The following is a 72,089-nucleotide window of genomic DNA, read 5'->3' on the forward strand; positions in this document are numbered from 1 at the left end:
ACTTTATATTTATTTCTAACAAGTGCAGCGGAGCGCACGGGTACAGCTAGTATTAAATAAATTGAACTTAAGTTGGATTAAACCAACGAAGCTTTCCGCCAGCTAAGAGAAGGAAATAAGCTAGATTCCCTGCTAAGCGGGGTGGATTTATTTTGCCGCTAAGCTAAACATAAAAAAAGCTAGATTTAGCTTGAAGAAAGCTAAATTGGCAACACTGGGCCCTCCTACTGCAAGCTATAAAAATATGTTGTTTACAATCTTTGGCATTACGCAACTCCGTGTATGAGATAATATATAAACTTAATGTGCGATTTCATAGTGTTCAGTCCACGCGTTGACTTCAGAACTGTCTGCACGATGCCCATCGATCTGTATTACGTCCTGGGGAGCCCCCCTTGCAGGACAGTCATGATGTTGGCCAAGGATCTGAAGGTGGACCTCAACCTCAAGGTCACCAACCTGATGGCCGGAGATAACAAGACACCCGCATATCTCAAGGTACGGTTTAGTAATTGAATCGGTTATTTTTTAAACCTCGTAAGTCAAGAATTGTAAACTTGTGGGAAAACGAAAGGGGGGAAAAAAAACAGAATAATTTATAAACTAGGACGTACTTATAAAAATTTTTGCTTCTGAAACAGGCGGAGTTATGGGGGGGCATGGGGGGCACTGTCCCCCCACAAACTTGTCTGAATTCTTTTTTTTTTTTTTATTAAACGATAGAAAACATTGAATTCAAAAGATCTTTTTTTGCTTTCGTTTATGATTGTTTCTGTGCTTAAATTGACGAATTAAGTCTTAAGACCATGTGTCTGGACTATTATACTCACTTACTTACTGGCTTTTAAGGAACCCGTAGGTTCATTGCCGCCCTCACATAAGCCCGCCATTGGTCCCTATCCTGAACAAGATTAATCCAGTCTCTGCCATCATATCCTACCTCCCTCAAATCCATTTTAATATTATCTTCCCATCTACGTCTCGGCCTCCCCAAAGGTCTTTTTCCATCCGGCCTCCCAACTAACACTATTTATTTTAAATTTTTGAATGTATAAGAATTTCTATACCTCATTTGAGGATTGGAAGCACTGTAATGCTTCTTTTGTATTATCGCCGCGCTCTCATGGTTAACATGTCGGCATCATACAATAACGTGCGGTGTGCTTTTAAAACATAATTTTGCCGACCGATTGTTGCTCTGTAGGTTTCACTCTAAGCGTCACGTTGTCACGTCTACTTCCTCGATAAGAATAAGCACTAGTTTGTTATATCGTCGCTTAAGAACCAATACCGCGTAACTGACAAAATGTAAATTTTACAGGAGAAGGAAAAAACCGAATAAAAACCATAAAAAAATCGCAATAGTCTTGAAAAGTGGTGTATGGCTATGAAATAGCATAACTAATTTGTAACTAAGTGAAAATGGATGATCATGGCCGTAGACATTTGGCCATGTCACTTACGCGGTATTGGAACTCTGCCGTTGACTACATTTTGTTAGTTACGCGGTATTGTGAGGCAACTTTAGCAGCTTCAGGACACATGCTGACAAGCGTTTTCTTTGCGTGAAAACTGCCTTCTGGAAATATTATTCGTGCTCTTGTATATGTCAATGTGTTATCTGAATTGTTGTCCTACCCTCTGACTTGAGGTCAAGGTCGGTAGGCTGTAGCTTGAATCAGCACTAGATTACGTTCCAGACAATGATTGCTGCATTCTTAGTCAATCAAATGCTGAAACTATGGGAAAGGAAAAAGAAAACACAGTTCAATGTTTATTGTAATAATAATAATAATAATAATAATAATAATAATAATAATAATAATAGGGACCGATGGCGGGCTTATGTGAGGGCGGCAATGAACCTTCGGGTTCCTTAAAAGCCATTTGTAAGTAAGTAAATAATAATAATAATAATAATAATAATAATAATAATAATAATAATAATAATAATAATAATAATGACAATCTGATACCAGGTACTTTATTTTCACACTACGTATATGAATAGATAAGTAGAATTGTTGTTAAAACTTTGCTGACAAATATAATTTTATAATAAAATAATTAATAATAATAATATTATTATTATTATTATTATTATTATTATTATTATTATTATTATTATTATTATTATTATTGACAATGGACTTGACTGACTTGCGAATAATGAAAAGAAAATCATATAAAAATATAATAATGATAATTTTTCAGGCACAATATTCGTTAAACACAATAAAGAAATAATTATAGGCCTATGCTGATATCACAAAAACTAATCCTTGAGCAACCCTAGTGTGGAATACAATCATAATAACTATGGCACAATCGGTTCTATGTACAGTAATGTGACGGAAATTTAGGCAGGCTACTAATGCTTTTTTTTTCTGTGCTTTTGCACGAGAACATGACTTTTTTTTACTGAAGGGACGTCATCAGTACTATTAGCTAACCAATATTGCACAGTTCATTCTTTAATTCCCAATGTACACAGAAACATCTTTTTGCAAACCTGAATTTTTTTCTCATCAACTTTTAGGTTGTAGACAAATTTTCTCTTTCTTCTCGATTCAGAATTTGTACTGTCAGGTCCTTTCGTAGATTTGATATGTAAACGGTCCTCTGTTTCCAAGTCATAGATTTACGGAATGCCTGAAAGATGTCTTCTCTCATTAGAAATTAAATTACAGCCCATTACTTTCGAATTTTGGCACATTTTATAACTACACTCTGGCCCCAAATTCCTTGCATCTCTTTCCGTATCATGTGTTACTTTGCCATCTTTCGATCTCTTGTAGCTAAGATAAGCTTCCTCTTCCATTCTAAGTTTTCTATTTTTCATTTTCTTCCACTTACCCTTTTGTGGCTTTGAACTTCTTTTCTTTTCTGTCAAATTTCCATGAAACGCTTGTAGATTCTTCTCTTTACCTTTTTCTGACGAATGTAAAGATGTAGAATAAGTAGCACTCACAAATTCTTCGGGGTCGTCTACATATGAAGACGCTTCCGAAATTTGGTGTAGATCCTTCATTGACATGGTATTGTCTTCAGTTTCTGTCCTATCCTATTTCTAGCTGTATTATTTTAATAGCGTTGCTTTAAATCATACCAGACTGCATAATACGACCATAACATTACCGGTAACACTGGACGTATAATCCCTGATCTGCAGCAGCCCATTTCCAGAAGGACGGTTTTCTTTTGCATTTGAATTATCAGGCAGTACACCTACGAACAAGATGAGATTACTAGTGTTTATAAATGTGATATAAATGGCTTAAAAAGCATGTGCAGTAAATATTATCATCAATTTAGATCTTCCTCCTACCGGAGGAAATGGAAGGAACCAAGCTCAGCACCACTAAATGTAGCGCAAATTATTTCAGCGGCCATTCATGATTATTTATATTAAGTACCGTACTTAAATTAAGTTTGCTGTTATGATTCTGTAACTCAAGAAAAATAAACGTTTAATAACTGTGATACTTCTTATGCCATACCTTTGTTAATGTTCAAAGAAGTTTGTCCCGTCTTGAATGCAGAACATAGCACAGATAGGATTTCGTTCTCGCTAAACTGAATGTCGTCTGATTCATTGTCCATTTCTTTTCTTGTATCTGTAGGCCTATATAATAATAAAATATTAAATGTACTATATTTCAGTGAATGAACTTGCAGTAAGATTCTGCAGCAAATCAGCTCAACTAACATTCAATTGACATTAGTGAAATAATTCTATTATATTTACCTTTTAAATAATTGAAACTGAACACTTCTTTAATCTTCTCAGAATATCACACACTGTTGATACAATTTTACAAGGCAGTAACGAGAACCAGCTTCCGTACTGAGGGCGCGCAGGGAGTAGACATAATATCTGTTGTCAGATACGCGGTATTTCCTACAGACTTCTCCTGACTTCAGATACGCGGTATTGTACCCCCCTCCTTCGCACGCAGACCATTCATGCAATCAAATTCCCGCGCTTGTCAATGCATGCAGATGACAGTGGAGGTACCATCTGTGCAAAAAAACAGTTTTGACCAAAAATGTCAGTTACGCGGTATTGGTTCTTAAACGACGATATGGTTAAATGGCTATATACGAGTACGTTGACATTCTTAACTCTTAATAATAACTCTTTAATAATAATTTTTAATTACATACCTTAATGTTCGACCTCAGCACAAGACATTGGAACCTCGGTTTTAGTCTACGTGGATTAGACAAGTAGGTGTCATTTAATAATGGAACCAGCTTATTGGGTGCAATATTGAAATTGAGGCGAGTGATTGGAGCGGCGACATAAGGAGTTGAAAATAATAATGCAATTAAGTTTCAAAGACCTGCCGAATGTTACGCACGAGGCCGCTCAAAGACCTGCCGAATGTTATGCACGAGGCCGCTCAAAGACCTGCCTAATGTTATGCATGAGATCGCGGCGATAATAATAGCCTGTACTCATGTGTTAGAAGTCTGCAGGTGTTCAGACCACCACTTGGAGAAATATGAATAACGTACTGCACAACAATGCAGAAAAAAAGTGATCCCGGTATTATGCGTAAACTTAAAGAGGAGATTAAAGAAAATAATTAGAGCTTACATTTCATATAAAGTAGCCACGTTACTTAGTAGGCTAGCGGTGTCAAAGAGGACGGAAGCTATGTAGTTTCAATAATTTTAATTATGTCGGGCTGTCCATTGTCGACAAGTCTTTTGAAGGCCGCTCCAATACTCCACGCGGAGTGTATGGACGGAAGCTTTGTAGTTTCAATAATTTTAATTATGTCCCGCTGTCCATTGTCGTCAAGTCTTTTGAAGGCCGCTCCAATACGCCACGCGGAGTGTATGGACGGAAGCTTTGTAGTTTCAATAATTTTAATTATGTCGCGCTGTCCATTGTCGTCAAGTCTTTTGAAGGCCGCTCCAATACTCCACGCGGAGTGTATGGACGGAAGCTTTGTAGTTTCAATAATTTTAATTATGTCCCGCTGTCCATTGTCGTCAAGTCTTTTGAAGGCCGCTCCAATACTCCACGCGGAGTGTATGGACGGAAGCTTTGTAGTTTCAATAAATTTAATTATGTCGCGCTGTCCATTGTCGTCAAGTCTTTTGAAGGCCGCTCCAATACTCCACGCGGAGTGTATGGACGGAAGCTTTGTAGTTTCAATAATTTTAATTATGTCCCGCTGTCCATTGTCGTCAAGTCTTTTGTAGGCCGCTCCAATACTTCACGCGGAGTGTATGGACGGAAGCTTTGTAGTTTCAATAATTTTAATTATGTCGCGCTGTCCATTGTCGTCAAGTCTGTTGAAGGCCGCTCCAATACTCCACGCGGAGTGTATATATAAACCAGAGTTGCAAATTTTAGCAGTGTGTCTTGTTCCATGTTATATTAATATATAGCAGCAACAAACAAAACGTGACAACGTCGTATTTTCATTTTATTATCGGTGCATGCAATAAAGACCTACAAATCTTAAAAGGAATGCCGCTGCCTAATAATTAAACGAGGCTACTATATCTTCAGGAAAGCTTAATATAAAAAAGTTTATGTATAGGCTATGTATTTCTTTACGAGAGAGAAAAAGACAGAGATTGTTATAAGTTATGCCCTATTATAATTTGTAGTACACCTATACAATTCGGTCCGAAACATCGCGGATATGGATGTAACACTGCAAGAAACATGGCCCCCGAAAATACCTTTATTAAATGATCGCATTCCTATACACTGAATAAGCCCGTTATATGGGGTTCTATGGTTTTTCTTTGCCCCCCCCCCAAGGACATTGTTCTCTCTCCGCCTTTGTTCTGAAAGTTAAATCTTGAGTAAAAAAGAGACGGAAGAATGTTATTAACTTGTATATAATATTAAACTGTTCACGACTTAAGGGATTTCAAAAAGTAATGCACATTATTTTTGTTACTATATTAAGAAAATCAATAAATTCAGACTCCACCATTTATAAAGTAACATTTGTTGTAATAATTTGTTTATTACAATGTTCAAGTACACAAACTATTATAAATATTAAAATTATAAATAAGTTGAGCTGAGCCACACGAGAAACTACACAAAAAATGTTTGAGAAATGGAGATTCTCAATTCATCTCTTCAGGTACGTCCCAATCACACACACTCTTCGAGATACTTCGAATACCCTCTTCATTACGTAAATATCCCTGAATTTTTTTTCAAATCCCCCATTTTCTTTACATTTATTGAGAAACTGTACAAGTACGCTCTTTTTTTCTGGCATCACAATGGCTGTATTAATATTTCCACACTTATACAAATATTATTTTTATTATATTTTTCTTTTTAACGGATATATTTATCTCACTGTCGCCCGCTGAAAACATGTTTGTTTAGTATAAACAATCGGAGCAAATACTACATCAAATGAAATACAATTCGCTTTACAGTATGAGGGACTTGCGTGTTACTGTTATCAACAACTGTGCTACAGGGAATACACTCTACAGCAGTGACAATGGTTACGTCGAGAAACCCCTTACGTCCGTTACTTAAAGGATTTTCAAAACCAAAGCGGTGCTATTCATAGACATTTCGCAGCACGCGCTACGAGCGTACTAAGCTAGCCCCGGCTATCCACTGGTTACTAGGACAGAATTCAAATCATATCCTATAGCTAACACTGGTTTATGAATACGAAAAACGCTGATCATCCACCGGAAGCCCGCGCTAAAAATGTCTATGAATACGGCCCTATATGTTTTGTTCTCACAAGCATTCTATATACCAGACTTGCGATGTTTCAACATATTAATGATGCGTCTAGGCTGCGACTTTCATTTTTTTTTTCTTTTTTACAAAACGAAAATGAAAAAATAAGTGACTTATGGGGTTTTAATAATATCCGATTTGAAGATAAAAAGTAAAAATATAATTTTTCCATCTATATCAGTGATGCCAAAGCAAGCGCATTTTTTCTGACCTTGACGTCGTGCGCGGGCATCAAGCGCTAAGTACGGAAAGAGGAAGGTTTATGTATATGAATAAGCAGCCTGTTGGCTTAAGAAAACAGTAGTGTACAAACTTCAAACGGAACGTGAAATTTTATGTCGTTATTTTTATATGGCTTCTTTCTGTTTGATATTATCTATATTGTCTGTAAAATAAAAGTACTAATACCAATTTCTTAATATTGCAGTTGTGTTTTAAATGTTAATAACATAATAAAGAGTTAAGAAGGAATATTCACTTAAATTCCGTAGTAGTACAACTATACTGTACTAAATGGATGAAATACATCATTCATAAAGAAAGTGATATCCCAAAAAAAAAAAGAGATTGAGTATGACAAAATAAGTTGGAATTGATATTGATGGTACCTTTAGCCCTATAAAAGTAATCAATAAACTAATCAAAACAATATTACAGTACAAAGCAAAGTTACCTAGGTGCTGTATACGTTTTAAATGTAACTAATATTCCATAATAAAACCCTTATCGCATTATGCTTTTAAGGTGATATTGGTGAGCAACTTCCTATCATCAGAATATTAAATTATTTTCTCGAAATGTGCTGAAGCTATAGAGCTGACATTTTTACAACATATGGGCATGTATCTTTTGCTTATGATGTAACAGTAGGTGCTTTGTTAATTCATTTCCCAACAAACAATTTCCATACGAATATTTTCAAAATTTTCACTACACTATCTTCAGTAATACGTATGTACGGTATATTAGATTTACGAAAGCATTCTGTAAGGCTACTAAATAAATAGGCCTATATCTGAAAATTTCACTTTTCTATAAAAAAAAAGTTGAGAAAATATTTCTTTCGAACAAAAAAAAATCAAACTTGTGAAAAATGGACATTAAAATTAAAACTTACATTCTTATAATACACTTACTCTTCTCAGACAAATCTAAAAATTACCATGGATACAGTTTGAATAAGTTCTCTTCCCTTCATCTATTGAATCAGTGCTGGCCATCCCTGAATATAGCTCGACCAAGCGGCATATACTACCTCTTTCGTCTGTCTCTTTCCTTTCCGCTGTAAAGCGCTCAGGCTCTCCTGAGCTCTAAAGCGCGCGCTTGCTTCTATGGGCATCAATTAACATGACTGATTTATATATAAATATTATGTAGTCTACGTCAGGTGCTACAATTTTTCCCTTGAGACTATTCAAGTCTGCTTCACTGGGAGCTTTATCTGAAAGCTAGATTTGCATAATATATACGTCTCTGCAGGTACGTTAAGAGAAAACGACAATTCAAGTCACACCGAGTTTCTGTGCACTCAAAGTTGGGTTTCTGGCGCCCTGTCAGCCCACTTGAGGTGTGTGGATATGAATTGAAAAATTGAGACGTTGTCGGGTGTAGTTCCTGGGTAGCTCAGACGGTAGAGCGTTGGTGCTTTAAGCCAAAGGTCCCGGCATCGATAACCAGCCCCGGAACAATTTTCCCTTCAAATTATTCTAACCTACCTAATCCTACCCTAACCTAGCTAACCTACCTGTTTCTACCCTGGCCTACCTAACATACCTATTCCTACCCTACGCCAGCTAATCTACCTGTTCCTACCCTAGCCTACCTCTCATACCTATTCCTACCCTATCCTAGCTAACCTACCTGTTCCTATCCTACTCAACCTAACATACTGTACTCCAACCACGAGAAAGTCTTTGCGGAATGGGACGGAGTGGGGTAATGCTGTGAATGATTGTTGATGTCATAAGGTCACACACGTGGGTACTCGTATCTCTATTGGCTAGCTCTCACAGCACAAACCATAACATTGATATACACATATTTATACTACCCTAGTTACAAAATTAGATCACTGTTAATCTCCTGGTCTTTTAATCCCTCCATACAGGAAATAACATATGCAGGAGAGCGCATGATTTTTAAACTGACGTTATAACGGTAATATTATCTATCTACTTCGCTCCAATATATGACGCAATAGTAAGCACATTCTTTTCACGGTTAATCTCCTGGTTGGAGAACAGTACATACTCCCACCCTACTCTACCTAACCTACCTATTTCTACCATACCCTAGCTAACTACCTATTCCTACTCTACTCTACCTAACTTACCCATTTCTACCCTACCTACTTAACCTAACTATTGCTGCCATACCCTACCCACTTAACTTATTTATTCCTACTCTACCTACCTATCCTATCTATTCTTACCCTACGTACCTAACCTGTCTCTCTGCCATACCTAACCTGCCTAACCATTAGGTTATTTGGCGTCATGGAATTGGTGATGGTGAAATACTATTTAGCAAGATGGGGTCGAAGATAAGCCATAGATTGCCTGACATGGGGATGGGGAATTTCATTCATTTCATAGATGTCTATCCAAGGGGTCAGGGTCGTCACTGCAAACCTAGCATTATCCAATCTTCCCTATTTTCCTCCTTCCTCTTGGTCTCTGCATATGATACATATATCTTAATGTTTTCTATCATCTGATATCTTCTTTTGCAACGAATTTTTTTCCCGTTCCCCGTTTCTTCCCGTGCATCCTTCAGTAGGGAACGACTTCTTAGCCAGTGACCCAGTCAATGATTACGGGAAAACCTCGGAAAACCCAATAAGGTTATCATTCCACACCAGTGCAGCTCCGGATCAGCGATCAAATGCGCCTGCCGGCTGAGCTAACCTTGTGGCCTACATCCACTGTTATTTATATATAAAAAAAACTATCTGTATATTCAGTTGGCGATTTCTTAAAGGAATGAGAGTTCTGTTCTGAATACATTCTCTGAAATTCGTGATAAACAAAACGAAGTCAAGTTCTGTTGTTCCATTGCAACATATGTTCACTCAAAGCTTTAAATAATCCTACACTTAATAGAATATCTTGCAAAGATACTCATTAATTGAGCTACTACAGGGAAAAGTTAAATTACGTACATGAGAGAACATATTATGTAATATTGCGTGTATGGAAACAATCAGGGCGGTGAAAAAAGCTACAGTTGTGTGCTAGTAACGGGCAGTACGTGTAAAGCTTTCGTCCAGGACAGTACGTATAAAATGCCTATCGACCTCTACTACGAACTGGCCAGTCCTCCATGCAGGACCATCATATTCCTGGCCAGGACTTTGGGCGTGGAACTAAACCTGAAATTCACGGATCTCGGTAAGGGAGTCCACCAGACATCTGCATTCCTCAAGGTACAGTCAACACAAGTAATAGTTTGTCTATGAAACTATTTTATTTGACTTTAATAATGTAAAACCTATATAACCATCCATCCACCTATATACACGGTTGGTCATAACTCATAACCTTTTCTTACGAGTTGAAGGTAATTATTTAATTATCCATTTTACACGTATTCCATATCAATAGATCTGTGTGCCCACCATTTGCCTTCCGGACAGCACACAATATTTCAGAATAGGAGCACAATAGTGTGACAAAAAGATTTGTATCCCATTCCATATCGTCTAGTACCGCTGTGAGGTGTGCCATCAGTGTGTTACAAGAATACCTACAATGGATGTCCTCGGTCGTGCATCATCAGTCTCTACCAGTGTTGCCAACACGGTGGTTTACCCACTAAATCGAGTTTTTTTAGTCCTCTGTGAGCGGCTAAAATTCATTAAACGGTGGGCAGTGGGAAATCTAGTTTATTTTAATGCCAGCAGAAATTTTCAGTGATTTTGCAATATTTCTCAAGCACATCTGTAAGGCAGATTGCATATAAAACACGACTCTTTCGACGATGGTCATTATCTTTTCAAAATACTTGTCTTGCAATATTAGATGTCTATCAATGTACAACAGCGGTGGCGAAAATGTAATCGTGCGCCGAGCCACTGTGTAACCTGCAACGTGGAGGGATGCGGACACCCGAAGGGGAAGTGAAGCAACTGTCTGACTTATTAACGAATTTTCATTTTACTTACGTCAAGCACTTAAATATAATTTTATACAGTACAAGGCTACAAACTAATGTTTAGTACGTGTAACGAAGAAAGAAATGAACAATAAATGAACAATATCACAACCTAAAATTAACTGTCTTCAGAATGTCTCTGCGACAAAGTTTCAAAATCAGGAATTATGTGACTTACTGCCAGTCGTAGTTGATGACGTAGGTATTTGTCTGTCAGTCGTGATCTAAATTTGGTTTTTACTATTTTAATTGTTGAAAATAATTTTTCACTAACGTAAGTTGTAGCGAACATGGCTTCAACAGAGCAAGCGAAAGAACGAAGCTTCGGATATTTATTTCTTGGCAAAGATTTGAAAGTTCAACATTTGTCAAGTCCTTACATCTAGCTTTCATTTAACATCACACAGTAAATCAGTGAGTTCATATTGAAGAGCTAACCGCATTATTCGTACATCTGCTGAAAAAGGGTCGACGTACAGAGATGATGATAATGATGATGATGATGATGATGATGATGATGATGATGATGATGATAACACTTAGCCTTTTAATGTTTCATCAGTAACATGTACAGTAGTATAATGCCTTTTTATGTCATACAGCCGTTTTCTTCGTAATACTTGTGAAAAATCATACATTTAATATTCTCATCATATTGACAGCAAAAAAATGCGTCCTCCCATCCTACTTGAAACTTTCGCATATGCCACTCGCAGGTCAGAGACAAATACAAATGGAACGGAGTTTGACTCCAGTGAGTGAGAGAGTGGGGGTTGGCGGAGATTAGAAGCAAGCGAAATGCACAGCTATCACTGCGAGCCACAATGTCTCGCGAGTCACTTTCTCGCCACGGCTGATGTACACTGCAGTTAACCGTATAACTGAATGGCTGGAAGTGAAGACAGAACAGTCTTAACACACAAAGTGAGAAATTAATTCGATGACGGTGCGTTTCTTTCGTTGTTCCTCCAATCAAACAACTGCTGAAAAGACTTTATGAATGTATGGAAATACTGAAAACGTTAAAGTATAGTGGTACGTGATGAACTTAATGAAACGAAACAATTTCAGCATACTATTACTTGTTAAGTTTTCCAGTAAAAAGAGGTATCAAATAAAAACGCATTAAAAGAATTACAGAGCTCGCGCCATCAATGTTAGGGTCTATGTCATGCTCGGTGAAATTCAGAAGTGGATTCAAAGTATTATCATTAAACCAAAATTACAAATAGGATAGGAATTTCAATAAATTTTGAAATTAGAGCTGCACTAAGACGGAGTGGTGTATGTTATAATTTTTTAATAATTATTCATGCAATTATATCTTCTCTGGGCATTGTTTAACAATTAAGTGCAAAAAAATCTATAGGAACGAAAATCTGGTGGGTTTTAGGACATATTTGGTGAGTTTTTGTAAGCGTGCAGTGGTTTTTCGCAAATTGGAGTTGAAAACACTGGTCTCTATTGCGTCCTTGGATAGTGTCCGAAATGCTTGGCCACATTCAGATCTAATACTGCACTAGGCCATTCTGTGTTCCCGAAAAAGTCAATACGGTACCGCTGTTGTACTGCGTTTATGTAAAGCAGGATGCTTTGTCGGGCACGTAATAAACCTCTTAAGGTCAAGGTGTAAGAGTTATACGAGACAAGGAATCGTCCAGATGACTTAGCTATAGAAGACGAAGAAAAAGGATTTTCTATTTTAAGGAAATGAAGAATCGGAAAGCAACAGGAGTTGATGGAATCCCCATTGAATTAGTGAAATGCTAGCTTGCCTAGAGTTAAAAGATTTACTTTAAAGAATCTGGTTGTATAAAAATGTACCTATGTTTTAGTTAAACATCAATCAAAAGGGTCCACACCTGGCCGCGAAACCAGGTGGCCCGTGTTCGATTTCCGGTCGGGGCAAGTTACCTGGTTGAGGTTTTTTCCGGGGTTTTCCCTCAACCCAATGAGTAACTTTCGGTGTTGGACCCCCGGACTCATTTTACCGGCATTATCACCTTCATGTCATTCAGACGCTAAATAACCTAAGATGTTGATAAAACGTCGTAAAATAACCTACTAAAATAAAATAAAATTAACCAAAAGGGAATATCATTCGTAACGTAATAATGGACTTTTCTTGCAAAACGCGTAGAACATAGGTCCTACGACAGTCATGTCAACTGATGCCCATAGACGCAAGCGCCTATTTTAGAGCCCAGGAAAGCCTGAGCGCTTTACAGCGGAAAGGAAAGAGACAGACGAAAGAGGTGGTATATGCCGCTTGCTCGAGCTATATACAGGGATGGCCAGAATTGATACAATGGATAATGAGAAGAGAATTTATTAAAACTGTATCCATGTTAATTTTTATATTTGTCTGAGAAGTATAAGTGCATTATCAGAATGTAAGTTTTAATTTTAATGCTCATTTTTCACAAGTTTGCTTTTTTATTCAAAATGAATATTTTCTCACCTTTTTTTTTTTTTTACAGAAAAGTGAAATTTTCAGATGTTTATTTTGTAGTCTTACTGAAACAATGTTTTCTTAAATCTAATATATCATAAACACGTAATATTGAAGATAGTGTATTGAAAATTTTTTAGATATTCCCATGGAAAATGTTTGTAAGGAAAGGAATTAACAAAGCAACTACTGTTACATCATAAGCAAAATATATGTGCCCGTGTGTTGTAAAAACGTCAGCTCTATAGCTTCAACAGATTTCGAGAAAATAACTTAATATTCTGATGATAGGAAGTTGCGCACCAATATCACCTTAATAACATAATGCGATAAGAGTTTAGTTATGTAATATTAATTACAGTAAAAACATACACCTAGGTAACTTTGCTTTGTATTATAATATTGTTTTGATTACTTTATTGATTACTTTTATAAGGCTAAAGATACCATCAATATCAATTCCAATTTACTATGTTATACTCAATCTCTTTCTTTGGGATATCATTTTCTTTATGAATGATGTGTTTTATTCACTTCGTACAGTATAGTTGTACTACTATGGAATTTATGTGAATATTCCTTCTTAACTCTTTATTATGTTATGAACGTTTAAAACACAACTGTAATATTAAGAAATTGGTGTTAGTATTTTTGTTTTACAGACAATATAGAAAATATCAAACAGAAAGAAACCATATAAAAATAACGACATAAATTTTACGTTCCGTTTGAAGTTTGTACACCACTGTTTTTTTAATCTAACAGGCTGCTTATTCACGTATATAATTCTTCCTCCTTCCATACCTAGCGCTTCATGCCCGCGCACAACATCAAGGTCAGAAAATGTGCTTGCTTTGACATCACTGGCCTACGGTGTAATGAGAAGATTTGTTAAATTTGTATACTAAATTTCGTTTCCTAACGTCTCTCAATCTTCCCAAAACAATTTATTTTCTGATCGTAATTTTCTCTGCATAATTTCTGTCCTTCCCATGTTTTGTAATAAAGTAGCCTACTTATATTATGGAACCTAGACCAAAATTCCCGCACGCATACGTACGTACTTCAAGATACGCTAAAAGGCATTTATAATAAGCTGAGTTATTGTCTGTCTCATTACAGATGAATCCTCAACACGCAATTCCAACATTGGACGACAATGGATTTGGACTTGGAGAGAGGTAAGATGTCACTGCTATTATATTATTATTTCGAAATTAGTTATAAGATATCCACAGAGTAAATGTATTTTTTTCTCAATATAATTATAACTGAGAGATCATCATGTAGCCAAGAATTTTACTGGTAATATAATGGTAACTTAGTGACTTAAAGTACTCGAGGATTGGAGCTAGGTCAATGGATGAACAGAAAGGAGTGGCGTTTGGTTTCCGGAAGACGGCGACAATTGTTATGACACCGGAATGACTGAAAAGTAATAGTACATTATGCAACGAGCCTATAATGGTAGTAATTAAGACGCGAGTATGTTTATGAAACGAGCGCAAGCGAGTTTCATAATTTTCATACGAGCGTCTTAATTACCATTATTATAGGCAAGTTTCATACGATTTTTTATGCTCGACCATATTTCTAAATTGAAATTATTCATAAGTATTCATATTATTCTTATCTTACTGGGGAGCGGAAGTGACCTTGTGCAATCTCGTAAATTGTGAGATGTGCGCAGACGCGAAAGTATTGATTTTTTCCGAGGAACAAATATCATTGACCTTGATATAATCTAGAGAATAAAATGAACATTAATCTTGATATAACCTGGAAATTGATTTAGACATTCAAAAACGAGATGACAAATTGAATTTATTTGAATATTATTTACAATTGACGCTAATTATTATAGTAACAGAACATAACCTTCTGCGACAGTATTGGATTTCCAGCCTCCGTGACGTTTCGCTAGTTGTCTTTCGATTGCATATCCGAGAATAATCGATACTTGCGCTTTCATATTGCTTTTTGATTGATGGAAAACCTGAACTTTGATGAATAGGTGTACTTTAATGAGGTCCATTAAAGGGCTGCTACCAGGTGTATAATTACTACTTTTCGGCATGGTCGAGCATAAAAACATTTAGGAAGCGGCTTTTTTTTCGAAATTCATATAATACATACATATTTAAGATTTTATACATCTTATTTGTATGCATATTTCAAGCTAAATGCATTATAATCCGGGCTCTCCAGATTACACATTTTATTAACAGTAATAATTTCACTAACACAGTAACACTATGTAAACTGTAGTAATTATGTATTGTCGCGATATTACTCTTCATTGACATATTGGTCCGATAAGCATGAGTATATATAATTTGCCTTTAGCGATATGACTTGTTAAGTTAAAGCGACATAAAATAAATATATTACAAAACAAAATTCACTTTATGACTCATTCCAAGTGGTTATCATGTTGCTAAGTGAACTACAATCACGGCCTCTTGGATAGAGTCTGTTACCGCATCATCTTGTATTTGTAGAAACAGCAAGTCATCGTGATACACGAGTCAGACCAGCCTCCGAGACGAATAACAGCACGTTATGTAACCAGCCTTCTTATCTTGCGACGTCCGTTAGCAGAGCGACCTTGGAGTGAGTTGTACAGCAGTGGCAAAAAAAAAAAAACCGAACCGACCCTTGTAGCTGATTTCAGAGTCACAGATTCAAATGTTGCTAGTCACAAAACATATCCATCTTGTATAATTAATTGTAACACTGAAATTTATTGTATTTGTTCGATTCTTACCGTCTTTTGTTTCCTTCAGCGCCTCAAAGTTACAGACGAAAAAACTTTAAGAGTTTTATTTTCACCTGGCATCAATATTACATTTCTACCTCTATTCGGCAAAGATAACTGCTTATTTTTACATTAAATAGCAATACATACCTCTCACTATCCATATTAAAATTACCACAGTTTAACGCAATGAAGATTGCTACGATACCAAACCAGCAACAAGCTGTATGATAAATATTTCAAAATCTGAAAATGAGACCACTTTTGATGTCTGCCGTTGTCAAATCATAGAGAAGATCAAATAACACATGCATTATAATAACCTATCGGAGACAAACTAGACAATACAGCATTTGTTTAAATTCTTCAGCCGCGCCATTCTTCGCTACCTCGTGGACAAATACGCCAAGAACGACTCGTTGTACCCCAAGGACGTCAAAAAGCGGGCCATCGTCGACCAAAGACTTGACTTCGACGCCGGGCATCTGTACAATGGCTTCGTCACCTATTACGTGAGTGCCGCACTTTGTTTTATTTGAAAGCTATTTTGTTGTCAATGTATATTTCAGTTATTCTTATTGATTTAGTGATAGAGCCTTAATGGCAGGTTAAACGATAAATTCCCCCACATCCATCCAAGGCTAATGCAAATGTCACAGGAACACGCAGAGGTCACATCGCGGACAATTTTGGAATTAAGTATTTTATTGAGGAAGAACAGTTGTAAATGCATGCAATGAATTGTTATATTCTTTTACTATTTACCTAAATATGTAGGCTAATCGTATCATCACTACAATTCAGTGTATTTTAATTTAATTCATTTCGAATCTTGCGTACACTACTTTTAGCACTTGAATATAATTAATTAATTAGCTAGCTTTTATGCAACCCATCGCAACATTAACATTGCCTCAAATCACCTTCAGGAAGCCTTAAACATCATATGCCCTTGGCTTGAAAATTGGTGCATCACACTGAACTACAATAAATGCGAAGCAATGATATTTACTTTGTGTCGTCCTGCTAATCCTCCATACATAAATCTTTCAACCAACGTGATACTGTGGAAACCAAAGGATGAAGCTGTAAAATATCTTGGAGTGCACTTAGATCGCCGTCTATCATGGAAACATCACATCAACAACAAACTTAAATTGGCCTACTCAAGACTCGCTAAATTATATCCGCTCCTCAACAAGAAATCATCTCTAAAGCTACAAAATTGCATCCTATTTTACACATCTCTATTACGACCTCTGCTTTATGCCTGTCCTGTCTGGGGAGGAGCTGCAATAAGTGAAATTAAACACATCCAGTCATTTCAAAATAAAGTCCTACGAATTTCACTCAATTCTCCTTGGTTTGTCCGTAACAGCCAACTACACAGAGAAACTGGTATTGACACAATCAAACAGTTTATTCATTCACAAGCTAAGAAGTTCTATGACAACCTACAAAATGTTCCAGGCGCCGTCCATTACTCTCTCGGAAAGAAGTCCACATTTTCCACCAGAATCAAGAGCGACTTCCAATGGACCTCATATTATAATAAAAATTTATCATCACACCAACCTATGTAAACAATTATTTTTGTTCATTGAGGAGCCCAATCTAGGCTGCCCTCAATTCAGTGTCATGTATTGTATTTATAATTTTTAGAAATGATCTGTATAGCGCTAAATGCGCTGATCGATCAATAAATTGTTAAAAAAAATAATTAGCTAGCGGACTTACGCGTGTTAATTATGTAAGATTTATGCGGCTTACAGCTGTTTCAGTGCTTCACGCACCATCCTCAGAGCCTACTAGATCTCGACGTCATCTCGAACTTCTCTGCCTGTTATGTGTGTGTGTTTGATTGTTGAAAGGCGTTGAAGAGTGGAGTCAAATAGTGTGTGTATGTACTGAAATTGATCTGTGTGTTGAGAATTTGATCGAGGTGTGTTTTAGTGTGTTTGTATATTTCGTATTGTTCTAGTGTGTTGAGTTTTTGGATCTTGTATATGTAGGATTTCCATGTCCGCAATGCTAACCATACATACAATAACATAAATGCGGACATGGAAATCCTACACATACAATCCAAGAACCAAAAACTCAACACACTAGAACAGTACGAAATATACAAACACACTAAAACATACCCCTATCAAATTCTCAACACACAGATCAATTTCAGTACACACACACTATTTGACTTCGCTCTTCAACACCTTTCAACAATCAAACACACCCACGTAACAGGCAGAGAAGTTCGAGATGACGCCGAGATCTAGTAGGCTCTGAGGATGGTGCGTGAAGCACTGAAACAGCTGTAAGCCGCACAGATCTTACATAATTAACACGAGTAAGTCCGCTAGCTAATAAATTAACTAATTTAATTCTTTCTTTTTCAATTAGCTTTCGCCATATTTTCTTCTTTTTACATGATCTTTCTCTTTATCTTCTTCATCATCTCCTACTTCGTCAGCTTTTCTTCATTTCATTCATCTTTGTCGTCATCTTCTTTATTTTCTTCCTCTAGATCTATTGGGTTGTTGCAAAACTTCGTAGCATTTTTTCGTTGTGACATAAGTTTTTATTTGGGATGTATAGAAGACAGAAATTAAACGGTAATACATTCCCCTCTGTGGAGTTGACGGTCTCCCATGAGGCGTCTCCCCAGATGGCGGATAGGGAAACGCTCACCAGATATGCTGGTACCGGAGAAATAAAATACCATTTCCTCCTCTCTCCTCATTGATTGAAGCATGCATCATGAAACTATTTTTGTTAATAAATTGTTATTTCCCTAAAAACGATTTGTTAGAGAAATAATAATACATCCACTTAGAATAATTAAAAGACATAGGCTATATTAACAACTACTCTTTCAGAGGTAGCCTATGTATTTTGAGTTTAAAGTATGAACGTTATAATAGTAAGTGTGTATAATGTACATATTTGCTCTTCTATTTTGTAAGTAATTCTAATTTATTTTATTCTTGTACCGCATCTTTTCGCTTTCATAATCTTCCCTTTCCTGGTCATCACAATCTCCCATTCCTTGTTTTCACAATTTGCAATCAAAAGAAGTCTGTACATGTATGTTATTTCCGCAGCTGGTCCCCATCTTGAACACCGGAAAAGTGGGTGAGAAGTACTGGCTGGACAAGCTGCAGGAAAACTTCAACATTCTCAATAACATTTTGGAGGGCGAAACCTGGGTCGCAGGCAACTCCATCACTATCGCTGACTACGCCATCGCTATCACAGTGAGCACTGTCGAGGTAAGGCTACATCATCCGGATGACGTCAAATCAAAGCAATAAGAGACAAGGGCACACCCTTCACTGGCTTTTCGAGAGCCGGACGTGGTTTGTTTACAAGTGCACTCGATATATTTCCGAACTGCACTTGTATTTATTGCACCATCAAACATACATGCGCGTGTCACTGAAGATCACTGCTTCCATGCCTGTTGAGTCAGTCTGTCAAACAGCGTCAGATTGTCTTTAAGAACTGATGTGAAGAATGTATGTATATAAGTATGTATGTATGTATGTATGTATGTATGTATGTATGTATGTATGTATGTATGTATGTATTTATTTATTCATTCACACTGCAATGGGTATATACCCGGTGGCAGTGGTAACTAATTACACTCAATAATGACAATAATAAACTTATTAATTAAAAATACAATTAATAATAATACTAATAATAATTAATACTAACAGTAATTTATAATAATAATAATAATAATAATAATAATAATAATAATAATAACAGGGAACATCCTAAATTAAATGAAGCACGATCACTTAAAATAACATTTAAAGTAAATCTAATTTGTATCTTAAACCTAAGTTCGAACTAAAACCCACGAGTATGATATGTTCATATCTGCACAAGTACCTTTCAACATTACACTCATTTCGCTGTCAACTCATTCACTGCACTGGAACTGCGACACATTTCACTGATTCTATCCTGATTTCACTAACACTTCAAAAACATTTCACTGTTCAAATACTTTGCACTGCCACTATAAACTATAAAGCTTCACTGACAGGAACACGTTTCACTTACACAACACACTTCACTGACACAACACACTTCACTGATACAACATAATTCTTCACTGATACAATACTTCAATAACATAGTATCATTTACACCCTTTAATTACCGTCTATTAGTAAGGTCCTTAAGCCTATTTTTAAATACATTTTTTGTTGTTGGTAAAGCCTTTAGTAAGTCTGCAGGTAAAGCATTCCAGTCCCTGATAGTACGATTGAGAAAAAAAACTTTCCAGTGTCCGTCCTTTGTCTTCTTTCCCTCAGTTTATATGAGTGGTCGTTCCTTGAACAGAGAAAAATTGTCTCCGACACCGGGACTCGAACCCGGGTTTTCAGCTCTAAAGCTGATGCTTTAGCCACTAAGCCACACCGGATTCTAGTTCCGAAGCAACATTAATTACCGACGTTAATTTTGTCAGTTTCAGTCCAATAATGTCCCAGTTCCCGGCACGAAAGTGAGAAGTGTCAGTCACTCTTCTCCTCGGACTGGGTGTATGACCCTCGTCTTGGTATCTGCATTCTTCCCTTTTCGGAGAACTCGCGCCAAGCTGACCATATGACCATTGAATTTAGTTATTTTGAATATCTATTAGCCTCTTGGTTACAAATAATCATGGAAATGAAGACGGAAGAGAGAAAAGGGTTCAATACTTAGAGGAAGATAATAATAATGATCACGATTATGTTGCAGCTGATGGGATTCGACATCAGCAAGTATTCCAATGTCACCAAGTGGTACGCGAAAGTCCAGAAGGCCATCCCCAGCTACAAAGAAATCAACGACGAAGGCAGCAAGCAACTGAAGGAATTCTTCTCTCAATTCCAGAAGTGAATCAACACAAACCACCCACATTTTTATAACGTGTTCTGTTATTAAATAAAAGTGTATCTTTTGTATTGCCTTGGCTATTTTATTTACTAAATTGATGCACTTCTTACCTTCTGTTCACATTCCCATGTTCCATAACTGACACGGAAACGGTTTGTAAGTTCTTAAATAGCTTATGGAGGATGTCATTTAAAGGCTTCCTTCCATTTGCTCCTCAATCTTCATCCTCCTGTTTCTTATCCTCTTACTCCTACCCTTTGTCAGTTTCTTTCTGTTCCTCGATCATTTGCTTCTTTTCCACATCCCCTTTATCTTCTTGCTTTTCGCTCACTTCTTCCTCCTGATCTTCGCTCCTTCCTCCAATGGATCTTTGCCCACTCTTTCCACTTGTTCCTCGATCTTCTTCCTCTGTTCCTCATCCTCTTCTTCCTCCTGCTCTTCACCCGCTTCTTCCTGCTGCTCTTCACCCACTTCCTCCACCTACTCTTCACACACTTCCTCCATCTGCTCTTCACACACTTCGTCCACCTGCTCTTTACACACTTCCTCCACCTGCTCTTTACACACTTCCTCCACCTGCTCTTTACACACTTCCTCCACCTGTTCTTCACACACTTCCTCCATCTGCTCTTCACACACTTCGTCCACCTGCTCTTTACACACTTCCTCCACCTGCTCTTTACACATTTCCTCCACCTACTCTTCACACACTTCCTCCACCTGTTCTTCACACACTTCCTCCACCTGTTCTTCACACAATTCCTCCGCCTGCTCTTCATCCACTTCCTCCACCTACTCCTCACACACTTCCTCCACCAGCTCTTCACATACTTCCTCCACCTGCTCTTCACACACTTCCTCCACCTAGTCTTCACCCGCTTCCTCTACCTAATCTTCACACACTTCCTCCACCTGCTCTTCACACACTTCCTCCACCTACTCTTCACACACTTCCTCCACCTACTCTTCACTCACTTCCTCCACCTGCTTTTTACCCACTCCCTCCACCTACTCTTCACACACTTCATCCACCTGCTCTTCATACACTTCCTCAACCTACTCTTCACCCACTTCCTCCACCTAATCTTCACACACTTCCTCCACCTGATCTTCCGACACTTCCTGTTAGAGCCTCCTGAAAGTTGGACATGAACGTGAAAGTTGTGGGGGTGTAAGCATGTAAATATCTAGGGAAATGGTACTAAATGTATTATAAGTGAATTGTAGTACTGTCGGTGACTCAGGAGAAGACGAGAACGGACTGAGGAGGAAGGGATGTGAACAGATAACGTAAGACAACACGTGCAATATTTGTACTGCAGTAAGCGGAAACATTAAGTCTCCTTCTGTTCAACTTAGCTTTAATTTCCATACGCATTGTTACTCATGTTTCCTGCACGAGTAATAACCTGGCTACTGGGATGCTTATCTGAGCGATGTTTATAATAATCAACAGCGATAGTCAAGAAGGTCACATTCTTTCCGCTCGTCTTCTCCTGAGTAACGGACAGTATATTCATATTATTATCACCGTACTAAAACTGGTTTTCAAAGACCCCACTTTCTGCAGCAATGGACGTAGTCGCCCGAGAGTGAACTAGGCGCATCAACAAGGTACATAATATACTAGTAGTGAATTAAACAACATTGTCGACAGTGGATCCAATTCGCAGTTCATTGTGAATTTATGTGAAATATTCTGTCGATCCAGTGCCAGTTATTTAGGCCTACAGTACAGTATAATTCTAAACGCTCGAGCGAAGTTCACAAGAATCTGTGTTACGGAAGCAAAACTATTCAAAACCAGACACATGTAGACCTATGATTATAGGAACTCTTCTTCACAATTATTTCAGTAATCAGTTCCTAGAATACAGCACGATCTTTGTTAATCGCCTTGCATTAACTCAGTGTTTCACTCGCGTCTTGCAAAAATTGGCAACAATGTACGTACACTCAAGTATGAACCTCGACGAATTTAAATGCATAACACATTCAGATAAGAGTCAGCGTGAAAAACACAGAAGCAGATAAGTCCTGTTGACTTCGTAGGAGACAAGTTACTCAAGAGCAATTGTAGATAATTGGATCTGTAGCAGGGTCATTGCTAGCATCAGTGTGCGGCCAGCAGCTGACATAGTACCAACATGACGACCGTGCTGTACCATGCACCTCGCAGCGCCCCTTGCAGGGCTGTGCGTCTACTCGCCAGGGCGCTGGGGGTGCAACTGAACCTCAAACCTATAGAGACACTCAAGGGAGAAACCAGAACACCTGAATTTCTTAAGGTATTATTATTATTATTTTATTATTATTATTATTATTATTATTATTATTATTATTATTAAGCTGTGGATTTATGCCTATATGCCTATTTTAATCCTCAACCTGAAGACGCAAGCCTTTAGGTTACATATCCATTTCAAGACTTTGTGAGTATTATATGCGAATTCTATAGTGCCTATAATTGCCTATTTCACTAGTAAATGCCTATTTGCTTATAAATGCCTAAAAGTTTCCTAAATACCCGTATTATATATTATATTTAAATTTATTGACTATTCTATCGATTTTTTTTAAATCTGTAATTTTTTATCCATCAGTAAATATTATCCTCGCAAACCCAAAGCTAACATCTGATCTTGCTTTCATCAAAGCAAACTTTGGAAAGCTGCCTGCTTACATAACGAAACTGGAAACGAGGAGTATTCCACGCCACAGTGCTGTGCAAGTTATGAAGGAAGTAGAAACTATTCTTAAAGAAATACCAAGTAGGGAGAAACAATGAGAAATAAGTAGCCTATCTGAAAATTGTGAAAAGAAATCCTGGTTGGGAGCAAGTGTTATTGCTGATTGGAAATGACATTGACATTACTGCGTTCCCACTGGTTTGGTCCTCAGCTGAGACTGGATCCCTGAAGTATTGCCTCATCACTTCATGTGAAGTGGAGAGAAGTTTCTCCCAATTTAATAATATTCTTACAGACAACAGGCATCAGTTCTCATTACAACATTTGGAGGAATATTCAGTTATTCACTGCCATAATGGCATTACAATAGAAACTAGTGTATAATGCTATGCTATGGTCGTGTTAGCCATTAAGAATTAGAAATTGTTAATGCCTTTTTAAATGCCTATTTTAGAATTTTGAATGCCTATTTTGCCTGCCTATTTCAACTGTTTAGTGCCTAAAAATCCGCAGCTTAATTATTATTATTATTATTATTATTATTATTATTATTATTATTATTATTATTATTGGTGTCGTAATTATTCTCCAGAAATCTACACCAAAGACGGGACAACTTTCTTTTACTTCACTGGATTGTGTTAGTTGTATATAGTGATTAACATGTGGTTTAAAACATACTATTCCTACTCCATAACATTAAATGCAAGATTCAATCATTCTCCTACCATCAATTAATGTTCTTTCAGTTTCTAAATTTGTTTATCATTATTATTATTATTATTATTATTATTATTATTATTATTATTATTATTATTATTATTATTACTATTACCACTACTAAATTATTATGAAGATTTATTCAGATAGGTAAAGTTATGACGTCTAAAATAAAACAAACATGTTTTAGTCCTTTACGAAACAAACATATATGCCTATCATTTCACATGTTTATAACAGAATGTCCCTTTGTTGCAGATGAATCCTCAGCACTGCATTCCTACAATCGTTGATAATGGATATGTACTCTGGGAGAGGTTAGTACAGATTTATTGCAAATTTATTCTACAAAATGGTAGTTTTATCTTTTTATCTGCTGGGGTAACGTTTGGCGCTGGACCCTGAATTCATTTCGCTGGCATCTTCACCTTTAACTCAGACGCTAGATAACCATAGCAGTTGATAAAGCATCGTAAAATAACTAACAAAAAGTTATAATTTATCTTATCATGTAGTCGTACAAATATATTAATGCATGTTCTTATTTATTTTTCATATCTTATCTCGTTTTTTGTTGATGCAGATAGGCTTACATAATACTTACATAATCGCAGCGACAGCAATGATTCCGTTAGTAAATAGGAGAGTTCATAATATTATCTACATGACTGTCAATTCAAAGAGTAAAATGATGTCATACTGCACACTTTTGTTAGAAACTTCACCTTAGCAACTGGGATGTAAGCTGATTAAATGCTACCTGAGTTCAGTCAAACCTTCACTTAACGAGCATCTTAGATATTGATAAAGTTATTAAGTAGAGATGTAGTTCACACATTCTTAAAGTCTGCATTTATTACGGCAAAACATAAACATAATCGCCGTCATTTTCATTAAATTTTACCAATTGATATAAAACGGCTTCTGATTGAAAAAATTAAAATACCCAGACAATGGCAAACTCAACTCAAACTCAACAGAGACATCGTTTAAATCAATTAATCAGACAAGAAGTGTTATGGATCAATACCGAATAGCCCATATAAAACTTTAACAGACATCGTAAAGTGAAGTGGGTAGGCATTAGATACATACGTACTATAACAGACATCTGTCTATTATTTCTCCATTAGACGCTTCTCAATGGAAAGAAACCAAACGTACTCTTCACGAATCTACGATAATACTATCTCTACAAAAATACAATATCTATTTTATGAGTGATGCTTAAAAATGTGTAGTTTTTGCAGACTATTTTCAGTCAACTTTTAATGGGAACCCAGTCATTGATATTCAATTCAATTCCAAGACTAAAAAAGTGCCTAAAATATACTACAATATGATTTACTTCACCTGGTGAAATACGTTAAATCTGCCAAAAATTAATTTCGAAAAAAGCTCCAGGTCATGACACCATCTCCAACATTATTCCTTGCATCTCTCTTTGACGCCCTTCTTCGACTTGGATATTTTCCTAATACCTGGAAGCATGCCGAAATCATTCTTCTTCACAAACCAGGTTAACCTTCAAACCTGCCTTCAAGCTACAGTCTGCTTCTTTCACTCTTCAAGATCTTTGAAAAAGTAATCATAAACGTCTATCTGCATTTCTAGAAGAAACATCAGCAATTCTCCCCTATCAATTTGTATTCAACAAAGATCAGTCTACAACTCATTAACTTCTAGTTACAACAGAACACATAGCTCAAGCTTTCGAAGCCAAACAATATACTCGTACCTTAGCAGCATTTTTCGACTTCAAACAAGCTTTCGACAAGCTTTTATCCTTTAACAGAAAGTCATCTCTACAACGTAATATTACAGTTCCATTATACCCTTCGTTATTCCGCCTCTAATCACTTAAGCATGTCCAATTTGGAGTTGTGCAACGCCAAACAAAATTAAAAAATTACAGTATTTTCAAAACAAAGTATTACGAGCTGCCGTTAATGCACCATGGTTTGTCCGAAATTCAAAACTACATTGAGAACTGGGATTATACACAATACAAGAATTCATCCGTAGGCAGACAAAAACATTCTTATCACACCTTAACAATGTCTCAGGAGCAGCCTTCTTTTCTCTTCGGAAAAAATACACTCAACCCACAAGAATCAGAGCTGTCTTCCATAGAACATTCTACTAGACCCTTCAAATTCATCTGATTAAAAAGACATTCATTCATTCACAGTGTTCTGCCCAAGGACAGGTATTTCACTGCAAACCCAGCATTCTCCAGTCTTTTTTATTATCTGCCTTCCTCTTTGTCTCCGCATATGATCCATATATCTTGATGTTGTCTATCATCCGATATCTTCTTCTGCCCCGAACTCTTCTCCCGTTCACCATTCCTTCTAGTGCATCCTTCAGTAGGCAGTTTCTTCTCAACCAGTGACCCAGCCAATTCCTTTTCCTCTTTCTGATCAGTTTCAGAATCATTCTTTCTTCATCCACTCTTTCCAACACAACTTCGTTTCTTACTCTGTCTGTCTATTTCACACGCTCCATCCTTCTCCATATCCACATTTCAAAGGCAATTATTCGCTTCTTTGTACTTCGTCGTAGACATAATTTTATAAATTTATCAAGTAATTGTTTTGAAATATTCTTTTTTCTGTCGCAGAGGAACCTATAAATTACCTGACCTCCGTCCTGTTATTTATTTATTGTTACATTATTAAATTTATTTTCTCATAGATCCGTATAACGCTACAGCGCTGAACGATCAATAAAATCTATTTTTAAAACAATTCATTGAATCTAACGTATTTTCTTGTGTATAAGAAGCATTCCTGTATAAGAGAAACTCTTGAATTTTTATAAATAATGATTGTAGTTATACGGTTTCCATTTGTGGCCATTTCGCGGTACCCTGCGATGTGCACACTTTCCTTTGCAATCGTTTCTTCGAATTCATGGCAATAATCATTTTTGATTATCTGAAGTAACGTTCCGGAACTCCATTGTCATGTTTTTCAGCATACGCACAAATGGCGGTTTATATTCTGCAATGTATGCAGCCTTTTATTCTCCATTTTGGTCTTCCTGAGCATTTTTTTCTCAAATCTAGTGCGTTTTTTTGTATGTCACTAACAAATTCAGTAACCATTATTAAATTATACTGTCAGTAAATTAGATCTATTGTTGAATTCTCATTCTTAATGCAATGGCAAACCCCTTAACTTGTCATTATTCGTCCTGACTCTACAAGTGTGGCTAATAGATGTCACTAGTGCTGAGAAGCGTAGATTACATAGACTATCCAGAATGCAAGAAAGGGAGGATTACCATAAGAAGACATTGTATAGTTAGGGCATGGAATCTAAAATAAGAGGATATTGCTAATACAAAAGAGGACATTTTATAAATTTGCCTGCATAAAATTAAAGCTAAATCTCACCTCAGTTTTCTCGCTAGTTGCAGAATCAGTATCTGGAACCCACTTTGTATAAAAGAGTCTAAAGCAAGGCTGCAAAATTGTGCTCTAGTTGTGGCACACGTCACAAGCCGAAACACGTGACTCATCCCTTTCACCCCCACATGTCATTGGATATGGTAGAGGAGAGGAAATACGTATTGTGTGCTTGTGGACGTCACAGATACATAATTCAAGGTCGGGGGCTTGTGGACGGGGAACAAATTCTTTTCCCATGCTTCCACCCCTCTCTTCCCCAGTTCTGCATCCCTGGTCTAAAAAGATGAAAAATTTTAAAGTATGGTTTATTTAACAACGCTCGCAACTGCAGAGCATATGTCAGCGTCGCCGGTGTGCCGGAATTTTGTCCGCAGGAGTTCTTTTACATGTCAGTAAATGTACTGACATGATCCTGTCGCGCTTAAACACACTTAAATGCCATCCATCTGGGCTGGGATCGAGCCCGCAACCTCGAGCACAGAAGGTCAGCGCTATACCGACTACGCTACCGAGACCGACTAAAGAGGTGAATTTCTATCTTTTAACAAGTAGAACAATTTCACACATGTCCTTGAAATCATATCTCATCACGATGATACTTATTTTAACCCAATGAATCCAATATGTCCCTCTTATACCTGTATATGTACATTATGAAAATGTTGGAAGCAAACGAACAGATTCATCTCTAACTTCATCTACTATTAAACTACGCAATCAATTTGGCTTTCCATTAATTTCTGAGGTTGCATCTTAAGCTATGTTATCGGCTGCTATTCTAATAATTTGTTTTCTATTTGAGGTGAAATACATTTTGCATTATTTGGAAGACTATTCATATTCATGTTATATAATATTGGGTTTTCTAATTTAAGCATTTGTAACAGTTCCTTTATGTTTCCAATATTAATTCCAACTACTGATATCTAACTATAGCCATCATTCTCGCATGATTTCAGCCATGCTATCCTCGGCTATCTGGCAGATAAGTACAGCAAGGACGACTCTTTATACCCTAAGGATGTTAACAAACGAGGCCTTGTGAACAACAGGCTCTTCTTCGACATTGGAACATTGTACGCAGGCTTCTTCGGCTATTACGTATGTATACTCTTATATGCCTATAGCAAAACAATCAAATAACAGGAGTTGGATGCCTAGGCCTGCACTAGTTATACAGAGTGATTCACGAGGAAAATTAAAAAATTTGGGATGTGAATTCTAAGTCATTCTGAGTGAAAAAAGTGCATATAAACATTGGTCCGTTTTCGAACGATGGCGGAGCTAGATGCATTTTTTTTTTTTTTTGTTAAAACGTCTCGCCCCAATGTGAATCAGACGTTACCATATGCTGCTGACGTGAGATGTGAGACAAGGTCACGGATCGCAATGAATGACGTAACATTGGAATCTGCATTGTGAGCGATGTGGATAAGATAAGTTCATTCACCTCACAAACCGGGTGATGGGGCATTACAAATGTCCAACTCTCCCGAGCAATGAGCGCGAATCATGCCCGAGCGCAACAGTGCATTGATACAGGAGGAGGTGCCTTTGAAAATGTGCAAAAACATCGACCCCGACATCTAGAATATTACGTATGTATGCATACGCGAATATAAACTTTAAATTTGTGCGTTATCTGCCTCTAAATGCGAGTTAGTACAATTGAATCCTAGAAGTTTTTTTCTGAAATCAAAGAGCCATATTTCCGTAACCGTTCGAAAACAGCCCTATATTCATAGGAACTTTTTGACTCAGAATGGCTTCAGAATTCACATCCCAAATTTTTTACCTGTGTTTCAGTGTATACCATAACGAATTTGCATAAACTTTGTGAGTTGCGTCATGTGTGCGATAAGCGCCTCATATTCTGCAGGACGTAGGCCTACAATAATTGTAAATAATTATTATTTTCCCCAGAACGTGTTCAGGATCTGGCTATATGTTTTACATTATGGTTCGCATGTTCGTAATACGTACTACGCGCCCAAGTTAAATCTGCGTCCGGAAAGAATGTGAATCACCGTTCCCTCTCTCTCTGGCCTTTGCGACCTATGAGTAAATATTAAGCTGATAAAGAGATGTTTAATGTTCGTGCCAGCGAATTGTATGAGATAGGATGAATACACATGTATAAGAGGTGCTGAAAGTGTTGTACCCGTATAAATACTGTGAAAGTGTTGTTATTATGCACTGTATTTCTTACACACATTCTATACATTATCTCATTGCATTATCTCTTGTAACATGACCTCATTCACAGACGAAACAGTAGGTTGTATACTAACAACTAGAGCAATTAGAGCTACTAGCGCTCGTCTCTTGCATTTTCGGGACGCAAATTTAACTTGGGGGCGTAGTATGTACAGTAGTGACAAAAAAAAACCGGACCGACGGAATAATCAAAGTCCCCGAAATGAGCCACTGTGCATGCCACGCCCGCATTCACAAGATAGCGAGTAATCTATTGAAATTGTTGTAGTTTCGACTGCTGACGTAGCCCATTTCGAAAGCCATGTTCTGGGAATAATAAGTTAATTAAGTAGTAAAATATCGCTGCAATCGAAAAGTATTGGGAATAAATTTGAACAAGGAACAAAAAAAAGTTTCCTTTCCAGGCAGGATTCGAACCACGAAAGTCTTAGTCACCAGTCTATCGTGCTGTCACTGTGAACAAGGCTCTGAAATCAGCTACAAGGGTCGGTCCGGTTTTTCTTGCCACTACTGTACAGTCAGTGAATGAGTGAGTGAGTGAGTGAGTGAGTGAGTGAGTGAGTGAGTGAGTGAGTGAGTGAGTGAGTGAGTGAGTGAGTGAGTGAGTGAGTGAGTGAGGCTATTTTTATCCCATGAATGGCTAAGGCCTCCTAAAAGGGAAAGCTTGATTGGAAACTCATGTGGTGTATTTAAATGGGAGCATTCACAATAGTTAATTGTGAATGCTCACATTCAAAAACACATATTTTAACATTATTTCCGTTCTCGTTCTCGTTGTCGTTTACGTTCCCGGTTTATTGTGAACCAGCTTTAACACGGGACACGCAGCTTAAAGTCTCTCCCGGAGGACTTGCGCTCCAGATTTCTGTGTCCTGAAAATCTCGCAACCCCTGGGTCTAGAGGAGAGTGCTTTACTCCTAGACCAATGGGGCGACACTTCTACTTAATTAAGAAATCTATTTAATTTCTAATATTTTTCTACCCATAAAATATATTTTACTTTTATGTATTTTGTTAAGTTTTAAACAATAATTAACAGCATTAACATTAAGTATATTTTGTTACACCAGGTTCCAGTGCTTCGTACTGGAAAACTTGGCGACCCTTCTTTCAAAACCAAGATAGATGAGGGTTTTGAACTTCTGAACACGTTTCTGGAAGGAGAGAACTGGGTTGCCGGAAGCAACTTGACCATTGCGGACTACTCCATTGTTGCCACCGTCGCCAGTTTTGATGTAAGCGAACCAAATTCTTAAGGAAGGAAATGGGTGAAATTTTGACCATTTTTGGTCAAAAATTTCTTTTTCATTTTATTGCATAAAATTAATCTGTAGACCCTAATGTATGAGTCTGCAAAGTTGCAGTCCCATGTCACGCTCAGAACTGTCATTAATTACGCTATATTTAAATCGCTGAGCTCTTTAAATGCCTGGCATGTATACTTTCAAAGTGAGTTTTTTTAATTAAATTTTTTGCTCCTTTCTATATATTCAAAATCTAAAGGTTTCTACAATTTTCAAGATATCAAGCTGAAAATTTTTCTGCATGTTCTATAAAGTACGGTTAACAAACTAGAGCATCGGATGTTTGATTTGTTAATTATTTTTCAAATAAAAAAAAATAATTTGTTTAACAATATGCACTAGAAGATTTAAAAAAAATTACTTTTGACAAAATAATAATTTTTTCTCTATTCTAAGGATGTATTTCTGAAATATGATGCTTAGTGATTTTCTAGGTACATCAAAGATGCTATTTTTTTTCTAGATCATATACCTACTTAATATTTGTAAGAGGAGATAAATATTGATAAATGCCCCAATTTTTTTTAGAAAAAGGGCATAATTCAGAAAATATCTGGGTGACATGCATGAAAATTTGTAGCATATATATATATATATATATATATATATATATATATATGAAATATGTGTGCCAAAAATGACCAACTAGCTCAAAAGCTACACAAATTAGAAATTTCACCTATCTCCTCCCTGAAAGAAAACTAATAATGAAGTTACACAGATACTGGTGGCAGCACAGGCAATTTTTGGTCGGCGGCCTCAAGTGTTCACACATAGAAGGGACAATCTTTGACTCCACATTACACTACACAAACACCCCCCCCCCACAGGAAACAAAACAAGAGGCGCCAAGACCAGCAACGACCAGTTCTGAAGAAGACCAATAACAGGTCGACTGATTCAATTCTTCCGAACAAACGTAACTTGTTCTACCGGCCAAGAACGACCGTTCTTAAGTAAAAATAAAGTAACTTAGACCTATTTGTGAACACGAGTCCGATCCTTATTAAAGTCTGACTTATAACAATTTTAATCTTATAAAATAGCTCAAACACATTTTCTCAAGGAGGGTCTATACAAAGAAGAGCACACAGAAATCAAATCAAATTATGGTTTATTTAACGACGCTAGCAACTGCAGAGGTTATATCAGCGTCGCCGGTGCGCCACAATTTTGTCCCGCAGGAGTTCTTTTACATGCCAGTAAATCTACTGACATAAGCCTGTCGCACTTAAACACACTTAAATGCCATCGACCTCGGCCAGAATCGAACCCGCAACCTCGAGCACAGAAGGGCAGCGCTATACCAACTACGCTACCGAGGGCGACAGCACATAGATGTGGTCTTTTCCATGTATACCTTCCTTCAATTAATTGATTGTATACGTTTATAAACAAAATTATATAAACCGATAGGAATGAAAAAAATTCAAAGTAGGCCTGCCTGACATAGTTAAATGTCGAAAGTTAACTGATACTAATAACAATATATCTTTTCAGGTTCTTGGTTACGAGGTCAACAAATGGAAGAACGTATCAGAATGGTACAAACGAGCCCAGCAAACCATGGCAGGCTACGACGAAATCAACGGAGAGGGCTGTCGGATACTTAAACAGTTTTTCGATCAATTGTTAAAATAAAAATACATTGCAAGGCCTGAAAAATTAAGGTTCATTGAACTTTAAAACAATTATACTAAATTCACTGTTCTTTGGGTGTTGAATTCAAAACTGAGCTCAGGTTTTCTCTATCACTTATCAATTTCCCAAATATTTGGTTGGACGTTTTAGCTAAATTAATGTAGCGTTAGTGAATTTAATGTTTCTATTATGTTTCTAAATGACTATTACACTTTTACTACGTCATACTACTTTTGACCAATAAAACCGTACGAAAGGATGTGTTTCAAATAATCATGGCTGTTTATCGCTACAACTTTATCACTTCCCTAGCATTTGTTTATTTTATCACTTTCCTAGCATTTGTTTCTTTGTTTGCCAACATTTAAAATTGCAATTTCTTTATGGCACTATAAAACATGCTTTGCTATCGTCATTTGTTTACCGGATAGATAGTCGATAAAAATGGCGGCTCCGTTCAAACGTATTGGTGAAGCTAATATATGTGAAATATAATTTCAGTAAGTCAATTAATATTTTATTGTATTAGAGTACTTTATTTCTTAGTCGTTATTGCACTCCACACGACGACAATGGCAATACACGACGTGTGTTATTGAGAAGAACAACAATGTACTCTAATTTTAATTAATGTTCAAAATGCACTATGTGCAGAACAAAACTGTCAGTTCTCAGTTCACAGTTCGTTTGCCTTGGCTAGTTCTTCTAGCTCACTCTTCAACTTCACTGCACGTCGAACCACGGTCTTACGGCTACGGCCCACGACACGTCGAACTCAGGTCTTCCCAGTTGCGGTCCACCACACATCGAACCCCGGTCTCGAAGGCTGTTTCCTTGCTCGCTCGAAGACTCACTTGTAAACTGACTCTTCTGCGGCACTCACGGTGTTATTTATTAAACCACATGTTCTGGAGTCTTCGATTCGCGTGCCTTTCAGAATCTGTGAGAGAAATCTGCTTCGAGATGCTTCCTTACTTTTTCCGCTCCGCACCGTCACCGTAGTACTCCTCCCCCTTCTCCGCACCGCGGCTAGCGTCAGGGGTTCGTGTTTCCGTTTCCCCGCGCCTTCCTTCTCGCTAGATGCGCGCGCAACTCCCTGACGCGACCAGAACAATCCAGAGGGGTGCCACAATAATATAGCATTAATTTTGTACACTGTACAGAATAAAACAGTCCATGTTTTTCATTTCAGGGGCTAATTATCTTCATCATCAACTTCTTCTTCTTCTTCTTCTTCTTCTTCTACTTGTATTCCTGAAAGAACGGTTCTAGTCTGTCTAGTCTATCCATCTCTTCCTAAGGCGAACCAATGATATTTCGCCGTTTGGATGATCATCTAAAATTATTATTGTTCTAGGGATTCTGTATCTGGACATGGGGTTCACATGTTGACTCCAGGTTTGTTGATATTAATGGCTGTAATGATAAATCCGTCCAGTTGTATATTTCTTTGAAAGCAAAATAAGTTTCACTTCGACTATTTGCTGGGAAGATCAGTGGTGAGGTTGCCACCTTAACTCCTGAGCAAGCTCAGTATAGGATGTAATGGCTATACCGCCATGACTCGGTCCCCAGAGCCTCGTTTGTTCGAAAACGGGTTGCACCACGTGAAGGTGAGGATGGGATTTAGGTAGGAGAGGTTATGGATGGAATGCACTTCACTACCTTTTTGCAACCCTTAGGGATAAAATAAATGTTTAATAAATTTCCCATTGTTACCTATATATGCCTACCGTATACATAAAGAAGACAATGAAATGAAGATAGCATCACCTGCTACTAAAAATATATTTTATACTATTTTTATTCATATAATTTTCTATTATCGGTATAAATAATTTCTATCGTTTGCAGATTTACAAGAAATGCACAAAGTATTCAGTTTCTTTCATGAAACTGAATTAAATAGATAATCGAAAGCATGCATTTTCCCATTTTAATCTTTTATCAATAATTAAAGACAAGACTTAAATCGTTTTAGAATTAAATTCATGTCATTTCTTCCAACGCATTCAACCGACAAATATCCATACGATTAATGAACTCTGTACGGATATCTCTATCGTTTGCAGATTTACAAGATATGCACAAAGTATTCAGTTTCTTTCATGAAACTGAATTAAATAGATAATCGAAAGCATGCATTTTCCCATTTTAATCTTTTATGAATAATTAAAGACAAGACTTAAATCGTTTTAGAATTAAATTCATGTCATTTCTTCCAACGCATTCAACCGACAAATATCCATACGATTAATGAACTCTGTACGGATATCAAGAGCTGTACTTTCAGTAAGAAAGGGTAATATAATATTACAGAGTTTTTAAGCTAGATACCGGAATCTAAAAATACGAGATACATATAAAAACACTGTGGAAACAATTCAATACTTTTTATCTCAGATAATTCGAAACATTAAAACATATGGATAAGATACTTAGAAAACTTTTCTTACCATAACCAGCACCAATTACTTTCTAGAAGCGAAAAGACGTAGGCCTACCTGAAATCAAAAGAATGAAATATATTAGTTATTCATTGCGTTAAAATGTTATACTTTTAAAACAATTATGTATTCAACAACTATGGTATTAAGAAGCGTTTACATAATCGGTCTCTGTCGGGAATATATAGAACTTTTCTATGAACACTTTTCTGGATTCTCTTATTCCCACATTGTGTTAGATTTGCAGACTACGGATGGTTAGAAATGGTTTGCAGGTAGGTAGAATTCTTCAGTCTAATTACTCATGTAGAGGGATCATGAAACACATTTCGAAAACAATGAGACAATTTTTTTTAATCTATAACAACGTGAAATTAACATACTGGAGTAACGAGTGACGAAACCACCAGTATAAGAAAACAGCTTAGGACTATTTCCTGATTCCTTTGAACTTGTGATGGAGTGAAATGAAAAACACTCGTGCAAAGAACATTTTAGATGAAATATTGAACTCCTTACATAAATTTGGTTTCACAAGGATAAAAATGAGAACAGATAGTTACAATATTTATTATACAGTGTGGGCGGGAAATAACTAGATATTATTTATTAAATGGCTGATTAATTTTTAATATCGATAGAATCATAATGAAAATAGTGTGTACATTTAGGTAATTAAATAACTTAGGATTTAAACTTTTGCGAGTCGGCAGTATAGACGGTGGCTGTGAGAAGCTACGGAAGGGTTTGGATAGAAATTGAAAAACGCTATGCTGACGTCACAACTAGTAGGTCACGGCTCACTGCAAATATGAAGTCAGAAGACATCCAAGGATGGAAGCTCTATAGAAGCACTGCTCCTAAACTAGCAAGTATATTTATTTATTAATTTATTTTCCTAATAAAATTGTAACATAAAATATAATATATACAGAAAAACTTTAGCTCTCCCCTCGTCATGTCAGGGATTGCCGAACGGTTAATCAATTTAAATTAAGAATTAATACTTTTACACGAAATTGATTTGTGAGTGTTAGCCGATTTTTTTAGGTTGTTCTGTGTTTATAAATTGTCATTTAGGCCTATCATAAAGTAGAATTAAGATATGAATTGTAAATAACTTAATTATGTATCATGTTTAGTTAATATCTCATTATAGCCCATGTAAGCTTGCTAATGTGCATGAAAATTATTTTTGTGCGAGATCGTGCGTATTTGCTTGTTTTCCTCACAGAATCAATACGCGGTAAGTGTGAAATACCACATTGAGTATTCCCAACGTAACACACATAACAATTTCCCTCTTCTTACCGCTTAAGCGCGACATTCATTTTACTGCTTTAGGCTTTTAACATATTATTTTTAGAGACGTTTAACATAGTAATAATTATAAATTGGAAACTTACCACTGCAATTTCACCTAAATTGCAATGTTAATTATTGTTTTTAAATATTTGCAAAAATTACGTAAAGTCTACTACTCCACGAAACTTATTGCATTCCTGATACAAGTAACATTAAGGAAGCCGTGAAAAAATCAACGAGATTCCAGATGCCGATGTTATTACTGCAATATGTTATATAAATAATATTGTTAAAATATTAAAATAAAAAATAAATCATTACATAACCTTACCGTTTGTTTTAAGTTCGCATTTATAGACTGGGGGAAAAAAAGACAGACGTATATCACGGCCTGCTGGAGTATAGTAAACACAGAAAATATTTTACAGCAAGAAAGATATTTTGGTGTTCCGAAGTTGGCGTCATTAAACAGAAACCAACATGGAGATTTCATTGCAACTAATTAGAAATTCGTCTTTCAGGTATGTAATAAACGATCTTCGCACAAAATAATGTACGATACACGAGCGGTATGTTTGTTTTCATGTTCTCGGAAATTAAAAAAGCTCAACTACGTTTCGCTTTTTCAATCTTTTCCTCGACCATGAAAACGTCAACATACCGCTCTTGTAACGTATATTACTATTATATTTAAGTATGACTTTACTATTTTTGTCATTGTTTCAATATGACGTATTTTACTTCTGGTAGTGTGGAAGAGAAGGCCTCATGGCCTTAGCAAAGAAAGAAAGAGTAGAACTCGTGCTCAGGGGCGGATTCCTGAATTTAAATTAGGAAGTATATAATACAATTTGCCTTATGTCTACTACAATAAGAATATATAAATTTAAATTGATAATTTTTTTATTTTTATGAAATCCATACATAACTTTTTTAATTTAATACTAGAACTATTATAATTGACAAGAATAGGACATTTAAATACAAATTTTTTACATATTCTCGGGCCTAAATTACTACTACGATTAAATACTGTAGCAGTGTTGCATTTTGGTTCAAACAATCTTAAAGAATTCATACCTTTTGTTTCATAACTATGAGAATACAATTAAAATTATATCGATTTTTATGTATGACTATTATTAATGCAATATAATATATTTGTCTTATGTTAAGAACATTCAAGTCTAAAAACAATTTCTGAGATGGAAAATCAATAGGTTTATGAAGACATATTTTAATTACTAGCCGTACCCGTGCGCTCCGCTGTACCCGTTAGAAATAAATATAAAGTAATTACATCATTAAAATAGGACATTTGATCCAGGGAACATTCGTGTTTGATAGAAGGATAAATCGTTCAATATGTTACTTAATTTAAATTGTATTTAAAATATTAAAATGCGATCATTTTGATCCAGAGACCACTCATTTGGTGCAATGACAATTCCTTTAACATGTTTCTTAATTGTTATTACCAATTATTTTTGGAAAAGCGAAAATTAATAGAAAAATTTTGGCTACAGATTTATTATTATGTTTATATTATATTATATTATATTATATTATATTATATTATATTATATTATATTATATTATATTATATTATATTATATTATATTATATTATGTAAAAAGTGTGTTGATGACGGATGTACTCGAGTTAGAAAGTTTTTAATTTGTTGTGGGAGCTCTTGAATCTCAGGAGAAACAACTTTTACAACAGCGCAACATAATCTCCTTGGCTCATTACCCAATTTTTTTGCATTGCATTTATTGCACATGTATTTTATGTATTTTAACACGATTCAATTGAGCATAGTTAAAATTTGAATTATAAAATAATGGATTGCTAAGCTAACGTACTATTACTGCATACTAAATCAATACACTCTCGTTGTTCGTTAATTCTCTGAGATAAAAATGAATATGTTCATAAACATCATTTTAAGAAATACAGGAAATGAATATACAGAATAACCTATCAAGTTTTCTGTGCATAAGAAGCTATTTTAATCTTACCTGTCTCAATTCACTTACAAGTTACTGTAATAACATTATAGCATTATGTCCATCTAGAGAAACTACACTTTCCAATGATGAAATAATAATTAATTATACAAATCGGTTAATTTAGCTTCCGATATTACTTCATACAAACAAAGAAACATTGTCTGCAGGCTATGTTTCATAGCTTTCGATTGTTGTGTCCAAGGCCCCTTACAGACGAAGTCATTTGTTTTATATTTCAATACACCGCCTTAGATGGCAGTTATTTTAATTTTAAAACTCATTTATCTCATTAAATATCAGTCCTATCAAATTTTTTAAGGAATAAAACTTATCTAAAATTATTTTTAAAGAAACTTTTGTTATGTAACATTTTTCATAAAAATCAATAATAAACGAGATATTTCGATTTATTTAATTCAGGCCCCCTTATAACGCCCCTTTTAAATAATATATTTTGAATGCCATATAGCCTAAAATCTAAGTTACAACGAACTTAATTTATATTCCAATTTTCATCGAAATCCGTTCAGCCATTATCGCTTGAAAAGGTAACAAACATACAGACAGACAGACAGACATACAAACAAGAATTTCAAAAAAGCGATTTTCGGTTTCAGGGTGGTTAATTATATATGTTAGGACCAATTATTTTTGGAAAATCGAAAATTACCAGAAAAATTTCGGCTACAGATTTATTGTTAATATAGATATAGATATAGATTTTCTTCTGTAATAAATAAAGTGGATTAAAATTGAATTTAAATAAGCTACCCCATCCTATAATTCCATACATAATAACGACTGAAATAAAGTTAAGTATATTGTGCTTAATAAACTTATTGACAAGTAATTCCTCAATAAAATAAAATAATATATTATTTTACGTAATTTATTACAAAGGTAATTAATGTGTTGGTTCCATTTTAAGTAATTGTCGAAAATTATGCCTCAATATTTAACTTCAGAGGACTCCTTAATAATCGGACATTTACACTGTATAACACAACAATCAGAATTATATATTATATTATATTATATTATATTATATTATATTATATTATATTATATTATATTATATTATACATTATATTATATTATAGTACATTACATTTTATGCTCGACCATGCCGAAATGTAGTAATTATACACCTGGTAGCAGCCCCTTAATGGACCTCATTAAGGTACACCTATTCATTAAAGTTCAGGTTTTCCACCAATCACAAACACCATTGTAGCAATATGAAAGTGTAAGTTTCGATTATTCTCGGATATGCAATCGAAAGATAACTAGCGAAACGTCACGGAGGCTGGAAATCCAATACTGTCGCAGAAGGTTATGTTCTGTTACTATAATAATTAGCATTAATTGTAAATAATATTCAAATAAATTCAATTTGCCATCTCGTTTTTCAATGTCTAAATCAATTTCAAGCTTATATCAAGATTAATGTTCACTTTACTCTCTAGTATATATCAAGGTCAATGACATTTCTTCCTCGGAAAAAAGCAATACTTTCACGTCTGCGCACATCTCACAATTTACGAGATTGCACTAGGTCACTACCGCTCCCCAGTCACATAAGAATAATATGAATACTTATGAATAATTTCAAGTTAGAAATATGGTCAAGCATAAAAAGTCGCGTCCACACCTGTGGAGTAACGGTCAGCGAGTCTGGCCGTGAAACCAGGTGGCCCGGGTTCGAATCCCGGTCGGGGCAAGTTACCTGGTTGAGGTTGTTTCTGGGGTTTTCCCTCAACCCAATACGAGCAAATGCTGGGTAACTTTCGGTGCTGGGCCCCGGACTCATTTCACCGGCATTATCACCTTCATTTCATTCAGACGCTAAATAATCTAGATGTTGATACAGCGTCGTAAAACAACCCAATAAAATAAAATAAAAAGTCGTATGAAACTTACCTATAATGGTAATTAAGACACTGGTATGAAAATTATGAAATTCGCTTGCGCTCGTTTCATAAACATACTCGCGTCTTAATTACTACCATTATAGGCTCGTTGCATAATGTACTAATATTATATTATATTATATTATATTATATTATATTATATTATATTATATTATATTATAGATAGGAGGTTTGTTACATTTTTAAGATAATGAGAATGGAATAATTATGTGTACTTGCATTTCAATGTATTGTAGATCAGCTATATTATAGACCTATCTATCCGAGGGCTATATGATCTAATTTTATTTTTATAAGAGCACTGTATATTAGGAGCATTTAAAACGTATATTTGCATGAAAACCTATAAATGTATTCTTTTCAGCACCATACCCCTTTCTCTCTATACTTGTAAGTAAATATGCATTGCCTAGGCCTACTTGTAATGATTTCCTTTGTAATCTAATACATGGCACTGATAACGCAAACCAAGAAAGATGACATAAAATTCAACAGAGATTACCAGAAAATTGCTAAATAATGACGCAGAATAACAAGAGATTCTCTCAAAAACGCTGAATAACGAACACATATTTTTACACCATGACTGTCACATTTTTACACCATGACTGTTTAAAAAACAATATCTCGCATGACAATGTAAATACATAATTCCTTTTCCGAAACTTGTAACTTGAAGCTTTGAAAAGCTATGAAAAGACGTCCACCGCTGTGAAGTGACGGTTAGTATGCCTGACCGTGAAACGAGAGGGCCTGGGTTCAAATCTTGGTTGGGACAAGTTACCTGATTGAGGTTTTTCCGGGATTTTCTTTCAACAGCAAATGCTGGGAAACTTTCGCGTTGGACCTTGACCTCATTTCGCTAGCATTATGACCTTCATTTCACTCAGACGCTAAATAACCATAGCAGTTGATAAAGCAACGTAAAATAACAAATTAAAAATAGCAAAAGACGCAGACGTAGGTATATCATGTTAATTTCTCATTAACACTTAATGAATGATAATCATATCAAAATCAAATTCAAATTTATTTCTTTCAGCTCTATTAGGCACTGCAGCGCGAAAAAGCAGAAGCTCGTGCTCGGGCGTAGTTCAATTTAGTTATACAATAGTAATATGCGTTACAAGAGCGGTATGTTGATGTTTTCATGTTCGAGGAAAAGATTGAAAAAGCGAAACGTAGTTGCGAAGATCGTTTATTACATACCTGAAAGAGGAATTTCTAATTAGTTACAATGAAATCTCGATCTTGGTTTCTGTTCAATGACGGCAACTTTTAAAAACTAAAATATCTACCTTCAACATTGTTGCTTTAAAATGTTTTCTGTGTTTACTATATTCCAGCAGGCCGTGATATACGTCTGTCTTTTTTTCCCCTAGTCTATAAATGCGAACTTAAAACAAACGGTAAGGTTATGTAATGATTTATTTTTCATTTTAATATTTTAACAATATTATTTATATAACATATTGCAGTAATAACATCGGAATCTGGAATCTTGTTGATTTTTTCACGGCTTCCTTAATGTTACTTGCATTACAAATGCAGTAACTTTTGTGGTGTTGTAAAGTTTACTTAATTTTTGCAAATATTTAAAAACAATAATTAACATTGCAATTTAGGTGAAATTGCAGTGGTAAGTTTCCAATTTATAATTATTACTATGTTAAACGTCTCTAAAAATAATATGTTAAAAGCCTAAAGCAGTAAAATGAATATGGCGCTTAAGCGGTAAGAAGAGGGAAACTGTTATGTGTGTTACGTTGGGAATACTGAATGTGGTATTTCACACTTACCGGGTATTGGTTTTGTGCGGAAAGCAAGCAAATACGCACGATCTCGCACAAAATATTTTACAAAATTGAAGAGCGTTCATTCAGCACAATAGCATTAATATGGTAATAAAATAAAGAATGTAATAATATATACAAATTAGAAACTTAAATTTTAAAATCAAAGAGCGGTCATTCAGTACGACAGCATTAAGTAATCTACAATAATATAGAGGAAAACATGTAATACAGACAGCGCATACCTACTTAACTAAACATATTATTTCAACAGCGATTAATTCCGAGTTATGTTTTGATTTCTCGCCATTTTATGTTGGCAATCCTGAATAGAGATTCTGCAAGTAACAGTGATTCTCTCGCATATGTGCAAAGGAAGATAAAAAGGTGCTGTTTAGAAGCACACGAGCACAGTTTTGTTCCGACACCAGAATCATGACTATCGACTTCTACTACACCGAGGGGAGCTCACCATGCAACTCCGTGAGGCTCCTGGCCAAAGCATTGAATTTGGATCTCAACATGAAGACGTTAGACTTACGAAAGCAAGAACATCTGACGCCCGCATACCTCAAGGTTAGTCTTAATCACTCAACATTTTTACACATATTTTTTTTTTTAATCTCAGACAACTCACAAAAATTGCAGCAATATTTAGACCTACTGTATTTCTCATAACAAGGATTTATAAAAGTAGGAAATATATTCTTCTCTTTCTCTTTTTTAAGCAAAATTGGAAGTACACGTTTTTATACTATTGTTTCAAATTGTTTCGCAAACTCTGACGTTTTCCTTAAATTACAGGTGAACAAATTTCAGAACAAGCACCCTACGTGCTAGGGTGTTTCCGGGCTGGTGTTACAAACTTTCAGGGATGATGAGGAAGGGCACATGTATCAATTTGAGATCAGGAACCCTGGTCCGGAAATAATTGAGTCGAAAGTTATAAGTAGACTTCGTTGAATTGCCATACGCAGCATGCAATCAGGTTGCCAATGTACGGTAGTATAGAGGAGGTGAGCGGCCGCCCGGTCTCGTAGTATAAGCAGTTCATGTTAAGAGTTGTGACCGGTCGAAATAGATAGAGCAGTTACAGCTAATGTATACCTATGTAAACACTTGTTTTTGCATTGCTGTGGTTAGAATAGTCAAAGCTTAACATTTGTTCAGTGCAGACAAGAATTCAATCAAACATACTACAATGAGAGTGTTGCTGTTCCAAATTATTGCCCCTGGAATACCCTTACCCCCGCAGCCAGTCTTGATCCGTTGGGGAAAGTGGTTGAATGCTGTTAATTATTATGCAGAACATTACGGCAAAATAATGGAGGTAATTGATGCATTGGATAGCACAGACAGTTCCGCTGTTGCAGCTGTAAAATCATTGCCTTCTGAACAGCTATTGGAAGATATTCTGTTCATTGATTCTAATTTTAAAATCGTGTCCGAAAGCATCACCCTGTTAGAATCGTCTGAACTTCAACTCTCAGAAGCCCTTAATATAGTGGATAAAGTAGCACAAACCGTTATCCAAAATAACAATTCACTAATTTAAGAAAAAGTGAAATGTAAGTTGAGAAACGTTATTGCTAAAAATTCTGCCTATTCAGAACTTCGTATTATAAATGATGTACTATCAGGTCACGACAAGACATCTGAAGTTGATGTACTAAAAAGTAGTAACTTTCCGTTCTTCAAATATGTACGTATTACATCGTATGATGTTGAACGTACATTTTCCCAAAATAAAAACTGCTTAAGTCACCATCGGAGGAGGTTACTTTGGATGCGCTCAAAATGTACGTAACTCTTCACTCCAATGCACATATTCAAGGATGATGTGAGTATCTTACATTAAAGTTTAAGAGTTAATATATCTCACTATAAAATAATCGTGTTTTTACATGTTTAGACATTTCCTACTTCAGTGATCATTCATTATATATCTTGAATGCAGGATACAGGTTTTATTGTAACCGCATTATACTGCTCAGTGTTTACATCAGAGGCATACTCCATCCGTTGCGCGCCCCCTTCTCATACAGACTATACTGCGTGCGCAGTAAACCTTGCGATTCTCGTGGCAATTCCACAAAGTCTAGTTATAAGCAAAAATAGTTGTGTGGAAATGGAATTGTAATTTGGCACCACGTGCTCTCCTTCCCTTAACCTTTGGAACAGTCGTGGAAAGATGGTATGTGCCGGATGTCTCCTACGTGATACAATCTGTGAGCTTGTCTACTGTTCCCATTGGCTCATCCGTATTCGAAAATCAGGTCTGCATACTCCGCTCTCGTGTACTCCTCCATTTCACTAGGATTGATTGACTGGACACTGCAACTTGTACACATACACTGCTGTCTACAGACGTGCATATCAGGACCGATCATGTCCGCTACACATTACGCTACCTGCATTGCTTTAGTATAGTTTCCTGTCTCCACCCCTTAGACAGCGCACTGAATGGAATACTGTAAGTAGACAACGTAAACAACGTCAGATGAATACAGTATGTGTAAGATATATAGATAAATACACATAAATAAGGTGTACAGAGGAATACAATTTATTTCATTTCCACACAACTATTTTTGCTTGTAACTTTCGACTCAGTCATTTCCGGACCAAGGTTCTTTATCTCAAATTGATACATGTGCCCTTCGCCATCATCCCTGAAAGTTTATAACACTAGTCCGGAAACACCCTGTATAAATTATATATATATATAATTATAGTGTTCTGCCAAATAGCAGGTCTCTCACTGCAAACCCAATATTCTCCAATCTTTACTATTTTATGCCTTCCTCTTAGTCTCTGCATATGATCCATATATCTTAATAATAATAATAATAATAATAATAATAATAATAATAATAATAATTTATTTACTTAATCTGGCAGAGCTAAGGCCAGTAGGCCTTCTCTTCCGCCCAGCCAGAGACTAATTCTAATTGAATACAATTGCTTACATAATTATTACATTAATATCTAGACCATAAAAAACATGAAAGTAAATAATGAAAGTTGGATAAATAATGTTAGTGTGACAATAATAAACATTGGTAAGAAATAGTTATAATAATAATAATAATAATAGTAATAATAATAATGAGATAATTTAGATATTTATCTGTGATATATATAACCATTAAACATTGGAAAACCTGAAACAGCTATTATTGTTAACAAGAATTGTTATCCTTCAGCAGGCAGTTTCTTCTCAGCCAGTGATCCAACCAATTCGTTTTACTCTTCCTTATCAGTTTCAGCATCATTCTTTCTTCACTAACTATTTCCAACACAGCGCCATTTATTATTCTGTCTGTCCATTTCATACGCTCCATCCTTCTCCGTATCTACATTTCAAATACTTCTAGTTGCTTCTCTTCACTTCGTCGTAATGTCGATGTTCCTGCTCCATACATTGCCATACTCCACACAAAGCACTTTAATAGTATCTTAGTTAGTTCTTTTTCCAGAGGTCCGTAGAAGATGGACATTTTGCTATTAAAAGCTTCCTCTCCCATTGCTCTCCTGTTTTTGACTTCCTGGCAGCAGTTCATGTTACTGTTTATAGTATACACCAAGTATTACAGCATATAGTATTGATTCGAAAAAACACGAACTATTAGGCTTAATGTAAAATATAAGAGGTTAAAACCTCACTTACCATCCCGATTAAAAAATAAGACTTTCTGCACCAGGGATCAGTTCGCGTTTGTTAAATTTTTAACCTCCTCTAACATTTAAACTTACTGTACTATAGACAACTTCATGTCACTGAACATTGTTTGGAACTCACGCTACTATGTGGTAACAAAATTCCCATTAATGGCGACAGAATTTCTTCTCCATTATAACCATTTCAATAACTAAAAAAAAAAAGAGTTACAGTCTACCAGCTGTCCCTAATGATCCTACTATGACGTGTAAAGGCTTATTAATGGCCTATATATCTGTTCCAGATCAACCCTTTGCACACAGTTCCAGCAATCAATGACGATGGCTTCACCTTGGCTGAAAGGTAAGGAAACATTCATTCACTGTTTCTCTTCCGCAGGATATGAGAGAGCGGAGCCACTATAAATTTGTTTCTATCAGTTTAAGTATAAAGTAAACTTTGCAAAAGATTGTAATCTCTATTTATACCCTCCACATATCTCAACCCTAGATTTCTTTTACTAAAATTAATCTATACATTTTGATTACACAACTTTTAACGCTGTATCACTTCGGAATATGTATGATAAGACTTTCTTGTGTTAAATTCTAACATACCTTGTTTACATGTTTCGACCTATTTATGGGTCATCCTCAGAACTGGTCGTTGTTGGTCTTGGCGTCTCTTGTTTTGTTTCCTGTGAGGGTGTGTTCGTGTAGTATAGTGTAGAGTCAAAGAGTGTGTGTGTTCTGAAATTGAGTTGTGTGTTGAGAATTTCGTTGGGGTGTGCTTTCGTGTGTCTGTATATTTCATATTGTTCTAGTGTGTTTAGTTTCTGGCTTTTTGGTTGGATGTGTAGTATTTCCATGTCTTTGTTAATGTCTATGGGTGTGGTTAGCATTTGTGATGTGTTCTGCATATGTGGAGGTGTTTTGTAATTTTGTTATGGCTATGATGTGTTCTTTGTAACGTGTTTGAAATGATCTACCTGTCTGTCCTATGTAGAAGTTGTTGCACAACAACAAACAACACAAACAAACAAATACAACCACACAGGCGTATACAAACTCAAATGTAACATCTGCAACAACTTGTGGATGGAGGAACGAACTCTTTCCCCAAGTTTCCACCCCTCCCTTCCCTAGTTATGCAACCCGCTAGCTATTTATAATGATCCCCACAGTAGGGCTTTTTTTCCCCACCTGAAGACGAAGAGAGATCCACTCTTCAAAATGTTGTATATTTATATTTTTGACAACTAGCGATGAAAAAAGTTCAAACTGCTCAACTATTGAACAATTCACCTTTGCTCTCCCCCCCTCATTTCGATCAAAAACAAAAATATTTTCCGGTACGGCATAGTTGCGCCCCGCGGTCAATTGGGAGGCCTAGGCATGGCATAATTGCGCCCCGAAGAAATCAGGTAGCAGATGGGACATGGCATAGTTGCGCCCCGATGGGCATAGTACACACGAAAGTGATTGTCATAAAATAAATAAATTACTTAAAAGTATTACAATGATAGCTGCATTGAAATCAGGCAGGCCTAGCGTATGATCAATTTTGCTGTTTAAAATAACACTTTTTTTATTGATCACACACAATAAATGAACTGTTTTTTTTTTGTACATCGATATCTTAACCCTACGGGACAGGGTTTCGAAAATTGAAACTTAGAACCATTGTGAATTTATTAACTCTTCACCCTTTTCACTAAACTTAACATTCATTTTAAATTAACCTCACTATACGCCACAGACGGTGTGAAAATCACTAATAATATGTCAAGACTGCTAAGGCCCCTATTCTAACGGCTCACTCATTTGAATATGGCAGTTAATAAAGTACTGCCAACTTCATGGTGTCCATTTGATAATTACTGCATAAACTGCATAAACTGTATAAACAGTAGAAAAACAGTTAATAAAGTACTACCAACTTCATGGTGTTCATTTTAACGGTAGGCTATCGATAATCACTGCATAAATAGTAGAAAAACAGTTAATAAAATACTGCCAACTTCGCGGTGTTCATTTTAACGGTATCGATAATGAATATTAAATCGAATAAGAAATCAATAAGTTTGGTTGATTACGAGGCTCGAGTTTCCGTAATGTCTTTTTCTCTACCTATTTCATCGGGCGCAACTATGCCATGCCCTTTTCTCTACCCGATGGGAATGGGGCGCAACTATGCCCACAAAACAGGGACCCTTTTTTATCTGCTGCATTTTATCTGACCGTGGGGCGCAACTATGCCCTGCCCATATTTTCATGGAATGAAGTAGGAATAATTGCTGTGGAAAAGACAAACGATTTTCAAAAATTAGAATTGCATAATGATAGTTCTGCTAAGTAAGCTAAGTTAAAAGGTGATTTTCATGAGTAAATTAATAAAAAACTGTTTTGAGAGTAACTTTTTCTTCCATTTTACTTATCAATATTGCCTCATACATACGCACACTCGTTAAGTTTCTATCATGTTTACAGTTTTCAAAAGCTATTCACAACCCAGACATTTTCTTATTTCCGGACGGTCATGGTTATCTGAACTTTCAGCCGTGTGATTCTCATCTACCTGGTTGAGAAGTACGGGAAGGACGATTCCCTGTATCCAAAGTACCCCCAGAAGAAGGCGATAGTGAACCAGAGACTCTACTTCGACATTTCCACACTCTACAGCAACTTCTCTTCCTACTGTGTAAGTAATGAACGTTACGTCTCTATTTAATTACCTAATTGTGACTCTGACAAGGAAATGGGCCCTTAATTCTAGAAAAGGAATTTTCTGTTTTTGATTCTACTTCAGAATTAAATTCTGAACAATTTAAAGAAAAATTTGTCGTTGTAAGTAAAAAATTGAACATTTTATTACGTTTCTAAATTAATAATGCGAAATTGGCTTTAAAGTTAAGTGCAGACCTTTTTAAAAATAATTTTAGTTGTATTGCAGACTGCTTCCACAAAGATGGCAGTGACGTCACGTAGTTCAAAGTTCGATCAAACAAATGGAGCTAAGGTCCAGAAATCGATTTTTTCTGCCAGGTCATTCTGTTGTAAAATTATGAATTTCGAATTGGCGTCCCATTTCCTAGGCCTGGTAACAATTAATCATTTACTTTCTATTTATTTTCTATTTCTGACTCGCGTTATTTACTGTATTTTTAATTTTCAAATATGTCATTAGTTTATGTACAGTAGTGGCAAAAAATCCGGACCGATCCTTGTAGCTGATTTCAGAGTCACAGATTCAAATTTTGCTAGTCACAAAACACATCCATCTTGTATAATTAATTGTAACAATGAAATTTATTGCATTTGTTCGATTCTTACCGTCTTTTGTTTCCTTCGGAGCCTCAAACTTACAGACGAAAAAACTTTGAGAGTTTTATTTTCACCTGGCATCAATATTACATTTCTACCTCTATTCGGCAAAGATAACTGCGCATTTTTACATTAAATAGCAGTACATACCTCTGGCTTCACTACCCATATTGAAATTACCACAGTTTGACACAATACACAGCGCAGGATTCTTTTGTATCAGCTACAAGGGTCGGTCCGGTTTTTTTGCCACTACTGTACATTATCATTTAGTACCCGGTGCAAAATTCTTCTCTTGTTACGAAATGAGTTTCCGGCATATGTTTTCTTGCGATAGTCTCAGAGTAGGCTATAGAAATTTGTATGGTAAATTTTGCTTTAAATACTGCCCCTTAGGTTAGGTTAAGTCCGAGGGTCAAGGTGTCAGCAGATTTCTGCTTATTGACCTTGTGTGAGCACGCCCAATGACACCATATCCTCGCTATGAGCATGAGGGTGCCGAACTTGCGTATAAAATTAACCTGCTTCGCGTCTGTCAGTAATATCTCGGCATCGAGAGCAACTGTAGACCTGTGCCACTATTGGCTTGATTTGTAGTTACGAATTCTGCAATATTAAAGTTACAATAGACACGTAAGATATAGTCCACACCTGTGGAGTAACATTTAGAGCGTCTGGCCGCGAAACCAGGTGGCACGGGTTCGATTCCCTGTCGGGGCAAGTTACCTGGTTGAGGTTTTCCCTCAACCCAATATGAGCAAATGCTGGGTAACTTTCGGTGTTAGACTCCGGACTCATTTCACCGTCATTATCACCATTTCATTCAGACGCTAATTAACCTAAGATGTTGATAAAGCGTCGTAAAATAACCTACTAAAAAAACCAAAGATATAGCCTAAATTGAGTGAATCATAGTAAAAAATGTATTGTGAATGGGGTAGTTTCGGGATGTCGCTTCAGATTAAGAGAAAATAATATTGAATGTTCTTCATTAATAATTACATCTCTTATCATAGGCCTATATTTTCTCCAATTTTAAATCGAAAAAAAATAAATAAAGCAACACACTGTAGTTTCATTCCCAAAACTCAGGAGGTATTTTACGTGTCGGTGTATGCCTGATAGACGTCGTTGTCGACTTTTTCAGTACTTTTTTTCCAATTCTGATATTATGTTCTGCCTTTACCTTCATATTAACTATTTTCTCTTTTCTTTCATTCTGTTACTTTTTTTAATGTTGTAAATATAAATTTTATTGACAAATTCAACAAGTTACAATAAATATTAAGTGTCATGAGCATGAACATAAATTCTGTAAACATAGCCAAAAGTATAATAAAATACAATGTGGTGCATTGATATAAATATGTACTAAATATCATAAAATAAATTAAGGTGCATATGGATGAGAATATAAATTTATTAATTAAAGAGAGAAAATTACTGTTACTTAAATATTTTATAGCGTATATTTTCTTCTCATATTTAGTTACGTCATCCTACTTCATTTCTCAGTTTCACTGTAATGTTACCGGTACATTATTTATTTGTATTACTATTAAGAAGCATTTCACTTCAATGTTTTTGCATACGAGACTTCATTTCATTTTACGTGTCTCTCGCCTTTATTCAAGGGTCCAATGTTTTTCACCGGGAAATTCGGTGCGGAGTCCCATCTAATCAAGATGCAAGAGGCCTTACAGGTGCTGGACAAGTACCTTGACGGACAAAACTGGGTGGCAGGAGATAGTCTCACCATCGCTGATATAGCTTTAACAGCCTCCGTCACTGCCATACAGGTAATGTTTTATGCGTCATTTATGCCTATAACCTGACTTGCCTAAGAACTGGTCATTGTTAATTTTTTAATGAAATAGCGCTTTTAAATTTATTTTTAAACCTTATTTTAACAAAGTTAAGGTGATAACGAAAATCTCCTAACTTTTTAATAACCTATGTTCTTATAATATAATTCCCCGTCATTTGTTTGTGTTATTCGTCACAATCATGATACAAGAACCTTTTCAGATAAGTATTTCCAATGCATTCCATTGTCGATTATATAAAAGCATTCGGCTCAGGATCAATGATGATTACTGAATATACATAAGTAACCATGGCAATGAGGGAATATATAGCAGGATGCTGGACAGAATATACACAATTTCACAAGCTAAAATCAGGCAGGTCACAGACATAGAAGGATTTCCATTATACCACTCCTCATGATACTTAGTTCATAGAGGACACGGCTTTTTAGTCTCCCAGAACAACAAGAGTCATTTGCGCTTGAGCAGCTTTGGCTAGTTGTATCATGGATAAATATATAATAGCATGCGAAACTTACTGAGTTTCCCGTAACACTTGCTACAGGCTGCCACCTGTTAGGCGGTGGAGAACTTATTACATCTAGCAGCGCACCAAGTAGCGAAAATAAAAAAAAAAAATAATCCATGCATTTAGCAGCGCACCTGGTGACGAAAATGTTAAGTTATGCAGAAAGTATTCCCTCCCTCCCTCTCTCCTTCCCTCCCTCATCCTTATTCTCAAACTGACCCAATTTAAAACAAAACATATACATTTTTATTCCTCACAGCAACTTCCATTGAAAATTCTTACCGGAACCAACAGGAAGATATAAGAGACTATCTATTTTACACTACACAATTAAAATATAACCAGACAGAGACAGAAAATAAAGCAAAAGTTTAGATAATTGGGATTGTATTCTTTGGGTATTTAGTGAACAGGGTAATGGAAAAGTCTGCAAAAACTACTTACATAGTTCAATTTATTATATTACTATTACTTCACAATACATTCAAAAACACTATTTTACAACGCCCATAAACATCACTGTTTAACATACACTGCTTATACACACACGTAGTATCACTTTATGTCCACTTATTAGCAAGTTTCTGGCTGCCATATTGTCTTCTCGACCAACGTCTCGAACGAACGGATAAGTAGAGAACTCTGGGTAATGTACCAACACGTAGTTCTAATGTTCAGCACCTACGACGTCGGGCGCTGATCATCTTATTTGAGCCCCCTGCAGCCAGATGGTGCTGACCGCAGTTTCGCATACTATTACAATTTATCCATGGTTGTATTGTGAGGACAGACAAAATATTGTAGCCATGAAGGAGATGAAGCGTACGAACTAAGTCCCTTTCCTCTCTTTATTGCTTTCAGTACCTTTTTCGTTTCTTTCTAATTGTCTTAATGTCTTCAGTTCTTACAACTTAACGATATTCAAAGTGGTCCCCTAATTCGTTTAACAGGGTACAATAACACGTAGTTGTCTCATTCTTATAAAGCAAAAATACTAAATATTATTGTTAAAAACATCACTTTTATTATATTAAGATGAACTTTTAATTTCAAAACGTTCAATTATTCATATGAGAAATAGGCCTACAAAAAGATCCATAAAATAAGTCTGTTTCGAAAGTTGTGTGAGTAATTTTGCACGTTTAACTGTGGTGCAAGTACACATGAATTTAATACGAGAGCTATTCAGAAATCAACTCCAGATTGGCTACAAAAAACACAAACAATGTTACAAACTATTTATTGCCTGGAAAATATTCCTGGACAGTGACACTATTTTTCAACATAGTCGCCATATAAATTCAAGCACTTTCATAGCGTGGGACTAGCTAGTGTATTCCTTTTCATAAAAGGATGCCGCCTATGTACTCAGCCAGGTGTTCATAGAGACTTGTCCTTGAAATTTGTGGAAAATTTTCAGAGAGATCATAAATTGTGAAACGACGTCTTTCACCACAGTTTGTTCAATTTGTTGAACGAGTTCATCAGTCACAATTGAATGTTGTCCTTGATCTCCCTCATTGTGCACATCTTCACGCCCATTCTTAAATTTTCTGCACCAGTCCCGTACAGCACTATCACTCATAATCAGGCTTCGAGACTTTGGACCCGATGCAATAAGTTTACTGTGCATGCACTATAGGTTGTTGACTCGCTGCAGGTAGATAGAGATGTGTTGAGGTAACAACGTTGCTATTTAGAGTAGAGTACGGTAGTAGCCTATGGCGAAACACACACATTTGTACATTCTGAAAGTAAATATACATTACACAATGATAATATCAAAGGAATGTGAAAAGCATTTATTCTCCTATCTTCTATAAGCATTTGTGTTTAATTATACACAGTGTTAATGGTGGAAATAAGCATGTAGCAATTTTTTTTTTTTTCATTTATTCTATTGGTCGTCTTTAGGAAGTGCAGTTACAGTACCGAATTGCAATGTACCTGCTACAAGATACATTCTCAGTGTCTCAAACGTAAATCTTTTTCTGTTACCTGCCAAAGTTTGTACTGTGGAAAGCTGCGTTCTACGTCGCATGACGTGATAGGAGCAAAACGAAAAAACCTAACATCAATGCAGTCTCTAAGAGACAGTCCTTTATTATCGGGTGACTCTATGCCCACTAATTTACTGTTTATGTTACACAATGTTCCACATCCGTTATTTTTACATAACATTGATTTCCACTTCTGTTTTACACGTTCAGTAACCGGTGTATTTGGTGTCTCATTAATTCTCTGCGTCATTTTTTAAATTAATTTGAGGGCTTCTGGTATCTCTTGTTCTGACTTTTCTAACCGTGTAATAGTTTCAGACACAGTTTGAAAATGGATTTGTATGAAAACCAGATTATTCGTCAGAACCTTCAAATCCAGAGCGTTTTTCTTTGCGTATTTGTTGTCATTTTTCTACAGTAACCCACCCACTGTACGCTTTACCACTATACTCAGTACGCTGTTATGCGGATTTCCCACTGAACTGCTTTATTGGGTCCGAAGTCTCGAAGTCTGCTCATAATGTTGCCATAAACACGACACAATCGATGGTGAATCTCAGCAGCGTTAACTTCTTCTGCGTGAAGAAAACGAATAACCGAACGGACCTCACAACTCGCGGGACGAGTAATATTCGCGTCCATTATGAACAGCTGTTTCTCACAGACTACTGAACGGAAATAGAGATGGCCGATATTTCACAAACAGATATTTTGTCACAGGTATTTTTTGTCACAGATAAACCTGTGACGAAATATATGTGACAAAATATCGCTATCGAAATCTGCTCCGTATTCAGTAGGCTACTCTGTGACTGATATTTTCTCCTCTACGTCGTGGGTTTGCGAATGCGAATGATACAATAACAGCAATCGAGGGGTGATATTTGATTATTTTTTCGTGATATTTTGTTCAATATTATTTTTTGCAAGGTGATGATTTGTTGCGAAGTTATTAGCGGCATTATAATAATATAATCATGAGTCTGACATGTTGTTTTCATAGTCTGTACATACATACTTACTTACTTACTTACTTACTTACTTACTTACTTACTTACTTACTTACTTACTTACTTACTTACTTACTAGCTTTTAAGGAACCCGGAGGTTCATTGCCGCCCTCACATAAGCCCGCCATTGGTCCCTATCCTGAGCAAGATTAATCCAGTCTCTACCATCATATCCCACCTCCCTCAAATCCATTTTAATATTATCCTCCCATCTACGTCTCGGCCTCCCCAAAGGTCTTTTTCCCTCCGGCCTCCCAACTAACAAGTCTGTACATAATATGTTTATGCTCGACCATGCCGAAATGTAGTAATTATACACCTGGTAGCAGTCCTTTAATGCATGTCATTAAAGTACACTTATTCATTAAAGTTCGGGTTTTCGATTATCTCGGATAAGCAATCGAAAGACAACGAGGAAAACGTCACGGAGGCTGGAAATCCAATACTGTCGCAGAAGGTTATGTTCTGTTACTATAATAATTAGCGTTAATTGTAAATAATATTCAAATAAATTCAATTTGACATCTCGTTTTTCAATTCTAAATCAATTTCCAGGTTATATCAAAATTAGTTCATGTTACATTACATCAAGGTCAATGACATTATTGTTCCTCGGAAAAAATCAATACTTTCGCGTCTGCGCACATCTCACAATTTAAGAGCTATGAACAAGGTCACTTCCGATCTTCTGTCAGATACAAATAAAATGAATACTTCTGAATAATTTCAAGTTAGAAATATGGTCGAGCATAAAAAGTCATTTGAAACTTGCCTATAATTGTAATTAAAACGCTCGTATGAAAATTATGATACTCGCTTGCGCTCGTTTCATAAACAAACATACTCGCGTCTTAATTGCTATCATTATAGGCTCGTTGCATAATGTACTATTTATAAACATTTTATGTATTTTTATTCTATGACTCAATATTATAATATTAATGCACGACTTAAAATAATTTATCCATTATATTATATACAATAAAAAGGATCAATTTTTAAAACGATTAGGATAATCATATAACCTCAATTTCTCCATACCCAACTACATTTAAGAATTATCAACTGAATCAATATCTACAATATAACCTCTTGGAACATGAGGTTAACTTTTGACATGTCACTGTTCAGTTAGGTAAGTATTTATTTGTTAATGGTACATGTACATAATTTAGTTGTTGGATTTTCCCACATAAATCACTGATGTGTGGCGTGTATAGATAAATGGTATTCACATTTCACTGCTCCTCAATATTTCCTGTTAATTTTTATCGGTGTGACAAAATATCGTAATTCATGCATATTGTGCTTACTTATCGATATAAAATATCGGTGTGACAGCATCACCGATAAAAGTCACAGATATTTAACTGTCACAGTCACAGTTGTCACAGATACTTGAAAATATCGTTTAAGCTCATATCGAAACGGAAATGAGTGCGCGATGCACGGAAGCATTGTTACGTCTTTACTCGTGGCTGCTGCGCAAGCGCCATCTTCCTGCAACGATCTAGCAATCAACAATCGACAATCGGAAGTTTATTTCTGAATAGCCCTCATATTATGATAAAATACGAGTAAATGTGGTATTCGGACAAAGTCAGATATGTTCATGTTTATGTAATATTTGTTTTAAAGATTGGTATTTAATTTTTTCACAGGCGCTTGGTTTTGACGTGAGCAAGTATCCAAACGTGATGAAGTGGTGCGAAAATATGAAGAAGCTGGCCGGATACGACGAGATTATCGTCAAAGGAAACGAAATTATTAAGAATATCTTTAATTCCATGAAGTGAACTTTGTGACCAGTGTAACTGTTGAGATATTGTACAGTCCAACCACGATACAACGATATTTTGCAGGTCTCAAAATCTAGTAAATCTGTCTTCAAGTTTATTTTTACTCGAAGGAACATTTAACAAGAATGGTAAATTGTAACATACATGGTGAAGGCACTTCTTATAAGAGATTTTATGTGGACGATTATAAGATGGCTGCCCAACGATTCACTTACCGAACTATGCATGACCTTGCATACTAAGAAACTTCTACAGGGTACAAATCTTTAGAATTTAAAAAGAGAATCTTTGTCATATTTTAAAAATGTAGGCTAAGTTATTTTTATCTTGAAGCCGGAACAGACGTTTGCGAAACAAATTAATTTTTATTCTTTTTAAAACTTTGGTTCAAGGATCTGAAAATTGGTATTATTCTACTCGTTTCTTTAGAGGAAGATTCGACTTTATTACAGAAAATGTAACAAATATATTACACATGAAAACAGCGCTTTCCAGTAGTTACAAATAACATCAATTTATACCAAAGAATATGATATAATTTTCACAAATAAACCATGAAACTCTAGTCGCTTTTATGTTTTGTATAGTAAGATAATACAGTAAATAGAGGAAATAGTCCTAACGTAAATTGGTCCCGATTTTTTTATATACTGAATAACATATTCGGGAGAACCTAATGCACCGAACATATTAATAAGCTCCTGAGTTTAGCTCATAATCATAAAAAATAAAAAATTCTCATGTTACCGAAAAAAAATGTTATGTTTTATTTAACGACGCTCGGAACTGCAGAGGTTATATCAGCGTCGCCGGATGTGCCGGAATTTTGTCCCGCAGGAGTTATTTTACATGCCAGTAAATCTACTGACATGAGCCTGTCGCATTTAAGCACACTTAAATGCCATCGACCTGGCCCGGGATCGAACCCATGTTACCGAAACATCCTTGAAAATGTTCTGTGTAATGACCAGGCTTCGAGACTTTGGACCCGATACAATAAGTTTACTATAGATTGTTGACTCGCTGCAGGTAGTGAAAGGTAGAGATGTGTTGAGGTAACAACGTTGCTGTTTAGAATAGAGTACGGTAGTATGAGGAAACACAACATTCTGAAAGTAAATATACATTACACAATGACAATGTCAAAAGGATGTGAAAAGCATTTATTCTCCTTTGTTTTATAAGCATTTGTGTTTAATTATACACAGTGTTAATGGTGGAAATAAACATGTAGCAGTTTTAATTTCTTCATTTATCCTATTGATCGTCTTTAGGAAATGCAGTTACAGTACCGAATTGCAATGTACTACAGGATATATTTTCAGTGTCTCAAACATAAATCTTTTTCGGTTATCTGCCAAATACAGTTTGTATTGTAAAAAGCTACGCTCTACAACGCATGACGTGATAGGAGCAAAACGAAAAAACCTAACATCATTGCAGTCTCTAAGAGACAGTCCTTTATTCTCGGGTGACTCTATATCCACTAATTTGCTGTTTATATTACAGAGTGATCCACATCCGTTATTTTTACATAAATTGATTTCCACTTCTGTTTTACACGTTCAGTAACCGGTGTACTTGGTGCCTCATTAATTCTCTGTGTCATTTCCTCAACTAATTTGAGGGCTTCTGGCATCTCTTGCTCTGACTTTTCTAACCGTGTAATAGCTTCTGACAGTTTGAGAATAGGTTTGTATGAAAACCAAATAATTATTCGTCAGAACCTTCAAATCCGGAGCGTTTTCCTTTGCGTATTTGTTTGCATTCATTCTATCGTACCCCCACCCACTGTACGCTTTACCACTATACTCAGTACGCCGTTATGCGGATTTCCCACTGAACTACTCTATCGGGTCCGAAGTCTCGAAGCCTGGTAATGACATATGTTACAATTTCAAGATTTTCACTGATAGGATAAAGGTTGGTAAATCATGATATGAGTAATATTGTGATTTTTTTTAGAATTTATTACAATTTTACTGAGCGAGAGAAGAACCTGTTTTGTGCAGCAACTTGTCCACGAACATTCCCTTAATACGTTGACGCAAAAAGCCGATCTTCCTCTCGCTCAGTATAATTGTAATAAATTCTCAAAAACAACCATCACAATATTGCTCATATCACAATATTACCAACCTTTACCCTATATGCATCGCTATAAAATAGGCCAAGTAACAACAAACAGTATTTGTACATACTCCTATAAATTTGTTCGAATAATGTAAAAGTATTTGTATTTTTGTACTCTAAAATTAAAGTAATAAACTATTGAAAATATTTTACTGATAAGTGATAAATAGTATAAGTTAGTCCATTAATTTTACCTGACAAAATAAAACATCTGACACCGTGGTTTTCATGTTAGAAACAAAAATGCTGTTTCACAAAATTCCCATTCTTGGCGATACTGTGCGAATATAAATCCATGAAATGAATCTAAATGTTAAGAATTATAATTTGTTTGAATAACGTAACAGTAGTTCATTTTTATATTGTAATTTTTAAGTAAATATTTTATGTAAAGTTTCCTGTATTAAAATTATGAATAATATATTCTATTAATTACATATTACAAAATAAAACATCCTCCGATCTTCATTTTAGAAACATATATTGTTTAACAAACTTCAATTCTTGCGTAAGTAAAAACAACAAAGTACGAGTTAAAACTTCTTCGAATAATGGAAGACTAGTTTTATTTTATATTGTAATTTTAAGTAAATATTTTGAGTAGATTTTTCTGTATTCAAATTATGAATAACATATTCTATTAATTTCATATTATAAAATAAAACATCCTTCGATCTTCATTTTAGAAACAGATATTGTTTAACAAACCCCAATTCTTGCGTAACTTAAAACAACAAAGCACGTGTTAAAATTTCTTCGAATAAGCAAGACTAGTTTCATTTTTGTATTGCAATTCCAAAATAATATTTATCAATTTATGTAATTGTTTTTGTTTGAAAATGATGAATAATATAGCATATTAATTTCATACATCATACAGAATAAAGTAGCCCATGTTTTTCTTTTCAGGGACAAATAATAATAATCATCATCATTAGCTTCCTCTCATGTTGTAGTCTTGAAACAACCGTTATGGGCTGTCTACAATAGTAATATGCGTTACAAGAGCGGTATGTTGAAGTTTTCATGTTCGAGGAAAAGTTTGAAAAAGCGAAACGTAGTTGAGCTTTTTTAATTCCCGAGAATTGAAAGAAAACATACCGCTCGTGTATCGTACATTATTTTGTGCGAAGATCGTTTACTACATACCTGAAAGAGGAATTTCTAATTAGTTGCAATGAAATCTCCATCTTGGTTTCTGTTCAATGACGGCAACTTTGGAAAACAAATATATCTATCTTCAACTTTGTTCCCATAAAATGTTTTCTGTGTTTACTATACTCCAGCAGGCCGTGATATACGTCTGTCTTTCCCCCCCCCCAGTCTATAAATGCGAACTTAAAACAAACGGTAAGGTTATGTAATGATTTATTTTTCATTTTAATGCTTTAAGAAAATTATTTATTTCTGCACATTGAAATTATAACAAAATTATTTATTTCTGCACATTAAAATTAATTGTCACATTTGTGCAGTTATTCACAGTCACTGCAGCACCACCACCAGTTTTTTCTATTGTGAAACTTTTTTGCATGAATATTGATTTTCCAGTTTCCGTCGAAGTTGAAGCATTAGCACTATAGATGGCAGCATTTGATAAACCCTTCGTCTGGCAGGAAGTCGATGCACTGGAGACTGTGGTTGTACAGTTTACTTAATTTTTGCAAATATTTAAAAACAATAATTAACAGTGCAATTTAGGTGAAATTGCAGTGGTAAGTTTCCAATTTATAATTATTACTATATTGAACGTCTTTAAAAATAATATGTTAAAAGCCTAAAGCAGTAAAATGAATATGGCGCTTAAGCGGTAAGAAGAGGGAAATTGTTATGTGTGTTACGTTGGGAATACTGAATGTGGTATTTCACGCTTACCGCGTATTGGTTTTGTGCGGAAAGCAAGCAAATACGCACGATCTCGCACAAAATACTTTCTATACATCTCTGCCTATACTGCGTTCCATAACGTTTGACAGGTGACATAAGCATTCATAGCAGAGGAAGAAATGGTAATTGCTGATGAACCAATGACAGAGCTCACGTACCAGGCTTATCTTGACGTTAGGCGGAGATAGAATGCTTCAGACCGCCCAACTTCAAGATAAGCCTGGAATGTGACTTATACAGGGACATCACTTTATTTTTACCAACATTTTTAACATTAACCTGGCATTAACATGGCCCCCTTCCATTACAGGAGTTTGATGTTACTAGTGCAATATGTAAACAAATCATTTTACTAGGTATAGGAGGAGAGAAAAGTAGTGTATCCATTTATGTTGTAGGGAAATACGACATTACGATTTTCAGTTTGATCATCACTTTTACGGAATTTATCAAAATACAGTAGAGTAGTAACATTTTTTTTCAAAAACTCAACATTTCAGGCGGCTATGTTCGTTATGTAATGTCTACTTTATTTAGCATATTAATTATTGATGTTATCATACAATATAGAGAGTGCATTTAAATTGAGGGGGTCATAAGTAAAGGGCTGTAAGTGCACTTAAGTTACTTTTGAGAAAATGGGGTTTAAATATTTAAGCTTTCGTAAAATCGGTGAAATTTTTTATTTAAATTTTAATGTGTGATGCGATTAAAATATCCCTTTGCCACTAAAATTTTAGATACTTTTGCTTACATTGGATGCACTTAACTCATGTTATTACAAATGTCACTAGCATTCCTTTGCTTCTAGCCACCTCAATTCAAAAAAACCTAATCTGAATTTTTAAATAAGTTGCTGAAAATGGTTGTCGTTCATTACAATGCAGGCTTCAATTCAGTACGCATATTATTAAAAACATTTTGAAGCATATTCTCTGAAATTGAATTTATCGTTTCTTGAATATAATTTTTAGTACGATATTATTAATATAGGTTCTTTCTTCTATAGAAAACGCAATCATATTTATGAAACACACTGTACACTGCATGTTTACTTTACTGTTTGAAGACTTCGAATGCAACAGCGGCCGTAAGTTTGTGTGTCTGACGGGAGCAAGGACATTAGTGAAGGGGTGAGAGTGAAGTACATTCAGAAATGCAGGTAAAATAAAAATGCAAGTAAAAATAAAATGACGTCCCTGTACCATTGATTGATTAGCAAGTATCCTTCTCCCGTCTTCTGCCGGCAATGTTTACGTCCCCTGTCAGACATTATAAAGCGTAGTATAGGAAACCCATATATCTTTTGCCGTCCTAGGAAGCTGTCCTAGGTATTCTCGGTCTGGACATGCGGTTCACCTGTTGAGTCTAATTCTGTTGATATTAATGGCTGTAATTAAAAATCGGTCCAGTTGCATTTCATTGTAGAATTGAAACCAAAATAAGTTTCCCTTCGAATAATTGATGGCAATACCAGTAATATGTAAGGAAAGAGCTCTTGTTATCGGCATTAGACACGTTTCCTGATTCCTCTGAAATCATAGTCAGTATATTCTTTTGTAATTAAGTGGAACTGAATAACATTTGTGCAAAGAAAATTTTAGACACAATATTGAACTGTTTGCATAAATATGGTTTTACAAGAGAGTATCTTTCACAACGTTTAACGCCCTTTGCTTCGGATGTTACTTCAAATACGTTGAGAAGAATGAATAGCGTTGCAGCTATGTTTCTTAAGGTTTTCTGGATGTCCTCGTCTGGCACTGCAGTGACCATCTTTTGGAGCTAGCGGTCAATGAAGAGATTGATAAAACTACAGCTAAAGCAATTGATAACAAGAAACATTTATTCAATAAACTTTACAGTCTGTATTCCACCTCTTCAAAAACTAGGCTAATATAAACGGCCACGTGAGGTTCGGTCTCACGACCGACGGAGGAAGGGCTAGGTCGGCCGTGTTTTGGGCGGGTTGCGCGCGCATCTGCTTCCTGGGGCATGTGCTACGAGCGGTGAAGGAGGGGAGCAGGAGCGTGCGAGATTATTCGAGAATGCCATCCTGACATCCGTGGAAATCTTCTAGGCATCTGTCGATTATTCGAGATCGCGAACTCTCCAGAAACTATGGTTTGGTTATAAAGGAGAGGACGCAAGTAAGCCAGTGTTGTTACAGTCAGTCAGTCAGTAAGCCAGTGTTGTTACAGTCAGCCAGTCAGTCTTGTGTACCGGAGTTCGACTTGAGTGTGTGTCCGCAACTGTGTGAGTATCCGAAGGCCTGAGTTCGAGTGCAGTGGACCGCAGTTGGAGGCACCTGAGTTCGAGTGCAGTGGACCGCAGTTGGAGGGACCTGAGTTCGAGAGCAGTGGACCGCAGTTGGAGGGACCTTAGTTCGAGTACAGTGGACTGTCTCTGAAGGTCTGTGGTTCGAGATACTGTGAACTCGAGTGACTGAGCTAGAAGAACTGTGAACTGAGAACTGACAGTTCTGATTTGTAAATAGTGCTTTGTGAACATTAGTTAAAATTAACAGTTCATTGTTGTTCTCAATATTCCAAGTAAATTGTCATTGTCGTCGTGGAGTGTAATAACGAACACTGTGTTTCTGTGTGGAGAGCAAATCCCATTGTTGACGGGAGTGGAATTAAATTGTAGAAAATAATCATTGTCGCTTTAAATAAAAGTTACATTGTTGTTTAGTATAAAATTTACAATATGCACGTTCATTACGTGTAAGATTAAAAGCTATCTAGGAGACAGTGATTGATAATTATTTCGTAATGAGCATGGGTCTAATGTTGGCTGCCCTGATATGGCTTGAGAATCTACTACCATATTATAGAAGCGTTCTGTATCAATGGCATATCTTCATAGATTACTAAAAACCAAAGTTCGTGTGCTTGATTCCACTTCATCAAATTTTCATGAGAAGTCTCAGAAAGTTGTGACATCTCTCTCTTTCTCTATGAATTTTTCATAATATTTCCTTACATGAAAGAAAAGTAAAGGAAATTAAACAATGGCAATTCCTCCGAAGTCTGAGTAATAATCTGGCAGCACGCATGTAAACAATAGCAGCTTTAAAAGTGGTCCTGTTGAAACAGAAACACAGACGAAATTCAGAGCGTTGATGAAAAGTCTAGAATTTCTGCAGAATAACAAATGCTCGACTGATTCAAATATTTCATTTGGAGACTTCCATTACAAGTCTAGAAAGAATTTTCAACGTGATACCAAAAGAACTAAAAAAATGTTCGTGGTTTCCGTGTTGCTGTATATTCAGAATCACAATCTGCATCACTCCAAAATCAAAGTGATCTGAAAACTTTACTTAATATAGTGAAGACCAGTGGCGTAGCGTCAATGTAAGCTAAAAAGCTCAGCTTCCCCAGTTAATAATAATTTCATAATAAAGCTGCAGTTTATGGACAAAATTATTTATTAATTTTAATAGAATTTATATTTACGCGTTAAATATTGTGATGCGGCAGCTTAGGATGATTTGTGATGCAGCAGTAAACAAGAAGCCTGCACACACCAGCTTCCAAGCAGACTGGTTTCTACACTCATTCTTCTGTGTAACCCACCCCGCAGATTTTCCATTCCTTTCTAACTAAACTACACTGGTCGCAAGGCTATCAAGAAGCTAGCTTTGACATTGAAAATAAGTAGTTTCCGAGTTATCCCTTTTCTTCAGTTGTGTTCAGTTGAAGTGTTAGTGTGCATTGTGGCTAATATAATAAATAATGAGTGAAATAACAGTTCCTGACACCAATTCACTTGAATTTTTAGGACAATTCTATTATCAAGACTGACTTACGAACAAAAGTGTGATCTAAAAAAACAAATGACCGACTCCCTTGCTGTCAATGAAGGATACACTCAAAATACAGACGCATACTTACGTAACGATACTAATACTGTACCTATTGACCGTTAATATTGTGATTTATCTAAATATGACAGGGAGTGAGCGAATGTTATACGTATACGTGTCTATCTGTTAGAGATAGCCTATGTGTAAACCGTGAAATCATATTTTACTATGTACCATTTGAAGTCATGCCTTATTGGTGTTACGAGGTTCCGACCAATCTTTGACTGCTGACTTGACATTGGCTACTATTTATTTTAAGACTATATTTTTGTAATACGTTTTCTCTTATTGCATGAAAGACAACTTGAGTTAGCTTCCCCTTCTCAAAATTTCATGCTACGCCACTGGTGAAGAAGTTTATTATACGTGTATTAACGGAAGAATGTTACCACTTATTTAGTAGACTGAATGACGTGTATAGACCGTATGTTGTAGGCCATATCAGAGTTGATATTTCTCCAAAATAACAGACACCTCTCCATCTCCTTCACCCAGTAGGACACGTATGGACCTAGACAGGGAAAGGAAGATGCCATGCTGACGTTACAACTAGCAGGGAACGGCTCAATGCAAATAGGAAGTCGGAAGACATTCCTAGAATGGAAGCTGTGTGGAAATATTGCTCTTAAACTGGCAGGTAAGGCTATATAATTATGTGTAACTGCATTTCAATCCTATAACATGTTTTTATTTTTGTTACACACATACAGGACGGTATAACCTAATTTTATTTTCATAATAGTATTAAGGATATTTAAAACTTGTGCTTTCACTGAAATCTAGAAATGTATTTTTTTTTCAGCACCATGCTACTTTCATTCTATACTTGTACGTAATAATGACAAAGTAAAATTGCATTGCCTACGCCAACTTTTAACGATTCCCTTCGTAATCTAACATATGGCACTGATAACACAAGTGGTACTTATATGCGTTCAGACAGTTATAAAGATGACTAACCAAACAAGAAAGATAAAATAAAATTCATCAGAAATTACCAGAAAACTGCTAAACAATGATGCAGCATCAAAGGAGATACCCTCGAAAACGAGATCTTTAAAACTAACTTAATAGCCATCCTATTGAAAAGTATTACGGCCATTTTGAAACAGAGTGCAAAACAATTTATGGTATGTAATTGTCTCTTTCTTTCTCTCTTCTTCTTTTTTTTTTTTTTCAAAAATATCTCTCAAACAAGAAAAATAATACGTTTTTCCAAAATTTATAACTTGAAACTTTGAATTTCAGGAACCATTCCGTTCCGTCTAGTAAGAAACGATTATGGTCCGTTTCGGTTCGTTTTAATTTGGTATGATTTAGATATGATATTATAATACATTTTAATTCTGTCGTTGTCAACAACACCACCGTGTCCAAGAAAACAATAGAGAGTTCCGGATCGTGAAAACGTCCATTTCGAGCCCTGACTTCAGGATTGAAAAGTTACTGTTTCGTGTGGTTTCAGAAGTTGTTTCGTAATAGGGTCATACTTTGTAAAGGATTGAAGCAAGGAGAATAAAAGAGTGACAAAAGATTTGAGCGAGTCATACTATTGACGAACGTGCTCCTAGCGGCTCTTATACACTATCTACCAAAAAGTAATTGGGCACTGTTTTTTTCCCCTTTATAACCTCGTGGAACCAGGCATGCTGTCCACTAGTTTGTGTAGGATATCCACTGGAATGAGTCGCCATTCCTCCTGAAACATGGCACTCAGTTGGACAATGGAAGTTGGCCCCATGTTTCGGCGGCTACTATGCAGTAGTATGCAGACAATAATGTTCACCGGTTGAACTGGCCTGCACAGAGTCCTGATCCCACTGAGCACCTTTTGGCCGAATTGACCCGGCGATTGAGGTCTCGGGAGATGCGGCCAACTTCCATTGTCCAACTGAGTGCCATGTTGCAAGAGGAATGGCGAAGCATTCCAGTGGATATCCTACACAAACTAGTGGAGAGCATGCCTGACAGGGTTGCTACTGTTATAGCAACAAGAGATGGTACCACGAGGTTCTAAAGGGGCAAAAACAGTGCCCAATTACTTTTTGGTAGATAGTGTACATTCACAGTTCTGCTAGCAGGCAAAGTTGTTTGTTTGTTTATATTTTTAGTGGGTTATTTTACGACGCTTTATCAACATCTATGGTTATATAGCGTCTAAATGATATGAAGGTAATAATTCCAGCGAAATGAGTCCAAGGTCCAGAGCCGAAAGTTACCCATCACTTGTGGTTAATGGTTTGAAGGAAAAACCCGGAAAGAACCTCAACCAGGTAACTTGTCCCAACCAGGATTTGAACCCGGGCCCGCCTGTTTCACGGTCATGCAAGCTAATCGTTATTTCACAGCGGTAGACCTGTTTGTTTATGAACTGGTTCGTTATTGTCAACCTAATTTGTAAGTATTTCAGCTGTTCCTTTACGAACACACCATACCTCTTGTGTTATGCACCTGTAACCTTATTAGCATACTGGATAAGACATGAGTGACAGCAAGAACAGCAAAACCAGCGTTGAAGTTATCACTGTAAAGTAAGGTAAGCCTGTTCTAATCGTTGCTGATAGGATAACTACTTCTACTGTGTACACAAAAGCAACTATGATGTCGCAACATGAGTACCGTGTAAATTAAAAAAAAAATCATTGCCTTGATTTATTAAGAACGACACCTGGCTATGTTGTTATTAACAGAGCTGAACATATGTTACAAACTTAGTTGAAAGTGAGATGAAAATGAAAACAGAGGAGTGCAAAAAAGATCACGAAGCAACGTTTTTGTTCCTGCGCATCAAATATTTCAAGAATAATTCGATGAGTCGCAAACAAAGAACTTAATTCTGTGTTAGAGTTGTCAAAATATACATGATAGTGTGTTAAGTTTCCTGTAGAACACTGTTAGGTACTTACTCCCCAAAATACTGCAACTACTTTGCATATTAATTTTCCGTAATCACTCCCTGGCCGCTAGGAGCACACCATACTTTCGGTCGGCCACCAGCACTATTTCGTAACAGTAAATTGTTTGACCAAATACAGCTTAATACTAAAACATCAAATTTAATACAAAGATTTATATTTTTTTACAACTCGCATACCGGTACTTTATATCATAAAAATTCACTCCTTCTGAGAATATTTTTCACATAATATAATGAGTAGTCCACACCTGTGGAGTAACGGTCAGCGCGTCTGGCTGCAAAACCAGGTGGCCCGGGTTCGAATCCCGGTCGGGCCAAGTTACCTGGTTGAGGTTTTTTCCGGGGTTTTCCCTCAACCCAATACGAGCAAATGCTGGGTAACTTTCGGTGCTGGACCCCGGACTCATTTCACCGGCATTACCACCTTCATTTCATTCAGACGCTAAATAACCTAGATGTTGATACAGCGTCTTAAAATAACTCAAGAAAATAAAAACATAAAATATAAGTAGACAGTGGATGCGGGATGACTTATCGTTGAATGTAAGTGCACAATTACTATATGTTACATTTTTTTTCATTCAGACCATTGCATTAGCTCAACAGGTTTCAAACGTAAGCAGACGACGTCAACATGCTACTGTATCTCCATACAGTCAGAAGGAAAAGAAAAATAACGTACTGCAATAGCCTAAGTAACTTGCAAGTTCAGTCCTCGTCATCATTGATGCAATTACCAGCGTTGCAGTAAACGACGATATATTCTCGTAAGTTATCGAAGCTGAATCGTTTTCGTCTATCGCTTAAACAGATTTTGTATCGAGAGAATTTCTGAAGAAAACCTCTAAAATGGGGATCACTCAATTTCTTTAGAGGAATATTTGCACTGAGCGTCACGTTGCACGTGTCGTTTAGACCCGCACAACTAGATGATGATGATGATGATGATGATGATGGTCCCTCAGATTTCATTTCAACGCATTTCCTGTGCGATGTTTCTCTATAGCCTGAGTTGTTCTGGTTTTTATTTCAATTTTACTTACTATCACACGATATTGTCTTCGTTAATACATAAAAGTCACTCTCATACTTCTTAATTGCATTTCGTATCTCTGAGCGAATTTAACGTTTTGACTTCGATGTTACAAATGAATCAGCACATCACTATTCAACTCGTACTAAATACTTGAGCAGGATAATACAACTGCACACATTGCGTTGCATTTAAGCGCACTTACACACCATCGACCTGGCCCGGGACCGAACCCCCAACCTCGGGCATAGAAGGCCAGCGCTATACCAACTGCACCAACCAGGCCGACTGATTTTCTTTAACATTTAATTGTTATTTACTATACAAACAGTCAAACATACGTTTGCATGCAAAATGTCGGAAATTAAATTTCAGTGAAACAAGTTTTTCACAGAATCGATAGTAAGTCTAATCCATGGAATTTAATAACTTGCTTGATAAGTTCACTGCAATTTACAATTAACAAAATGAAGGATGCATCTGGATAAACAGCATTTACACATTTAACAATCACATTGCAATATCCTTCTCACATCAACATGAGACCAAACGAAAATGAATAAATAAGACTTCAATATGAAAAACGCGGACAAATTAGGGGTGCTATTCATAGACATTTCGCTAGCCCGCGTTACGAGTGTGCTAAACTAGCACCGGCTATCGACTGGTTACTTGTACAGGATTCATATCATATCATATCGCTAATATTGGTTTATGAATACGAAAAACGTTAGTTGGCTGATCATCCACCGGAAGCCCGCGCTAAGAATGTCTATGAATGAGAATTTCCAAAAATGTATGCGGACGACTATTTCTATTATCAAAAAGCGGACATGTCGGCATAAATGCTGACATATGGTAACCCTACATAAGGTACAGTACTTCATTTATGTAGAATTGATTTTTTTCTCTCCTTATCTTTTTATCTTTCTATTTCTTTTTATTTCATGTTATTTTGTATCATTTTCTTTCCTGTTTCTTTATTATTTTATTTTTATTACCGTATATATCTTATTGTATACTTTTCCTTTATTTTATCTCGTTTGTTCTGTTGTAACAGAATTAATTTCGTGCAGCTACTATAATTTGAAGCCTAGCTCTGTCGTAGCACAGTATTTAATTGTATATTTCATGTCAGAAATTACATTCGTGTAATGTGGACTTCAAAACTTTGCATACGGTGCCACAATTACATTACATACACACTTTCTTGCGGAACGCTCCATTACACCTGAATTTCATATCTACTACTTCATTCTCTCTTATTACCCTAACATTACATTTAAGCCTGTCCTTGACATATAGGGTGCTATTCATAGACATTTCGCTAGGCCGCGCTACGAGCGTGCTAAACTAGCCCCGGCTATCGACTGGTTACTTGTACAGGATTCATATCATAGCATATCGCTAACACTGATTTATGAATACGAAAAACGTTAGTTCGCTGATCATCCACCGGAAGCCCGCGCTAAGAATGTCTATGAATACGGCCCATAGTTTTTATACCTAGTCACTGCTTTATACCAATAATGAACTTGCTATTTCTGTCTTACTTTAAAAAGTCATCATCATCATCCATCATCATCTACTTCAAGGTTGACCGATTCCGATCCTCTCCGTTATGTAGCTGGATATACCCTAAGACATTTATAGACATTCTTAGCGCGGGCTTCCGGTGGATGAACAGCGTTTTTCGTATTCATAAACCAGTGTTAGCGATATGATATGATATGAATCCTGTACAAGTAATCAGTCGATAGCCGGGGCTAGTTTAGCACGCTCGTAACGCGGGCTAGCGAAATGTCTATGAATAGCAGCCTTAGAGACCAAGTACGGAATGATGTTATATGAGATAAGCTGCATATAACTAACTTAGGCCCTACATAGTATGATTCGAGAAAATAAAAAAAATGGTCCAACATATACAAAGAATGACACTATCAAGACCAGCTAGATGCCTTTATAAATACAAACCAAAAGGGAAAGGAAGTATTGGTCGACCATAACTACTGTAAAAAAATATATGTATATAAAATAATGATCATCATCAATCCCCCTTCCCTATTCAATTTAATTAAATAAATATTTTAATACACTCTTGATTTCTTTGAAATATTGTAATTACAGTAGAACCCCGATTATCCGTCACCTTATTAACCGATCGGCGGATTATCCGATTGTTTTTCTGTTTCTACTTTCTTTCTTTCTTTCTTTCTTTACTACGGAAATAAATATGTAAGAAACTTAGTACTATACCTTATATTATAATCCTATTTTTTCTAGAGTGTTTCATTAAAAGCTTTCACCTTTACATAGTACTACTGCAAGCAATAAGAACGTTACTTGAAAGTGTTTTCCCAACTTGTAAAATAGTCCCAAGAACTTCCGCACAATATATAGCAAAGTTGTGCAGCATTCAGTCCTTGTCCTATTGCTCGAATGCCCGTACTTCATAATTTCTACGCAAAATATCTTCCACTGGTGTCAAAAGTGTCTTGCCAAGTATTGAAATAAAAATGCAAATAATTGAGAGGTTTGGGAAAAGAAAAATCGCGGCTTATTTCGCTTCAGGTGTATAACGTATGTAGATCTAACACAGGAGCCATCTACTATTCCTATCCTTCCGCAAACAACTATCATAAGGAATATCCTTTGCCCTTATACACCCGTCGTTGACAACCAGAATTAAATTAGTGAACTTCTGATTCACTATCTAGCATGTTAAACACAACACTATGGAGGAATATTATGAGACTGTAATATGGACTTACACAAATATTTTACGGTACGGATTATCCGATTTTTTCGATTAACCATCCAGTCCACCCCCTTCATTACCACGGATAATAGAGGTTCTACTGTATATTCTCTGCGTTGTAATAATGTACATACATTTTAATGACCTCAAAACACTTCACAATTTTATCGGTTTATATACATGACAAGACTAAATTGCATTGATATATCAATCATATCATACGAAAGAGTACTGTCATGAAGTCATGATGAAGAATACATGCAATGTTGCCACATGTTTAAGCATGGCTTGTTAGTGTATGAAGTTATGGCTGTCATGATAAACCACTAAACGTTTTCCGATACAGGAAGACGAAAAATTAAACGTTTTCGAACAAGAAGTATTTGCTGTTACTGCAATGGTGTAAGTGAAAATACTAATTCAACAGCGTGTAGTTCGGAGTTACGCTTGGATCCCTCGCAATCTAATGTTGGATAACCTGAATACAGTTTTTGCAAGTAACAGCGACTCTATCGCACACGTAAGTGAAACAAGATTAAAAAGTGCTGTACCGAAGCAGATGTTCACAGTTCTGTTCCGACTGCAGCACCATGCCTATCGACTTCTACTTCTGCGTGGGGAGCCCACCATGTAACTCCGTGAGGCTCCTCGCCAAAGCACTGAAACTGGATCTCAACATGAAGACGATAAGCATACCAAAGCAAGAACATATGACGCCCGCTTACCTCAAGGTAAGTCTTAAGCACTCAACTTTTTATACGGAGTGTTAAGGTACGGTCACACGTCGCTACTTTTGCAGCGCTGCAGTACAAAAAACTGCGCAACTCTCGTACTGCGACGTGTGAACAACGGTGCAACCCGAAAAGTAGCGGCTGC

The 72,089-nt window shown here is 36.1% G+C and overlaps 3 protein-coding genes across 3 annotated transcripts in view; all 3 read left to right on the plus strand.

Annotated features, from left to right (window-relative positions):
• Positions 1-298: 298 nt before the first annotated feature.
• On the plus strand, positions 299-33,009 carry LOC138711655 (uncharacterized). Its single transcript, XM_069842787.1, has 10 exons — positions 299-498; positions 14,478-14,536; positions 16,484-16,625; positions 19,218-19,385; positions 20,872-21,008; positions 23,147-23,297; positions 24,678-24,736; positions 28,794-28,935; positions 31,122-31,286; positions 32,856-33,009. The coding sequence occupies exons 1-10, from the start codon at positions 304-306 to the stop codon at positions 32,994-32,996; spliced, it is 1,359 nt and encodes a 452-aa protein (XP_069698888.1). The 5' UTR covers positions 299-303; the 3' UTR covers positions 32,997-33,009.
• A 9,523-nt stretch (positions 33,010-42,532) lies between these two features.
• On the plus strand, positions 42,533-59,391 carry LOC138712318 (glutathione S-transferase 1-1-like). The gene is made up of 5 exons (XM_069843948.1): positions 42,533-43,060; positions 46,450-46,508; positions 48,704-48,845; positions 51,103-51,267; positions 56,477-59,391. Exons 1-5 carry the CDS (start codon positions 42,920-42,922, stop codon positions 56,609-56,611), a joined length of 642 nt encoding a protein of 213 aa, XP_069700049.1. The 5' UTR covers positions 42,533-42,919; the 3' UTR covers positions 56,612-59,391.
• Positions 59,392-71,756: 12,365 nt separating this feature from the next.
• The window catches only part of LOC138712316 (glutathione S-transferase D5-like), an 8,349-nt gene continuing 8,016 nt past the window's right edge, over positions 71,757-72,089 (plus strand). Inside the window, exon 1 of the mRNA XM_069843946.1 lies at positions 71,757-71,944. Within this exon, the coding sequence (XP_069700047.1) occupies positions 71,804-71,944 (141 nt within the window). The 5' untranslated portion in view covers positions 71,757-71,803. The remainder of the gene's footprint in view (positions 71,945-72,089) is intronic.

The sequence above is a fragment of the Periplaneta americana genome, chromosome 13, assembly GCF_040183065.1.
Source record: "Periplaneta americana isolate PAMFEO1 chromosome 13, P.americana_PAMFEO1_priV1, whole genome shotgun sequence".
Classification (NCBI taxonomy): Eukaryota; Metazoa; Arthropoda; class Insecta; order Blattodea; family Blattidae; genus Periplaneta; species Periplaneta americana.

Excerpts from the sequence above, each read along its gene's own strand:
- LOC138712318 (XM_069843948.1), top strand. The coding sequence starts at position 42,920 with ATGACTATCGACTTCTACTACACCGAGGGGAGCTCACCATGCAACTCC. Across the intron at positions 43,061-46,449 it reads TGACGCCCGCATACCTCAAG|ATCAACCCTTTGCACACAGT; the intron begins GTTAGTCTTAAT and ends TATCTGTTCCAG. Across the intron at positions 51,268-56,476 it reads CCTCCGTCACTGCCATACAG|GCGCTTGGTTTTGACGTGAG; the intron begins GTAATGTTTTAT and ends ATTTTTTCACAG.
- LOC138711655 (XM_069842787.1), top strand. The coding sequence starts at position 304 with ATGTGCGATTTCATAGTGTTCAGTCCACGCGTTGACTTCAGAACTGTC. Across the intron at positions 19,386-20,871 it reads TCACAGTGAGCACTGTCGAG|CTGATGGGATTCGACATCAG; the intron begins GTAAGGCTACAT and ends ATTATGTTGCAG. Across the intron at positions 21,009-23,146 it reads TTCTTCTCTCAATTCCAGAA|TAGTACCAACATGACGACCG; the intron begins GTGAATCAACAC and ends CAGCAGCTGACA.